The sequence below is a fragment of the Phytophthora cinnamomi genome (assembly GCF_018691715.1).
Source record: "Phytophthora cinnamomi strain GKB4 chromosome Unknown Contig59, whole genome shotgun sequence".
Taxonomy (NCBI): Eukaryota; Oomycota; class Peronosporomycetes; order Peronosporales; family Peronosporaceae; genus Phytophthora; species Phytophthora cinnamomi.
Genome location: NW_027150992.1, coordinates 289355 through 355731, shown reverse-complemented (window position 1 = coordinate 355731; position 66377 = coordinate 289355). Strand labels below are relative to the sequence as shown.

The following is a 66377-nucleotide window of genomic DNA, read 5'->3' as shown; positions in this document are numbered from 1 at the left end:
TGGCAAACCATGTGTCTGATCTGACTCCTGTTCCTGAAGAGAATGAGAGAGAGCTTGATGGCGACGTGCTACGATTATTTGTTCGACGAAGCGATGTTCACGAGGCACAGGGTAATAACGGCGTAAGTGATGACGGAGTGAACCGCCACGCCAGCTGAAAATGGTGTTCTAGTAATTCCAACGCAAATGCTAATCGGAAAGGTGCATCCAAGAGACGAAGATATTCGTCATACGCATGACAAGAAGCGTACAAAGTTAAGCTAAATATGCAGCGGAAAATGCGCCCAGGACTTCGTGAAGTCCCAAAGAACCTTAAACCTGAACGATTCAGGACTACGATGTTCTCAGCGTTAAAAGCACACACGCAGACCGCCGTGCAATGGTGGATTACGTGCTAGTGACATCAAGATTCCTAAGAACTATAGGCAAGCGATACGCTCAAGCAAACTATGTTCTGGCGTGAAGCTATGGACGCGGAGATGGCTGCTGAAACCAAAGAGTGTTAAGGCAGATTCCACGTTCAGGATTCCTAGCGGGCAGCAGACCATCAGACCATGTGGGTCTTCGATGTGAAGACAGATCATCTAGGCTACATTGTGAGGTACCGAGCACGCATAGTTGCACGTGGTGACAAACAACGATTTGGTATTGACTTCACGGAACATTTTCTCCGTGCACAGATAGCGACATTCAGGACGTTTGTTGCTGTGCATCATTTTGAAGTTGATGATCTACCAAGGAGACATTAACACGAAAAGCGGCAGCGTAATACCGCCACCTGCATATATATATATGTATATGTATGTATGTATGTATGGCAATATTGTATGGCCTGTGTGTATGTGTGTGTGTGTGTGTGTGGTGGTGGTGGTGGGTGTTCATCAATTAACTCGCCAACATAATTATCACATGTTCATCAATTCTCTTTCTGCATCATCACCAACTTCACTCTCAGCTTGGACAACAATGCTAGCTACGCTGTCGACAACGTGAACAACTTCTGCATCCTCGTCCTCCTGCGTTTCACACGCATTTTCGTCCTCCTGTGTTGCACACGCATCCTCATAGTCGGGTAGAGAGCTGTTCTGCAGAATATCATCCCATAGTTGCTAGTCATTTTCCGCTAATTCACTGCTAGAGCTGCTCCTGTCTTCATTGGGAAGGGCGCTCTTGCGCACCATATCATTCCACAGCACTTGCTCAGCTTCGTTGAGGTCGTCTATGCTTGCAGCAACGCTTTGCATTTCGACACTGCTATCGTCACGCACGGATTCGGCGTCACACTCGGCACGTTGAGATGCTTCGCTGTCACTTTCTGCGTCATCGAAGTCTCCATCCCGAAGAAACTCGTCGAACGTCTGTAACCATCTGTTCAGCTTTGTCTTGAATCCGCTGTCGTAGCGGTCTTTGTACTTAATCGCCTCGGACCAACCTTGGTGTGGACTATGCCCTTCGTAGCATACCAGCGCTCAATAGTCTTGTTGCAGAACTCTGCACCCTTGTCGGTTAGCACTTGCTTCACCGGTCCGATAGCTTCGTCTTGCTCATCACTAGACTCTTCCTCAGCACACCACCGACGGGTCACTACCGTATCAACTTTCCGTCCGTGCTGCCGTTCAGCCCACGCAATGTACTGCTTCATGTACCCGTTCACCTCACCTTCTGTCTTCGAATTCAACAGGTACGTGGTCACAAAACGCGAGAATCCGTCCATCACAACTAGCACAGCACTATATTTCGTGCCATTGTGTAGTCCAGGAATCAATAAGTCGGCGAAGACCATGTCATTCACCTTCACTATGTTGCGATCGAGGCTCTTCTTGAATGTCTCGCGTCGCTGCTTACCAAAATGACAGTCAGTGCAATCCATCTTGCCACGCCTCTTCAACATGATGCCCTTGGCCATTCCGCGATCGACCATTAGGCGAATATACTCTGGGCAGATGTGCCCCAAGCGCGCGTGCCAGACGTCAATATCTTCGACACCGTCTGTCACCGCAAAATTTGCCACTATTTGTTTCTTCACAGCAGTGGTCTTCTTGTTGACGTTAACGCCACCATTATTGTGAACGTTGAAGGCCCACAATCGATGTTCATGCACCGCACGAAGCACCTCTGTGCCATCTTTCGTCATACCAAACATCATTGTTTCCTGCTCCCACGACATTTTGAAGCCTTGCTCCAGTGCTTGTCCTGGTGAGAAGAGGTTACATCCAGCTTTTGGTACGTATAGCACGTCTTCGAGGAATACGAACACCATCTCTTCATCAACCATAGTAGCTAGAAGAATTGTCCCAAAGCCTTCGGCCTTGGCGTCAACACCATCTGCGAATCCCGAAATATTTGGATTCCAATCACTGTCCCCATGTTGTTCAGCACAGTAAAATATTCTTTTGTCGCTACAATGTGTGCGTTGGTTCCGCTGTCGAAATACCAACGACTTGCGTCGCAATCCTTTGCGACTCTCTTGACAACTTCTCCCACGACAACTTCACGCTTGTGCACCCAGTTGGCGTCGTCATCAGTCTTCTCCGATGAGATCTTCACGGGTTTCTGACCCGAGCGTGCCATCTTCGCGCTTGCCTTTCTCTCCGCACTGGGTTTCTCTTCCAAGTCGGGGCAATCGCTCTTGTAATGGCCCTTGCCACCACAGTTAAAGTACTTGACGTCAGGCCTCGACGTCTTCTTCTTCGATCCATCACCAGTAGTTTTGCCCTTCGGGCCACTTGAAGCATTGCTTTGCTTCTTCTTGCCTTGGTTACTGCCAAAAGCATTCTTCTCCTAGTCCTTGTTGCGCGTCTCAGCCGTGAGAATCAATTCTCGCACTAGTTCTGGTGTGTATTTATGATGCGGTTTCCAACACTGCACACACCTGTGTAAAGTGTGACCCACCAACTTTTATCAATTCTTCGAGAACGACAACTCCATCCAATTGATAAAGTTGACTCCGCTGTTCATCGTCGATGCATTCCTCAACCAGTTGCGCCATCAAATTTTCCTGATCCTCTCCACTGCCGGAACGAATAGCCATGATGAGGTCTGACACGGGTCTTCGCCCAACCATCGTACTCGGAAAAACTGCGCGATTCACTGTTGCTGCGTTTTCCTCTTTTCCAGCAAACCTCTTTAAGTGTTCAAGAACAACGTCCATTCCTACACGCTTCGCAGGGTCGAAGCTCGTCATGGAGACCACCAGTTCCCACATTTCATCGGCCATCTCGTCAGGTTTGTCAGGGATCTCCCCATCCTCAAATGGTCTCGGACGTCATCGTCCGTCAGAAAGCGAACGGTGGCTCACCAAGCGTGGCTTCTATAATGCACATCGCGAACGAATAGATGTCCGAGGAGAAAGTTGGTCGTCGCTTGGAGACACTCGGGCGCACGCCAACGTAAATCACCCGACGTCGGGCTTTCGTGTTTTCTTCGGGAAAGAGTTGAACGTGCGCATCCTGATCATCCCAACATCTGAGAGCTTCGCGTGACCGCCGGCATCGACAAGGATGTTGCTGAGCTTAAGGTTGCCGTGGACAATATTTTCCTTGTGAATATATTCCAACCCCAGTGCAGCCTCATAAAATTCTCCACATCTGCGCTTTGTTTTATCGGAACGAGTGAGAAAGGAACCGAGGTTCCCGTTCGCTGCATATTCGTACACCATGAAAGGAGGCAAGCAGATGTGCGAGGCGCCAAGTATTCCAATGACGTTGGGATGGCTCAGTGGAAAAATATCACCGAGCTCTTTCTCCAATTGCTTTTGCATCCGCTCATCCAGCACTTCGTCATCAATGTGAAAGAACTTGATCGCCACGTCCGTTTGATCACCCCAGACGCCATGGTGCAGACTCCCAGTCGGCCTGCGAGCAAACGGTTTGGGCTCGTATTCTAGTTCGTACAGGGGCAAGAACCATGCTGGCAAACTCCTTCCGCCGTCTTTGAAGTCATCAGGACTGTGGCCAGCATTGACTTCATGAGACCCAACACGTCATCGTCATTTCGCTCTCCTCTCTGCTCGATCTCGAATTTCAGCAACAAGAGAGCTTCTGCTCGAGAGCGAGGGTCTTGGAGCTCGCTACGGACTACAGCAGCGCTTTTCACTGCGGCAGCCAGCACCTGCTTCTGTTGACGATGGTCTTCTTCCCATTCTTCACCCCAGCTACTGGTAGGCGCGATGTTCAGCAACTCGAAGAGTTCCGCTACTTCTTCGTGTAAATAGCGGAGCTGGTCCATTATCGTGCTGTGCTCCACTACACGGTTCACTAGCTCCTTCCCACGGTAGCGTTCCAGAAATTGGAGGTACTTGGAAACGACTTGCACACTTCTCTCACGAGCTTCTTTAGGGGCATCTACCTTGGCATTCTGAAGTGTCTTGAAGACGACTTCCAGTCAACCATGAAGGCGCCTGCATACTCGTCTGGTTTCTTTCATCTCAGTGCTCAACTTCTTGATCAATGGAAGCACCTCCGCCATGGAACCAGCGCCAGGAACCACCAAAGCGTAAGAGGATGTAATGACCTCCTGACCGGACTGTCAATCAACACAGTGGATCACAAAGTGATCAAGGGAGTGGTTGGAAACCAATCGTTTGCCAAGAATATGCTGCTGGGATGAAGACAAAAGCAAATGCATTTTTAGGTTAGCCTTCCATCTTTGGTTTTGGTGATCAGCACTGCGATGCACCACTGAGGAGGAATTCCAGCATTTTTTTATATACATGATGAATTCATGGAGGATGCTGAGCAACTTATCTCCCTGCGGTTTACGTTTCTCCATCACTGGTAGGCTGGATAGTCTGCCTGAGAGACGCTTGATCATAGAATTTTGGAGTCCGCTTCCTGTACGAAGTGCATGAAAAGCGGTCGCACGCCGTCGCGGACATTTTGAAACGCGCTGTGAGCAACTTCGGCCGTCACCTGTTGCGCGCTAACTCCGTCTTGGAAGAATCTCATCACCGATGAGACGAGTTGATCTCCCAAAAACCCGCTGTCACCATTACTCTCGCCTTCAAGATGATGGAGAGCATGCCCAGCGTGCAGCTTTTGCTCGTCCGTCCCAACTTGTAGCAAAACCTCCAGTGGTTCGGCGGCTCCTTCATCCAAAATCGCCGATCGGTTCGCGTCGTTGCTGACAGCAAGGTACCCGAGCGTGTACGCTGCACAGGCCTTCTGGTCCGCGGTTCCAGTTATGAGCATAGCCACTAGCGGTGCAATAGCTCCTACCTGGCCAATTTGAATACAGAGATCCTGGCTGCTGCTTGCAAGATTACCCAGGCTGTAAGCGGCCGACTGTTTTTGTTGATCGGACCCGGTGGCCACAAGGTTCACGAGGGGCTTGATCGCCGCCTTCAACTGGGCTATCGCGTCGGTCTCGTCGTCACTGCACGCCAAATTTCCCAAAGTAAATGAAGCCCACCGCTTCTGCGCCTCTGTTCCCGATGACAGAGAGGCGGCTAGCAGATTAATCGCTCCTTCCAGCGTGATCTTCACTCGATTCACGTCGTCAAGAGCAAGGTGTCCGAGCGTGTATGCAGCCCACTGCTTTTGGGCCTTTGTGCCGACGCGTAAGAAATCAACTAGCGGCGGAATTGCGTCCTCTGCGGCTATCGCGGTGCGGTTGGCCTCGTTGTTCAAGCACAAACACCCGAGTGCATACACCGCCCACTGGTTTTGAGCTGTGGTCACTGCCTTCACGAATGCTACCATCGGGGGGATGGCTCCTTCACGGGCAATTTTGCTGCGGTTTTCATCCCTATCTGCCGCCAGAATCCCCAGAGCGTATGCCGCTTCCTGCTTGTGCATGTCAGACCCGTATCGCAGCAGCATAACAAGAGGCGGGATGGCCCCTCGCGAGCAATTTGACCACAGTTTTCGTCGTTGTTGCTAGCGAGAGATGCCAGCGCCTCCGCTGCCCATAGTTTTGGTTATCCGTTCCATCCGAGAGGAGACCAACTAGCCGTGGCAACACCCCGACAATCCGCAAGGTATCAATCTCTCCCCGAGTTGCCATACACGAACATGTTAGGGCTGCAATTTCTTTCTCCTCGTCATTGTCGAGCTGGAGATGACTTACCAGCTCCATCATTTCGTGGCGAGTTGCGTCTCGAACCAAGCCCCGCAGCCCCTCGAATTCAGATTCGCGAAGCTTCGAGTAGACAAACGTGAACCAACTTAAGCAGTGCAGCGCGTACAGCTGGACGAAGTAGTGTTCGTGATTTTCTCGAACCAAGCGCGAGAGGATTGGAATCCCACCGGCTTTGAAAATCTCCACCCGTTTGCTGCCATCAGCGCACTTGCGGATGAGAAACAACAAAGCTGCTTGCTTGTCTTCGGAACTCACTTGGTCGTCGTCCAGACAATTCAGGAGGTCTGGAACTGACAGAGGAGAGATCTTCTCATCCTTGGGTTCGTTGTCTGTTGGGTAAGTGTTTGCAAGCGCACGCTCTTGAACAACCGACACCTCGCCTCCATCCGCCGAATCTGGGATCAAACTCGCCTTCTCCTCGGCGATATTGTTAGGCTGTACCGACACACGTTCTTGGGCGTCTGAACTCGATTTCGTAGCCGCATACGGGACTTCACGAGCCATACTCTGTGACTTCCTCCGCTCTGCTCGCTTCTCAACCAGCGGCAGGATGGCAGCTTGAACGAGGTCGTGCGTGAGCTCGATGTCCGAGTGCATTTTCTCCAGCTCGGACAGAAACTTCGCAGCATTTCTTTCTGCAGAGGCCGTGCCTTGTATCACTGTCGCGCAAGCGGCAAGCCCGAGCGTTTGGAAGAGTTCGTTGATGTCGTTGACGATCTGCAGACGTTCTTCCTCCATCTCGTTGATCTTGAAAAGGCGGACGACTCGATTCATTTTCTTGTACTTTTGCAGGTAGTGGAGGAAGTTGAGTGCCGCCAGCTCGAATTTCTGGAAGGTGCGAGCACGATTAAACGTTGCATTGCTTGCGAATGCCTCGTCATACTGCAACACTTGGATCTCGACGTAGATCTCCGTCAAGCGCAGATAGGTCTGCTCATTGACACGTCGCTGGCGTGGAATGGCTTGTCGTAGCTCGAAAATCTGCTTGAGGCACTTGAGAACCGGTGAAACAACCTCCATTGGGCAGTCCCTAGCAGGAGCTGCCCCAGAGTGAGGACTTGGCGGCGAATTCCAAAATGAGCTCTTCGTCAACTGCAGTGCCGCCCGAAAATTGATAGCAATGAGGTTGCTATGTTTTGACGGTTGATGCCCGCAATCTTTAGCGGTTGGGATCCGTTCGTCAGACGTGACCTTCTAACAACTTCGGAAGATGATGCGCTTTTAGTGAAAAAATAAAATACAATACAATACAATAAAATAGCGGGTTAGGCCGAACGAAGGTGAGAATCAAAGCCATTCGCACTGGAATTGACTCGGTATCCACGTGTCAATGTCGTTCGACGCCAAATGTGCCTGCTATCGACGCCAAATGCGCCCGTTATTGAGGCGTACCAAAGGTTAGGCACACCTGGTGTGTCGAGACATGGCTAAGGCAAGTCGACTAGCGTTGTTAAACAAAGTAAAACTGTGGTTCTCAACGCAGCTTCTCATTGTTTTAAAAACGTTTCGCCAGATCTATGTGTGAAAGGTGATGACGACGAGGACGAATATATAGTGTCTCGTCCAAAGTCCGGCGCTTCTCCTCTAGGTATTTGTTGAGAGTCGAATTCGGGTAAGTAGTGGTATCGATAAGAAGGCGCACACCGTACCTCCCGGTGCAGAAACCCTTGGCAGCATAAAATGCGAAACCTACCGCGGGGATGCAGCGCAACGCGCCTCGGGCGTAGTCGCCACAACCGCAACAAATACAAATACAATACCATAAAATGCGAAACAAACATCCAGGTTTCAATGCTAGAACTTTTGTAAAGGAAAAAACTCGACACTGTAGATCTTGGCATCGCCGACCAAACAATTTTCGTGGATGTAGCCGTTGGGAACCAGTTACAACAAGAACGCTATGCCCGAACGTTCGTCAAGTGCGGTACATGCATACAGAGGAAACGACTCGAATCGGTTGGCTGGGGAGGGGGGTCTGAGTTGATACTGAGCTCCTCGAATCGGTTGGCTGGGGAGGGGGGTCTGAGTTGATACTGAGCTCCTTGATGCACAATACCGATAAATTTTTTCACGACGGGGATGTCCCTTGCCTATCGTGCCACTCGACGTCCTGATTTTTTAAGCGGTCAGAGCTATGGAGATCCAAAAGAATACATGTCTGGGTAAGGCCTTCATGCAGTATGTTTCTCCCAAATAGTAAGGTGGCTCGCTTGTGGAGCAACCCAGGCAAACGGAGCGCTTATTTTTTTGTACTAGTAGCGATGATGGCATTATTGCCACGTGCAAGTTTGAACATATTTGGACATGCGTGGAATGTCTACATGGAACAGAAGCTTGGGGCCGTTTTCGGCATCAACGAATCCATCCATCCGATCCGATGATTTAGAAGCATCTCAGCGGGCACAAATATTATTGTACGCCTGTTGGCATTTTTCAGGGGATCACTCGCCTCGCAATTAGCTTTCGACACAAGTTCGTATGCGGTTGAACGCATTCGCTCCAGTGGACTTGTATCGGCCAGCTCAAGCCTACGCTACCCGAGGATAGCAGGTTGTGCTGTGACGTGTTCGCAAGCGAGACTTCGTAGCTTGTGCATATACATGAAGTACATGTACTAGTATTTGAACGCTTACAGTTCACAATATTCAAACGTGAGAATAGGCGAGCCCTAGCCTCCCACCATCCTTTCAAGCTCACGGCAGGCAACTGCGTTTCAAGTTCTGAAGCCACGCCTCCACGGAGGCACTGGACAGTGCCCTTCGAGATGCTGCCGTCGTTCGATGCCGTCGAGCTCAGTCTCACGTATCTTCCAGCTCGCACCGGACGAACGCGATGAAGCTTCAAAGTTAAGCCTCCTTGGGACAGCAGCTAATGGCCGTGCAATAGGTGGATGTAGGGCCACTGCCCTGCATCTTGCCGAGCTCGTGGGTGGCGTGTACGACCACCTGTCTTCTCTGAGGTCACGCTTTGCACTATTCATCAGACTCTCCGAAAAGGATAGCCTCCTCGCTCGTGACGATGTTGGCAGGGCGAAGCAAGGTCTTTAGTAGTCGTTAGTGATCGTATCCAATGTTAGCTAAGTGACAACAATTCAAAAACAAATCATTGTGGGGCGTAGTGTTTCCAATGCGTCCAAAACCGACCATTTTAGCGCATCAGCGCCTGTGTTCACGAGCATTTCCAGAAGAGGAATTGCTCCCACGCTCACGATCAAATCCCGGTTGCCGTCGCTAACACTTGCCAGCTTCTTGAGCACAAGCACAGCGTTTGACTTCTGCAAGCTCGTCCCAACACGCAGGAATCCCACCAGCGAGACCACCACTTTCTCCGAAGGGAAGGAGGAATGGTCTTCGGCCAGGTTTCCAAGAGCCCGAACTGCTTGAGCTTGTTGGACTTCGGTTCCTCCGAGTACGAGCGTCAATAGCGGAGGTACTGCTCCCTCCTTCACAATAACGGCACGATTTGCCTCATTGTTCTCGGCGAGACAAGCTAAAGCGTAGGCAGCCCATTGTTTCTGCTCACTCGTTCCGGCATGAAGAAGCCCTACCAGCGGGGCTATCGCTCCTTCTCGACCGATTTCGTCACTATTGCCATCATCACTCGCTGCCAGATTCCCTAGTGTATACGCTGCCTCTTGCTTTTGAGGATCGGATCCTGTTCGAACTAGTTCCACTAGCGGTAAGATGCCCTCGTCAAGCTCCATCGCTGCTTCATTATCGCAGGCGAGATTCCCCAATGCATACGCCGCCCACTGCTTCTGAGCATCGGTGCCAATTTCCAGAAGTGCCACCAGCGGCTTGACAGCTCCTTCAAGCGTGATCTCAGCTCGATTGGCGTCGTTGTAGGCAAGGTTCCCAATGGTATACGCTGCCCACTGCTTCTGAGCGCTGGCCCCCACTCGAAGCAGTTGAATCAGTGGCGCGATAGCTCCTTCTTGTGCAATAGCGACCCGGTTCGCTTCATTGCTCAATGAAAGCGTTCCCAAGGCGTACACGGCCCATTGGTTCTGAGCATCCGTCACAGCCTTCACAAAAGCGACCATGGGAGGAATGGCACCTTCACGCGCAATCGTAGCACGGTTCACGTCGTTGTTAGCAGCGAGATTTCCGAGCGCGTACGCCGCCTCCTGCTTCTGCATGTCCGTGCCGGATCGCAACAGCGCGATTAATGGCTGAATAGCTTTCTCACGAGCAATAGCCACGCAGTTTTCGTCGTTGTTGCTGGCGAGAGTCCCGAGTGCCTCTGCAGTCCACAGCTTCTGGTTTGGAGTTCCATGCTCCAGGATGTGGACAAGTGGGGCTAACACAAAATATCTACGTCGCCTCGAGTGGCCATGCACGAGCATCGAATTGCGGCGTCCTCCTTCTCCTGGTCGGTGCCGAATTTGAGATCACAGATCAAAGACTGAATTTGCAGCGGTGCCGCCTCAGGGATGCACCCTCGTAGCGTTTCGAATTCCATCTCGGGCATCTTGGAGTAGATGAATGTGAACCAGCTCAGACAATGCAGAGCGTAGAGCTGCGTGAAGTAGCTCTCGTCTCCCTGCACCAAGCCAGCGAAAAGTTGAATCCCGTCGGCCTTGTAGACTTGCACTCGGCTGTTGCTGGTGACACACGTGCGGATAAGTGCCAACAACGTTTTGTCCTTGCTTGCAGTCTCACCAGACCCCAGCGATCCCATGAGCAACGATACCGACAAATTGTCCGCAGCGGGTGAGTGACTTCGCTTCAAGACGGGTTTTTGAGCGACCAGCTCCTGCTCGATCTCGTCGCTCTTTCGTTTCTCCGCAAGCCCCAACAAAGCTGCTTGAACTTGGTCGTGGGTAAGTTTGACGTCCGTGTGAATGTCTTGCAGCTTGGAGAGGAATTTGGCCGCGTTCTTGACCGCCGGCGTGTTTCCGTTCATCGCCGTCACGGAGGTGGACAGCCCGAGCATGCGGAAAAGCTGATCGATTTCAGCGACGATCTGCTGGCGCTCGGCCTCCATGTCGCTGCGTTTGAAGAAACGCAGGAAGCGGTTCATGTTGTTGTACTTTTGCAGATACCTCACGAAGTTGTTTACCGCCGAGGCGAGTTTCTTGACGCTGGCATTGCGCCGCAGCACGACGTTGCCTTGGAGATGCCCATTTCGATCCAGCAGTTGCAGTTCGACGTGGATCTCGGTCAACTGCAAGTAGGTTTGCTTGTTGACGCGGCGTTGGTGGTGAATCACTTCTCGCAGCTCGAAGATCTTGATGAGGCCTTGGACCACATTGATAGCGGTGGACATCGGTGCGGAATGTCGCTTGAGCTCTTGGTGGCGAATTCAAGAATGACCGAATTGAGACGCTTGGAAGAGTGTCGGACTGCGATCGACGCGTATCTCGGTGAGACTTGAGGTGGTTTGACGTACATGGATTTGAGGCTGTACACCCCTTCGCGGCCAGTTGAGTTGCCTTGCTGTTGTCTCGTCCGACACGATGATCCCGCGCGCTTTGCCTGGCGATCAAAATTTGGAGTGTCCCCACGTTTTGGCTCGGCTAGCTGCGTGCATCAGTCCCAACCGAATTTGCTGCTGAAGCTTGGGTCGGCAATTTCTTGGTTGAGTTACTTTTCGTTGCGTATCTAAGCTGAATTTTTGATAACCATTCTTGCCTTGCTGATCGATCACAGCTCTTCGCGGTTGCTCACGCTTTCGGAGAACTTTTCGATGCGCGCCGATGTGCTCGGCGAGGAAGGCTGCAGTCTTCGTGTATGCATGCCGCGCCAGTCACTGCAGCGCATCAGCGTTCATTTCTCATACCCGATCGAGGGCCGTCCACCGTTGGTTGTTTCGATATATCGTGGTGGACGTCGGACCAACCTTGAGTTCGTTGTTCCTTAGGCGTTCGAGACGTGTCGATATGCGTCAAAGCTAGTAAAGTCAACTTACAATATGTGTAGTACAGTAGTGTAGTGGTGCATGTGTAGTCGCAGCTGAAGGCGCAATTGCTCGGGAGACGCGCGTAAATTCTTGGGTGGAGACCGACGCTCAAGCTGCTTCATGCAACTGGCCGCTGCTCTGATCTCACACGCTTACCCCGTCTGAAGCAAGCCAAACGATCCCATTTCGCTACTAGCCGAACCAGTATCAGCAGCTGCAAGAAATTTTCCACGCTGGAGCTAGGCGGGATACATGGGTCAAACACTCGAGTTAAATTACACTGCGAGCATCGACCAAGAACGAACACCGCCATTGGTAGAACCAGCTTGCCACTGGGCAATGCCCACGCACTGCTCGGTGCTGTATATAATCTGTTGGGGTTTGGACGCTTTTCAGGTTAGTGGTAACACAATTTCAGCGTCAACATTTCAATATATGAGCCCTTTAAGCATTGTTGTAAAACAAAATCTACCTGAACCTGGGGATTTGTGCGATGCAGGTGCATATTAAAATAGTTTTTCTACAATGCGTGTGTGGCGGATCCCCCAGAGCGACTTGAAGAAAACGAGGACTGCCCCGATCAACTACAAAATATCACGCCTCGCTAGTCGATAAGTAGGACCTTCACGCGTGGACATTTCCCCTTCAGGAAATGTCCCGTAGACGACGAAGTTGTCGTACTTGTATTTTGCGAAATGCCTCAATACCTCCGCTTTCCTGCAAATTGTAGCCGCGTTCGGAGAACGAAAGCACGTCGCGATTTGTATTTTCATCTTGGTAAAAGGGGGCAAACGAGGGCAACTGGGGTCAAAGATCTCGGGAGGTTGCGTCGCCCAAGCTCATGCCAACTTGAACTCAATGATTTGCTCAGCCTATCAATGCATCAGCACACGTCGGACTGAGTCGCCTGCATCAGTTGGTTTGATCAGCATCGAGCGCTAACAAGTCATAGTTAATTATTCCTTTAAAAGCTTAATCTCGACAATGTCGATATGGCGAGGTAACGTGTTGGTAAACCTGCCGATTCGTAAACGTATCCTTCCACTAGACGTCCAAACGCACGCAAGTAGATGGACATCGCACACCACTCCAGTCCGCGTGAGAGATCTTTTCAACTTACAGTGCGACGGTAAGTTCCTCGTGACCGAACGCTCCAGCAAAGGCAAGTTTCCCGCAAAAGGAATGACTACAGAATGCGCAGCTATATGACGCATCAGGTATGCTCTCAGTCGCTGTCTATAACCAAAGCATTTTGTCTGGGCCAGCCACGAAAGGCTACATCACAAGAGAAGTGAGGGTGGGCATACAAAGCAACAAATCCGCACATTTTTTTATGAAACTCTAGCCAAACCCAGTGAAAGTTTACCCGTTCAAAGATATAGGCCTTCGAGAATTCGCCAACACATACTTCAAAGTACTTACTAGGCTGCAGAGAGTGATCATTCAGTGAGAAAAGGTCCAAATCCCGTAGTGATCGGAGCTCAAGAGAACGTTCTATGATGGAGTTGACCGAGTCGGTCACCGACCAGTGCAAAAGTTGCCGTGTACTCAACATTTCAGCCAAGTTGAAGTTGAATTATGCAACACTTGTGTAGAAATATGCCCCTCTCTATTTGCGAGCAGCGGAATCTATCCGTTGCGTCCTGCCTGCAGTCATCATGCACGGCATCGTTCGCCTCCAGGTGATCGCTTTGTCCACGACCCTGCCACGCTTGACTTGGGCCGATGTGGGTGAAGTGCGTCAAGGGCAACAGCCACCACCACTCGAGTCTGATTATACGTCCCAATGCGACTTCGCACACTTGCACCCTCGTCGATATGCTGCTTACCATCTCCCGCCAGCAACGGACCAGCTCGCGACAAGCATCACCGTCGACGGTGTCCTGGACGAAAAGGAGTGGTCTGAGGTGCCCTGGAGCGAGCCGTTCCAGGACATTCAGGGCCCTCACTTCTGGTCGCAGCCGTGGTTCGCCACCACGTTCAAGCTGCGCTACGACCAGCAGTTCCTCTACGTCGGCGCGTACTTGGAGGGAACCGAGGTTTGGGCCAACGTGTCGAAGCGCAACGAGGTCATTTTCCACGACAATGACTTCGAGGTGTTCGTGGATGCTGACGGGAGCACGCACAACTACAAAGAGTTCGAGCTGAACGCTCGAAATGCAACCTGGAACCTGTGGCTCAACCGTCCGTACAGGGATGAAGGCCACGAGAACAGTACTCGAGTGGACCCACACTATGGTTTCGACATGTTGAACGGCGGCATGCGCTCTGCAGTGTTTGTAAAAGGCGATATCAATGACCCAGGTGCGTGCGTACAGTAGAACAGCCTACAGTTGTTCTTGTTGATTTTGCAGCAAAGTATCTCATTCGTCTCATGCTGCAGCTGAACGCCTGCACTATAGGACCACAGAGATCGCACTACCGTTGTCGGAACTTGCATTGCACTCGAATGCACAAGTTCCGCCTGCCGCCAATTCCTTCTGGCGGATCAGCTTCTCCCGCGTCGAGTGGTCTGTCCGTGTTGTCACCGACAAACAGACCGGGAAGCAACACTACGAAAAGAAACCGGGCTTGAAAGAGGAAAACTGGGTCTGGAGCGCGCAAAATGCGGTCGATATGCATCGGCCGGAGTGGTGGGGGTACCTTCAGTTTCGCCCCCGAGATGAGAATCCACCAGCGCTCGTGTACGATCGGTGGACTATGGATGAAGTTGTGCCTGTCGATCCTGAATGGGGAGTGCGGTATGTAAGTTTCCAGTACTACTACGCCCAGCACGCGTATCGCGCTGCCACGGGAACGTACACGACAAGCTTAGAGCAGTTGCTGCCGTACATCTCCTCGCGCGAAGCCATTGAGTGTACCAAGCTGATTGACATTAGTATCACGAGCAATTCGTTTAGTGCTCAAATTGGACTGAGGGAGAAATACTCTGGCTTTGGTGATAACCCTCAGTATGTAGCAAACATCGAAGACGACGGGCATATCGATGTCGAGAAATTGGAGTTGGCTTCGCCAAGTGCTGCTATCATGTGAAGACCACAGAGCTGTCTTCCCTGCAGAAGTACACTCGCTTGATATGAAAACTAACTGATATTTGACCTCGTTGCATGGTGCTTCGCTGAAGCAACCGAAGATACATACAACTTCCGCCCCTCTCTCTGTCTTTTGGCCTTCGCAACGAGGCAGCCTACGCGAAGTAAATCCACATGCTGAATGTGACAGCAAGAGCGGCAATACCACTGCCGGCAACGAGGACGTTGACCCACATGGGCTTGACGAGTTCCGTGGCATCGAGTTTCAGAACCTTGTTCCAGTGGATCATGTACTTGCGCACCTCCTCCGACGGGCGGTTCTTGTGCTGGGTCAGAAGACTAACCACCACGCACACCACCATGGCGGTGACCCACAACAATAGCGCAAAATGCTGGAAGTTCATGTAGAAGAAGGTGTTCCAGAACTCCGGCAGCTCCCCATCCATGCTGTCGTACTTAATTGTCACGAAAATCAGGCGCGAGAAGCCAAGCAGACCGCCCACAACCATTGTAAGGACCGAGACGTGACGAGCACGTCAAGGCCCGCACATCTAAACTACAACATCCACTACGCAAAGACAAGTGGGTAAGTAAGGAACATGCACTAGGGTGCATGATCTCTGTCGTGTACATTTACTCTTGTATAGCGCACGTCAACCCACTTCAACTTGAAGTGGATTGACCAATCAGATTCATTCATTTTAGCACCGCCTTGGGCACTGGCCCAGACGGCCGACCACAAGGCCTTAACCAACTAATATCACTTTGCAATTTACGTCCAACTACCTACACGTTTCCACATCGCGGTACATCTTCACTCGCGGCCTTCTACGTGTCAAGCCTTACATCTGGTAGCACTTACGGTCATTTTCGCCGGGCAAGTGGTCAGAAGATCTTCAATCGACCGACTCGACTCGCTACTTCGGCTGACTACTGCTACAGTATCCGGGTTAGGGTTACTGCTTTCGCACTTACTGCTACTCTACGTGTTCCCTGACTTAGCGGCATTAACGCTTTTCGCTAGCCGTAAAGTCTTGCATAATAGACATTAACGCTTTTCGCTAGTCGATTACGCTAACTAGCCTCACGCTTATTGCTAACGGTTAGTTATCCGAAGGATTTGTACTAGTTTAATTCACTAGTCACCTTCCCGCACGTAAGCCTAGTATATTGCGGAAACCTTTGGCCTTGTATGACCAAGGAGAAAAACCAAAAAAGTAAAAACCTCAACTCAAACCCAGATCCTAATCTACAAGCAGTAGATCGACTTCGTATTAAGGGATTAAACCCAGTTAATCGCCTTGCAAGCTTAACTCACCACTTACAGGACCAGGAGGAGAGTTTTCACTCTAAGTCCGAGCGTATACTTTATCGAGAAGCTTGCCGTATCCTAAGTTTACAAGTAGTGCGTATTCATAACACACTCACTACTGTATTCGACCGTGAACTTAAGGAGAGCTCGCGTAAAAGAGCACTTGAAGAGGCTCAACAGGAAGAGCTACTTGTTCAGGGTTTCGATCAGAAGAAATCCAATTACAAGGCAAAGCGCCAACGCTTGAATTAGCGCTAAATAGCGTTGTTTAAGTGTTGTTTTAGACTTTTTTCGCATTGTTTTAGTGTAATTGCACTTTGGCTCAGCCAATCAGTAGTTACCTAAACCCCAGCATCCGTATAATTCCGAATTTGAGAATCCGCGTAATTTTCAGTCGTTTCCTGAATTTTCGCGTAATTTTCGGGTAAGCTTTGGCGTAAGCTTCGGGTATTTTTCCAGTATATGCCTAAGCGTACTGCTCGTGAGTGGGACGAAGATCAGCAAAATCGTCGCATTCTCACCATTGAACAAGCCGTTCAACGCGCTTTCACAGTTCGTGCTGCTACCCATTTGCAGTACGAAGTTACTTACTTGACGGAGCATCTCCGTGAAGTTTTCTTTCCGTTTTTCGAAACTCACCTCGACCGTGTTATCGAGCCTGGGTTTGGACTGTTTCTCTTCGAAACCGTCGACATCTTGAACACCTGTGCCAACCGCATCGACACCGAAGTTCGTGCTTTCGTTGATCGCGTTATCAGCATCAAGCGCGCCCGTTTCGAGTAGCTGTTGACAGTGTCGTTGTAGCTCTAGTTCTAGTAGCTAGCAGCTGTACATTCATAGCGTAACTTTAATCAGCTTTTAGCTCAAGTTACACTATCATGACTTCGTTAAATCCTGGTGGATGGTCTGCTGACCGTCTGACACAGTCTGTGGTCGAAATGGTGCAGAAACAACAAGCACTAATCGACGTTTTGACTTCGCAATGCAAAGAGGTCAAAGTTGAAGGTATAAGCCTACCTCGCTTCTATGGAAACATGGGTGACTCAGTTGAATTGTACTTCGACCAAGTTATTCATTACTTTGAGGCGAAGAACATTGATTGGCAAGATGAGAATCAGAGTAAGCGCATCATTGCCATGATGACTGCCAATTTCAGAGGAAATGCTGCTGCATGGTACATGCTTTGCAGGGATTCCGTCAGTGATGTCCAAGATTTGATCCAGAAGCTCACGAAGGAATTCGTTCCTCCGGATCTTCAGGAGCGCCTTCGAGATCGATTGTACAGTCTCAAGCAAAACGTTGTTCTAGCTTGGAGGACTACATCTCTCGGTTCCGCGTTGCTATCATGCAAGTCAAGGACATGAGTGAGCTTGACAAGATCACGTACTTCATTCGAGGTCTTGTTAGTCCCACGAAAGAAGAAGTTCAGTATCGTCGTTGCACGACGGTATCTGAGGCTCTCTCAGTTGCACTCGAGTATGACAGATCGCACTTTCGTGCTGGTCCGTTTCAGAAGAGTCGTTGGACACCTCCAAGATCTTTTGGCCGTTCCAACTCCACGTCATTCGCTCGTTCCAACACGGCTCCACAGCGTCCTGCTGAGAATGAACCTGAGCCTATGGAAATCGACACTGGTCATGTGCATAACCCACGCCGTGACAATTATCGTCGCCCTGTTCAGAACAACAACCGTAACAGTGGCAACTCAAAGAAGTGTCGGTATTGTAAGAAGCCTGGTCACACGATTGAACAGTGCTTCAAGCTTCAAAATCGACAGAAGCACGGAACGAATAACAGCTATCAGTCTGACACTAAGCGTGGTCAGTTCGCTGTTCACACTTTGGCAGCAGAAAAGCCAGAGTCTGTTGAAGTTGTTGAGATAAATGATCTCAACGCTGCTACCATCCAGTCACTACCAGCTCCGAATGAGTTGATTCGGAAGCCAGGTCTGTGTGAAGGCAAACGTGTCACCATTATGCTAGACACGGGAGCCACATGCAATGTCATTCGTCCTGGATTGGTGGATACTATTCCTGACACGATGATCTCTCAAGTCACCTTGTTTGACGGAAGCACAACGAAGAAACGTGCCGTTCACAAGGGCAAGGTCACTATTGAGATGGATGGCTATCGATTCAGAGGCTTAGAGGTCCTGGAATGGTCTATGAGCCCTGAACACGATGTCATTCTCGGAAAACCTTGGTTTACCAAGTACCAACCAATTATTGATTGGCGTACTCATCACCTGCAGTTCAAACCGCAAGGAATGAAACCAGGGTTGCGCAAGGTAGAAGTATCTGGTGCTGAGTTCAAAGCTAAAGCCAAGCACCATGACTATGATGAGATTTACCGCGTCAAAGTTACTCCAGCTCAACCCGTCACGGAAGAACCACAAGAAATTGTGCCTCTCCTTGATGAGTTTGCTGACGTGTTTCCAGACGTTTTACCCGATGGGTTACCTCCTCATCGACGCGTGGAATTCGAGCTCGACATGAAGTCAGATGCTATGCCAAGCACACGCGCACCTTTTCGGCACTCGAAGACAGAACAAGATGCCCTTGATCTGTTTGTCGAAGAAAAGTTGAAGAAAGGTTGGATCGAACTATCCGATTCGCCTTGGGTCTCCAACATCTTTGGTATCCCGAAGAAAGACCCGAAATCAGGAAACAACTTTCTCGAGCTGAGTGGTTACGGTCGGGAAACGCCACGTTACCGATTCGTTGGGTGATTGATTATCGTTGGCTCAACTCGCAAACGATCATCGCCAGAATTCCACTCCCGAGAATTGACGAAACATTTGACAAGATGTATGGATGTATCATCTTCTCAGTCTTGGATCTCGCACAAGGTTACCATCAGATGAGGGTTGCCTTGAAAAGTCGTCAGTACACAGCGTTCCGCACTCATTCTGAGACCTACCAATGGTGTGTTGCGCCAATGGGTCTTGCTGGAATGCCAGGTGTCTGGTCACGTCTTATGCGTGTCCTACTAGGCAAATATCCGTTTATCGTGGTGTATCTGGATGACATTTGTGTATTTTCCAAGAACATGAAGGAGCATCTGCAGCATCTCCGCACGCTCTTCGAAGTGTTACGCAGAGAGAAGCTGTACTGTCATCGTTCGAAATGTCATTTTGGGCAGAATCAAGTTCAGTTTCTGGGTCACACCGTGTCAAGTCAAGGCATTGCGGTGGATTCCAAGAAAACTGAAGTGATCGCCAATTGGCCAATTCAATGAACCAAAAGCAATTGCAAAGCTTTTGGGTCTCGCAGGCTACTACCGTCGCTTCATTTACAACTACGCGACAATCGCCTTACCGTTTGGACCTCTAGTCAAGAAGGACCATACTTGGAATTGGAATTAAGAGCATGATATCGCCTTCAGCAAGCTGAAATCAGCATTGCAATCCGCCCCAGTCCTGACTTTACCGGATTTCTCTCTTCCGTTCATCGTGACAACCGATGCTTCAGGATATTGTGTTGGTGGAGTACTTTCGCAAAAGCACAACGGACATGATCATCCGTTAGCTTTCCTCTCCAAGAAGTTGGGTGTGCATGAACAAAATTGGCCTACCCATGAGAAGGAACTCTATGCAATTAAGCTGTCGCTGGAAAAATGGCGTCATTACCTCTATGGTCGTCATTTCGACATCTACACGGACAACAGTGCATGTCAGTGGTTGTTACACCACCCGAAGGTTTCCTCGAAGCTTGCACGCTTCTTGACCTTCTTTGCTCAGTTCGACTTCACCCTGCATCACCTGAAAGGATCAATGAATGTCGTAGCTGATGCACTGTCCCGTCCTCCGATGGATTCAACTCCGAATGCGTTGATATCACCACAATTGGATCCGCCAATTGTCTGCTCAATCAGTTTTCAGCATTGTGAGTCTGAAAGTGATAAACCGACATCGAGTTTTCGCGTAATTAGCGATCTACGCACAGTCAATGCTTCGCTATCGACTCCAGATAGTCAAATTGCGACTGTTCCAGCCTCACAGAGTGTTGCTCGTCCCGCTATCAATACAATCAGCTTTCATACGTGTACACCGCAGTGTGACAGTTTTGGATCACGCTACCGTGCACAGCAACATGATGGGGACTCCCAGAAGGTGAATACGACCATGATATCTGCAGCTCTCTCGCCTGTTGAATTTTCGGGGAGGAGATGACGGATGTTCCTGCTGGTCACATCGCCTTACATGATCTTTCCGATGGTCACCTCTACACTCCTGTTCAAGATGCAGAGATTGCCACATCGGTCGTGCAAATGCAACACGCAAGTTTGCTAGGATGGACTTCGAATCTCAAAGAAGAGTTCATCAAAGCCTACCGCACTGATCCTGGATTTCGTGACAAGTATCGTACTCCGCATGATCCATACGTACTCAAGGATCAATTGCTTTATGTGCAATTCACGGACGATAAGGAGTCCAAAATGATGAGACTTTGTGTCCCGAGATCGCAGCGCAATCGTCTAAGAACGAAGATTATTGAGCAATTTCATGATTCCAGTATTGCCGCGCACCCAGGAATTCGTCGTACGTACCTCCGTATCAAGCAATGGTACTACTGGGCGTCGCTTCATGAAGACGTTTCTGATTACGTGCAAAGTTGTGAAACATGCACACGTTGGAAGCACAGCAATGCCAAGAAGAATGGCAAGTTGATTCCAATTCCGATTCCAAAGGAATGTTGGGAAGTCGTCTCCATGGATTTCGTTACTGGATTGCCAGAATCAGACGGCTATGATGCTATCATGACCGTCGTGGACAAGTTGTCCAAGCGTCCGATCTACTGTCCCGTTCACACTACTGATGATGCCGAAGAAATCGCTCATTATTTCTTCGACAATGTCGTTCGGCATCATGGAGTGCCTGCAGTGATCATCAGTGATCGTGATCCCAAATTCACATCGCGTTTTTGGAAATCACTCGCGCAGGTCATGGGTGTACAATTGAATATGACAACGTCATATCGCGCTCAAGCTGACGGCCAAACCGAACGTCAAAACCTGGTACTAGAAGACGCACTTCGTTGCATGGTCTCGTATCATGGTGATGACTGGGCTGCCAAGTTGGGAACGATTGAGTATGCTCATGCCACGCTAGTCAGTGCCTCTACAGGACTTTCGCCATTTGAAGTAGACACAGGGCGTCAGGAACGCAATCCCTTCGGAACTTTTCCTACGCTGTCTACCACAGTTCAAGTACAACAAGGACTGTCTGAGTATGCAAATCGCTTCAAGGACGAACGTGACAAGATTATTGGCAAAGCCAAGGAGCACTTACTCAAGGCTCAAGCATCGCAAAAGAAGTACTACGATCAACACCGTAGCAATGTGCAATTCAAGGAAGGAGATTTGGTTATGCTGGATACACGCCGTATTCCACTCAAGCATGCTGCGAAAGACATTGACGTCAAACGTGCAAAGTTAGCCGCTCGTAAAGTTGGTCCGTTCGTTATCAAGCGCATGATCAACGACAGCGCTGCTCGTCTGATTTTGCCACGCAGTATGAAGTCACTGAACCCTACTTTCAACGTAGACGTTCTCAGCCATTACGTCTCCAACCCGGACAAGTTTGAGACTCGTGTTCTTCCGAAAGCATCTCGCATCATCACGAATGAAGACACTGGAGAAGACCTCCACATTGTCGAGAAACTTCTACGCAAGCGTCAGTTCAATCGCAAGATTGAGTGGCTTGTCAAGTGGCATGGTCTCCCAGATCACGAATCTTCGTGGGAACTCGAGAAAGACATCAAGCACGTCTCTCACTGGAAAGTTCTCGTCGACGACTTCAAGCGCCGTCAACGTGAAGTCAAACCCGGGAGGATGTAAGGACCGAGACGTGACGAGCACGTCAAGGCCCGCACATCTAAACTACAACATCCACTACGCAAAGACAAGTGGGTAAGTAAGGAACATGCACTAGGGTGCATGATCTCTGTCGTGTACATTTACTCTTGTATAGCGCACGTCAACCCACTTCAACTTGAAGTGGATTGACCAATCAGATTCATTCATTTTAGCACCGCCTTGGGCACTGGCCCAGACGGCCGGCCACAAGGCCTTAACCAACTAATATCACTTTGCAATTTACGTCCAACTACCTACACGTTTCCACATCGCGGTACATCTTCACTCGCGGCCTTCTACGTGTCAAGCCTTACAACCATCGCCGAAAACGCGCCGTACACATTCGCCGGCTTCCAGGCGACACCAAGCACGAGTACGATACCAATGGGAGGGGTCAAGTAGCTCTGAATCTCGACAATCTGCTCGTAGAGACCCGTTCCGTTGCGCATAATGAGGATCCAGCAGAAACTGAGCACCGCGAAGATGACGATGCTCATGCGGCCAACCCACACGAGCTGCTTGTGCGAAGCATCCGGGCGGAACTTGAGGTAGATGTCGTTGGTGACGACGGACAAGCCAGCAGCGAACACGGAGGCCAGACTCGACATCATAGCCGTGATGATGCTGGAGATCATGAGGCCGATAATTCCGTGGGGCATCATTTCCGTCAGCAGAGTGGGGTACGCAGCGTCAGTGCCATCTTCGATCCTGCTGAAGTCGAAGTAGATGCTGGCAATAATACCCGGGATGACGATCAGGAACGGAGGAAGCACCTTGAGCATACTGGCGAACGAGCACCCAGCCTTCGCGTTAGCCGTGTCCTTGGCGGACAGCACACGCTGCACGAGATCTTGATCCATGCACCAGTACCAGATCGAGCCCAGCGGCTGGCCGAAGATCATACCCGTCCACGGGTAGTCGGGGTCGTCCGTCGGCTTCCAGAGGTGGAACCAGGACGAGCGGTCCTGGTTAGCCAGGTTCTCCTTGATGCCTTCGAAGCCGCCGATCTGGTTCACCGAGTACGCGAACACTACCAGCCCACCCAGCGTGAAGACGCACATCTGGAACAGATCCGTGTACATGACAGCACGAAGACCGCCGGCAATGTTGTACATGGCACTAAGGCAAATGCAGACGCCGGCACCGAGGTACAGGTTCCACCCCAACGTAGCTTGGAAGACAATGGCACCTCCGTAGATACTGGCGCTCATTTTCGTCAACACGTACATGATGACCGTAATGAGCGACAAGTAGTGACGGCACGGAGCACCAAAGCGGTATTCGAGGTACTCCGGAGTCGTGTACACGCCGCAGCGGCGGTAAATGGGCGAGAAGATCCAGCCGAGACACAGGATCAAAATGGCGGCATACCATTCGTACATGGCCACAGCAATGCCACGACGAGCACCGTCACTAGCCATACCAATGAAGTGCTCAGCACCAATGTTGCTTGCAAACAAGGCACCGCCGACGAAGTACCATTGCATGCCGCGGTCCGCGAGGAAGAAGTTGGACATCTCGTTGACTTGGTGCTCCGGTCCATCACGAGCAATCAGCGAGGCCGACGGGCGTTGCTTTGAAATCGTTGAGCCGCGCTCGTCACCATCGGGTAGTTTCTTGCCCGGAGTCTCCGATACGAGGTAGGCGTCGCCGGGTGACTCCAGTGCTTGACCCTCGTCGCGTTTGGCTCGCTTGACGCAGGGGAAGTACTTGGCCAAGTGACTCTCGCCAGCTTGGATTGAGGCGACGACGGCCACGACCATGGTGAAGACCAGCACCGCCACAATGATGAGGATGTCGCCGGCGTTGACCTTGGCACCACCGGACGTGTCGGGCACCGTTTGGGTGTACAGCTCGACCATGACGACAACGACTTGAGCTTGGTCGGGGTAACCCTGACGCGAGGCGAAATCGAGGAGTTGAGTGGGGTGAGCCGCTTGCGCCCCAGGTGGTGAATTTGATAGTGAACCGGACGTGCCAGGCGGTGATGACGACGACAACGACGGAGTCCATGAATGACACGGACACAACCGCACCACCTGTAGAGAGGTTCAACGCTGAACTGGGATTCGAAGCTCAAAGCCGAGCCAAGTCTCACCTACGTAAATCACGGCGGTCATGTAACGTCGTAAAAAGTCCAATACATAAGCGTAAAAAGCATCGTAAAAAGTTTTTCGACGCTGAATTTTCTTGACGCTTTCATCAGAGAGATGGAGAAACGTGTGGCACCCCTAGTGTTGGCGTCGATAAATATTTTACGAGACTTTTTACGATTATGTATTGGACTTTTTACGACGTTACATGATTGCCGTGATTTACGGTAACCAGCCCAGCGCAACGGCGTTGCAAGACGGGGCGTTGCAGCCCCGCAGCCATGCTTTAGCTTGCGAATCACCAGAACAGGGTGAATTGATCCCGAACGCGGTGGAGCCGAGCAACTTACACTAGTGACATCGTAGGCGGCCTCAAGCTGCGCCTGCACCAACATTGGGCACGAGCAACTTCCAAGGTGAAGTCGAGCTGCTGTACGTATATGATACGGAAGGCAACACGCGTGTTGGCGCATCTTCGTTGTTCTTGCGGGCAACGCGCAAAGACAATACGGTGGTCGATGCTGAGCCTCAAACTGAGTTCTCCAGCCTGGGGTTGCTGAGCACTCAGTGAGCAGCAGGCTCGGCGAGGGACAACACAATACATACACTCTCAGCAAGTCGTAGGATCCGCCACGCAAGCTGTAGTGTTTTTCTGACTTCGATGTTGGTTCGTTCAGTATTTTCCAGGTGCTTGCCGTACGTGAGCTTAAAGTATTAAAATATTAAAATAAGCTTACCACCATTTTGTTTGGAACGCGGTTCGTTTGAGTGGCCGTCAGGACCTCGTTTTCAAATCAAAAGCGAATTTTCTAGAAGACGCCGGCAGTGCGTTGCGAAGAGTTGTCCATTTAGTAGTGTACGATGTCAGAATTGAAGCCAGCTTCAACGCGTTCACTTCAAGAAGCTCTAGACGTAGCGAGCAGCGACGGGGGACAGATGGTGGCAGCACCATCCGTGTCTCGAAGTTCAGCCGTGAGAACGAATCGTCCGATCAAATCCAAAAATTGCGAAGTGAACACACGCGGCTTGTATCAATAAATACACGTACCGCAACATTACGATCACTATGACACAATCAACCGATTACAGTATAGCTGACCATCGGATGGTACTCCAGATGTTAAACGCCACGTGGTCAACATGGACCGACAATCCAAGTTGACGCGCATGACTCGTAAGCGCTTATAAGGACCGAGCCAATTCACCATTGGCCCGACTAGATTTGATTACTACAGTAACTGAGCACTGTACGTAACGTAATACCTTCAAATCTGATTACCTATCATTAACTGTGTAATAGTTTTTCTTGAACTGCAGTACTACTGCCGTCTTACCCCGCATACATGGCATGCGCGTTGTAAATGAATATAACACTGAACATGTTTTGTATTCGTTTATTACACCTATGTGTTATTGTAGTGGGTCTAACTTGACTCACTACTTTAGCTTACACGTTGCGCTACGTGGATGAGGAAGCGTAAGGACTTAGTACTTACTTGAGTTAATTATATTTGAATACACAAATATAAGTTAAATAAGAAGGGATTCCAAGTGACTTAGATTAGGTAAAATGAGAACTGTATTGTTTGTAAATTGATCTTCCTCCTAAATCTGCTAAAACTGTTTATCATCTATGAAAGGGGTTGACAGCGGCTGGCTGTCAGAGCCCCGCCAATATGAACGTCTCTAATTGGTAGAAAGATGCTGCTTTCTACCAATAGGATTTTTGGGTACGTGTGGACCACTCATCGTGGTGGCCCACTTCAATGTATCCATTGGTATGACTTACACCAAGGTGAGGAAGTATCTAAAACTTTTAACAGATATCCTATCTGTTAAAATCACAAGTGGCTTGTAGCCACTTGTACGTGTAACCCCGTTACACCATCCCCCCCCTTAAGGTTAGATGCGCGGGGTCTCCACACGTCAATCTTCGGAATTGACCATTCGTCAATTCTCCGCGTTTGGAGAAGAAATCCGCGCTCATTCAACGATGAGCGCGCCCCAGAAGAAGTCCACAAAGTCGGTGGGGAGTCATCTCTCCATCGATGACTACGTCGAGCGCCAGAAGGCGAAGTATGGCGACGTCGTCGACTTCGACGACGACGATGAAGACATGGAGGACGAGAAGGACTCGTCCTCAAAGCGCAAAGACTCAGTGTCGAGCGAATCGCTCCACCCTCATGCTAAGAACATTCGTCCGTGTGAAGGGGACGAATCGGACGCTTCGAGCTCGAAGCGTTCGCGAACTTAGAGTGATACCCCACTCGCTTCCGCTGGGGCTCTCAGTTCTCCGAGCGCTGCTGCTGCAGCGCGTGATTTCAAAGCTCAAGGCTCTCCGCGCGCTGCGCCTGCAGCGCGCGATCCATGGATGCCGTCCGCGTCCGAGATCGCGGACCGGTATGGGAACTCGGTACCTCCGAATGAGGTGCCGCTGTACGTATGCAGCGCCATCAAAGATGACGCTGTGGCTGTCGAGCTGCACTTTGATGCGGAAACGCATCAAAAGCGTGATTACTACATCGGACTCTTTCATGAGCTCCGATGGTTTCAAAGCAAGAAGACTTCTTCTCGCAGCAAAGTGCCCGAATGGCAGGCACTTTGTCAAAGCTGGAACGCCTTTGTTGAAAACTTCAACAAGAGGCCGAGTGCTTACCGTGATCGGATTAAGCAAGCGCGTGATCGCTTCGAGACGTACTCGAAGCGTGGAAAGCTGGAGCAACTTTATGTTGCTGTTGAGGAGGCAAATGTGCCGTGCGCTGTGCCCGAGGGCATTCAGTGCGCGAAGTGCTTCCCAGGCGCGGTCCGCTTGGGCGACCGCGACCTGAACGGGTACACGTCATTCCGTGTGCCCGAGAGTCTCAAAGAGCTCCGTGCTAAGTTCTTAGCACGTGAGGGTTCGGGCGCTAGCGATGACCGCAGCGCTCGCACTACTTCCGCTGCGCCAGCGCGTACTGCTCCTCGTACGCCCTCACCATTTCCGGAACGTCCTCCAGCAAGACGTTCCGCGGCTCCCATGTATCTCGATGGGGAGGAAATCCTCTCCAACGAATACGAAAACGAGCCCCTTGAGGGTTCGTTTTCGGGATACGATGGTCAACAATCCGCTCAACAATCCAGCGGGTTGAGCCGCGGGCGTCACGGATCGGCGGTGGCGGGGGTGAGAACACGCCCCGGGTATGATCAGCCCCGGGCTGATCAGTATGCGCCTCTCCACGATCGGGTGACCGCCGTGGAGCGTCGGCAGGGCGCTGAGTTCGCCGCCCTGAAACAGGAGCTGGCGAACGAGAAAGCCCAAGTCGCGGCGGTCTCGCAGACCGCCTCGAATATCCAGGTCGAGCTGGGGACCCAGATGAAGGGGTTGCTCCAGCGCGCGAACGCGCTGGAGGAGAGGCTGCTCGTCGCCGAGGCCAAGTCCTCCGCTTCTGCCTCGGCTCCTGCCGAGGCTTCGGGTCAGCCGAGCTAGATGGCTCGTGCTGCAGGTATGGCTTCAGCCGTCCGACGTAAAAGGTCGGATGGAGGCGCATGCTAGACGGTAAGCCTAGCGTGTAAGCGTTGCCGTGCCGTGCCAACACAGTGAACGGCCCGATGAAGCGCGGAGCAAGCTTACTTGCTCCGAAATCTGAAACTGCATGTTTAGGCATGTTTTGAGTAGCTAACAAAACTAATGAACTAACTTTGAATTTATTTGTGTTGCCCCTGCCCACATTGTCTGCGTTCAGCTTCTGTTGATCAACAGAAGCTGCTATTGCATCTTGGACAAACCGAATCACTGCTTGTCTTTTGGTAAGGAAGTTTATTGCATCCGAGCTGAAGTCATTCAGCTCGCTCTCACTAGAGGCCCGGCCTCTGCGTGGTTCTTCGCGGTGTCTGCGCCCTGCGCAGACCCGTGGTCTTTGTCCTTGTTGTTGGAGGAGTCTGCGCCCTGCGCAGACTCATGTGGTTTGTTCATTGTTGCAGCTGACACTGTGCAAGTGTCAGCGGTTTTCTGCGGCTGCTGTTTTGCAGTCGTAGATCCTCCCCCACTTAAAGTGGGAGCCATCACTCCGAGTAAACTCGGTAGACGTGGATGCCGCATGGCATTCACGTAGAACGGTGTATGCCCGGTCGAGGCATGCACTGAGTTATTGATGGCAAACTCTGCCATCGATAAGCACTCGCTCCAGTATTGGAACGAGTGAGCGTAGCTCTTCAACATATCGACGAGCACGCGATTCACGCGTTCGGTTTGACCGTCCGTCTGCGGATGATCCGCAGTCTACATGGAAAGCTGGCTCCCAAGAAGTGTAAACACTTCTTGCCACAGGTTCGCTGTGAAGCGCTGGTCTCTGTCCGACATGATGTCGGACGGTATGCCATGGTGTTTGAACACCATGTCGACGAGCAGACGGGCCGTTTGTTTCGCTGTCACCTCTGCCGGCACCGCAGCAAGATGGTACATCTTGCTGAAACGGTCGACGAAGACCACAACACCGGTGTTCCCTCCGTTGTCCGGGGGAAGACCAAAGATGACGTCCAAAGACATGGACTTCCAACACTCCGACGGAGTCGGAAGTGATTGCAAAGGAGCCTGCGCGAATGGCGCAGGCTTTACGCGTTGGCATACCTCGCAAGCACGGACGTACTTGCGCACCCACTTATACTGGTGGTGCCAGTAGAAGTCGCGCGTGAGAAGGACGTGTGTCTTCTCACGTCTGAGATGTCCCGTAGTCGGGGCATCGTGATACTCGTACATGATCCTGAGTCGCAGGTCATGGTCATTTGGCACGACAACGCGATCCGCGTTGTCGTCGACTGCATTGTAAAGCAGTAGTCCGTCGTGCACACGAAAGTGGTGTGCACGCGCTCGAAGGTGCTTGGGCAGCTGCTGACGGGACTTGTCAGAAGGCGCTGTGCCATAGGCCAGCAAGAGCTTCGTGTCCGCGTCGTGCGCGTACGCGGCCTTCACATCGTCTAGCAGAGACGATGTGGGTTTGTTCGATCGCGTGACGTCAATGGTATTGACGTCAGCAGCTTCTGCGTAGTCTGGCCGACGTGATAACGCGTCGGCCACTACATTCAATCTTCCGGGTTTGTATTCGACCCGGAAGTTGTACTCCGCAAAGAATGAGAGCCATCTCGCCATTCTTTGTGATATGTGTGGCGACTTCACTGCGGTGCGCAGTGAAGCATGGTCGGTGTAGACCACAAACGGTCTACTTCCAAGCAAACACACTCGGAACTTCGCGAGTGCGTACTTCATGGCAAGGGGTTCCTTGTCATGTTCTGGATAGTTGCGCTCAGCTGGCTTCAGCTGACGCGATTGGTAGTAGACGACACGATCATGGCCCTCGTGATCGTGCTGCATCAACGCACATCCGATCGCGAAGTCGGATGCGTCGCATACGACGTGGAACGGACGATCTTGGTCAGCCACTGCCAAGATCGGTGCCTCAGTCAAGCCCCGCTTGACTGCATCGAATGCCTTTTGGCAATCGGTTGTCCAATTCCACACAGCTTCCTTCTTAAGAAGCTGTGTCAATGGGCGGATCTTGCCCGCGTAATCCTCCACGTACATGCACAAGTACGTGACCAAGCCAAGGAACTGCCTCAGTTCCTTGACACTTGAAGGCGTTGGCCATTCATTGATCACTCTGACCTTTTCCGGGTCAGGGCGAACACCATTCTTCCCTACGAGACACCCGAGGACGGGTATCTCGCTTGCCCCGAAGATACACTTCTTCAGGTTCGCGTAGAGCTTATGCTTTCGCATAAGCTCAAGTAGCTTTTGGAGATGCACCCGGTGCATCTCAATCGGTCTTCCCGTCCACAGCCCGGCTGTGGATAAACACATCATCGAAGTAGCTCGGTGCGAAGTCGCGCACCGAGCGCAACAAGTGCGTCACGCACCTGTTGAAGGTCGCAGGGGTATTCTTAAGCCCCAGTGGCATCACTAGCCATTCCCAGAACATGCCGCTTGGCGTGCTCACTGCCGTGAGAGGGATATCGCTCTCACGCATTAGGATTTGATAAAATCGATCTCGCAAGTCGAGAGCACTGCAAACGGTGCTCCCGGCCATCGAATCGATGATAACATCTTTTCGCGGTATCGGCGTCTGCGCCGGTACCGTCGCATCGTTCAGCTTGTTGTAGGCATGAACGATGCGCCATCCGCCCTGTGGCTTTTTGACACAGAACGTCGGAGCACTGTACGGGGACTTCGATTCCCGCACTTGTCCTGCTTTGCGACGACTTTCAAAGAAGTCGTCGATTGCTTTTACTTGCTCTCGCGGCAGTGGCCACTGCCGCGTGACACAGTACTTCGTGCCCGGCACGAGATCAATCTTGTGCTGAATGCCCTTATCCTGCGGAAGCTCCGCAGGAATCTCTTCCGGGAGTACGTCTTTGTACTCCCTCAACAATTCGTAATAGGGACTCGACTTCAGCGAGTCCCAACCTCGTTCCTCGAAGCGCTCTCGCTTCGTCTTCGCACTGAGAGTGTCTTCACACTCAGTGGTACTTCCCATGAAGAGCTGCCTCAGCTCTTCGCTCTCGCTCGCCGTTCTTTCGCTGTCCGAAAGAACGCAGACTTGCTCGATGCGTCCATCGTGCAAGTCGCGCGTGAAGCGCTTCCAACATGGCTGGAAGCGAAGTCAACTCCGTCGCCGTCATCGGAGGATTAGCGAGTTCCATCTCTCATACTGGAATCCAGTATCGGTGCGCGTCAAGACGCTTAGCGTCTCAACGCCCGGCGTCACCGCCTCAGTCTACTCAGTAGACTGTACTCGTGGCGTCTCGGCCCCGGACCGAGACTTGTGCAGCGTTCTCCGCATGCGCTGTCTTCTTGGTGTGCGGAGCCGGGCTCCGCACAGTTGTTCTTCTGGTCCAGGCCCGGCCGTGGACAGTTGTTCGCCGGCGGACCCTGTCCACGGGCGCGCGGTATCAAGCCCGGCTTGACCGCATTTTCCTTCATGCAGCCCGGCTGCACGGCAATGTGTCCCTTCGCCGGCAGACCCTGTCTGCGGGCGCGCGATATCAAGCCCGGCTTGAACGCATGGCGCTTCGTCGTGAAGCCCGGCTGCACGACAGCATGCAAATTGCGTCAGTGCGGTACGTTTGCAACCGTCCGCACTGTTTGCAGCGTCAACTCCCGGAGTTGACACGCCTTCGTCACCTCGACGCCATTCATTGGCGGAGCCCCTCATGACCGAGGGTGCGTCGGCTCCCGGAGCCGACGCGTCGTTGTCGACTTGACCTCTTCGGGTCAGGGACTGTCCCTTACACGCTTGAACGTGGGTATTGGTTCCTGGAACCAGTACATCTTTTTCTTCTGACGTCAGCAGCATTGCCGACGTTGGTCTCACTCGTGCGCGCCCTCGCGCACTTCCTGGGCACTCCAGGACAGCAGCATTAAGCGCTGTCTCGACTGGTGAGCCGCCCGCACCTGCTGGTGTGGGCGCTGCGGTAACAGCGCCATCGCTCTCTGTTCCGCTGTCGCGGCCGAAGCGCACGAGCGTGCGCTTCTTCCAGTCTATTACCGGATCATGCCGTGCAAGCCACGGCATGCCCATTACCACGTCGAACTTATCGTCCAGGTCCAGTACGATAAAGTGTTCGACAAACACTCGTTGTTTGTACGAGAAGCGCACGTTCACGACGCGCTTCTCGGTCTTCACGATGGCACCTGTTGCCAGTCGTACCTCCAGAAGGCTTCGAGGTACATTTACCTCCTCGAAGTCAAGACTCGACAGGCTTCGTAGTCGAACAAAGTTGTTCGAGGCGCCTGAATCTACCAAAGCTCGAAGAGAGCCACTCGCTCTATTCGAGTAAACCTTCAGGATGACTAGGTTCGGCCTGTCATCTTGTTTCTTGCAGTGAGATCTGGTCTCACTGGGGGATGCAGTCCTCAGTGTCGCGTGACCGATGTCGGCACGCGCGACTGCATTACCAGTAGGGCGCCCCGCGCCTACTGGATGTTCGCGTTTTTTGTTGGTCCGCGGCGATGTCTAGCATCGCCACGACGGCCTCCTCCAGGGACATGGGAGCTGTGCACTCCCGTGCGAAGTGACCGATCATTCCGCAACGGAAGCATCGCACGTTGCCTCCCTGCTGCTGGTAACCAGCAGTTGTTGCGTTCGAGAGGTCCATTGGTTCTGGACCTCCCGTCCTCGCTACCGGGCGCGGTTGCGGCCTCGGCACGTTCACATGCAGTTTAGCCTGCCGCATGCTAAACTCTTCTTGCATGGCAAGGGCGATTGCAGCTTCGAGAGTACTCGGGTACTCTCGGAAGAGATAGGTCTTCACGGGCCCATCTCTAAGTCCCTTCATGAACGTGACGACCTTGGTCGCCTCGTCAATCGGGTTAGTCACGATATTTGATACCAAATATCGTGCGCGCTGCGCGTAAGCATGGACGTCGTGCTTACCTCGAGGAACTCCGCCCTCGATCGGAACTCGTTTTGCGGGGGCTCAAACGCTTGTTTGAGCTCCTCTTTGAACACTTCGTACGTGCTGAAGCACGTAGGATCGGAGCGTCGGCGTCCATACGCCCAACACCTTGCGCGTCCGCCAAGGCAGGACATGGCGAACGCGACCCTCGACAGCGGATCGACGATGCGTCGAGCCGCTATGGCTGTGTCGAGCTCGACAAGCCATCGGAGGAGAGGCTCGCCCTCTCTTCCCACGTAATTGCTTACGCTCAATTTTAATGATTGAGTACGCGGTGTCGTCCCTGACGACGCCGTCACTGAGGAAGCAGCATCACGCTGCTCCTTCATGATGAATCCTAGAGTAACACCATGTTGCTCCGTCGGCGATAGCGTACGCAGCATCGTAGCTATCACCGCTTCTCCAATGACTGTTGACAGTCGTTGGAGGGCTTCCCACTCTGGGTCAGACATGTGGGGGCAGTCGGCGCGTGCAACATGCGTTGCAGGCGTGTTGGAGCTCTCCATGGGCACCTCCGTGCTCATGGTGTTCTCGGCTCCGCGTTCGTACACCTCGTACGAACGTCAAGCAGTCGGCGGTTGGACGGACTACAAAGTGCTACCAGGTGTAGTGGGTTTAACTTGACTCGGTACTTTAGCTTACACGTTGCGCTACGTGGATGAGGAAGCGCAAGGACTTAGTACTTACTTGAGTTAATTATATTTGAATACACAAATATAAGTTAAATAAGAAGGGATTCCAAGTGACTTAGATTAGGTAAAATGAGAACTGTATTGTTTGTAAATTGATCTTCCTCCTAAATCTGCTAAAACTGTTTATCATCTATGAAAGGGGTTGACAGCGGCTGCCTGTCAGAGCCCCGCCAATATGAACGTCTCTAATTGGTAGAAAGATGCTGCTTTCTACCAATAGGATTTTGGGTACGTGTGGACCACTCATTGTGGTGGCCCACTTCAATGTATCCATTGGTGTGCCTTACACCAAGGTGAGGAAGTATCTAAAACTTTTAACAGATATCCTATCTGTTAAAATCACTAGTGGCTTGTAGCCACTTGTACGTGTAACCCCGTTATAGTTATACATTGAACTAATGTGTGATCTCGGACGAAAGTCGTGGGTCCAAGAATCTAACTTGGTTGTTTAGGCCTGACCCTCCTAATCAACTGGCCAGGGTTTAAACCCGCCTGTGTGCAGTTCACATGATATGTGGCTTTAGTAACGCGTCTTTCTTTCCTCGGTGGCTGCGTTGAAAACGCAGGTTTTCTTTGATTAAATATATGTTTACTTAAGTGAAAGTTCTTTAGTAAAATGCGCGTATATTGCTATTAGACGATAAAGCCCTCCACCCTCACGTCAAAGTATGTCCGTAAGGGAGCTAAATACACCGTCTGTACTGGGTTGTTGACACTATACTGAAATCTCGATACCAGTTTGTTCTGCTCGTCCACAGTACTGACCTCGATGTTCCAGTTATGCTTGTGAGCAGCAGCATAAAGCTCGAGTTCAGCGGGTCTTGTGTGCCAGCTAGCATGCCTTCTATGTAGTCATTATCGAAACTACCATCTAGATCAGACAGCGTCTTCATGTAGTTCGTCAGGTCGTTCACGAATTCAGCAACATGCCAATATCGTGAAGAAAACAGCAGAACAAGCTCGTCTTGCAATCATGTGGTAGATACCACGACGGAGCTGCGATATCGAGTCGCTCTCTATCATCCGCATCCGTTTAGATGCTTGTAGTGTTCATTCCAAACTTCCATGTCCACATCTGCAGCAAGCAGATGTGAACATAGAAGGTGCAAGGCATCGGGGGGAAAGTCTCGCTTCGGAACAAGTCCACATAGTGCACAAGCCCGCTTGATGCTGTCTACACTCTTTGGTGCCACCCAATCCAATGTCCACTGAGCTACAGTGGAGTAGCGAGGCACCTTGGGGTTGCCAGCTTTCGTTTGAAATGCAGGCTCCTTCAGTGCGCGACACAGATAGTCGTCGTATTGGTCTCTGTAGTACTCTTGATAACTTCTGTTGACAGCCACGTCGTGGGGTTGTAAGATGATTGTCATGTTTGATGGTACTACCAGAACAAAGACGTTGTATGCCTCAAGTCGCTTGGAATCAGCAAGCTTCACATGACCGTCGTATGCGTCAATTATGTAAAGCACAGGTTCGCGGTACAGCTGCGTCTCCTTCCTACCACACACCACCCTCAGTGCGCGGTCAAGAAGAATATCAGCGCTCCACATGCCAGTGGCATTGACATCTTCCATGACACCAGGCGGGCACGTTGGCTTATTTTTCAACTTGGAGAACAGCAGTTGAGGTGTCAGCACCTTCCCATCTCCCGTTTACGTGAACGTCACAGTGAATCGTCGATGACTGGAGCCGCCTTTCCGAAGGCGGACATCGCGTGAACCCCACGTCGTGATCATTGAGTTAGGTTCTGTCGGGGTTATCCGCACAAGTGGCTACAAGCCACTTGTGATTTTAACAGATAGGATATCTGTTAAAAGTTTTAGATACTTCCTCACCTTGGTGTAAGGCACACCAATGGATACATTGAAGTGGGCCACCACAATGAGTGGTCCACACGTACCCAAAAATCCTATTGGTAGAAAGCAACATCTTTCTACCAATTAGAGACGTTCATAATGGCGGGGCTCTGACAGGCAGCCGCTGTCAACCCCTTTCATAGATGATAAACAGTTTTAGCAGATTTAGGAGGAAGATCAATTTACAAACAATACAGTTCTCATTTTACCTAATCTAAGTCACTTGGAATCCCTTCTTATTTAACTTATATTTGTGTATTCAAATATAATTAACTCAAGTAAGTACTAAGTCCTTACGCTTCCTCATCCACGTAGCGCAACGTGTAAGCTAAAGTAGTGAGTCAAGTTAGACCCACTACAATAACACATAGGTGTAATAAACGAATACAAAACATGTTCAGTGTTATATTCATTTACAACGCGCATGCCATGTATGCGGGGTAAGACGGTAGTAGTACTCCATTTCAAGTAAAACTATTTCACAGTTAATGATAGGTAATCAGATTTGAAGGTATTACGTTACGTACAGTGCTCAGTTACTGTAGTAATCAAATCTAGTCGGGCCAATGGTGAATTGGCTCGGTCCTTATAAGCGCTTACGAGTCATGCGCGTCAACTTGGATTGTCGGTCCATGTTGACCACGTGGCGTTTAACATCTGGAGTACCATCCGATGGTCAGCTATACTGTAATCGGTTGATTGTGTCATAGTGATTCGTAATGTTGCAGTACGTGTATTTATTGATACAAGCCGCGTGTGTTCACTTCGCAATTTCCCTGAGCAGGTAAAAAACAATGGTGGCCGAGGACTACAGCTCCGGAGGGCAAACTAATGAGCCTGGGCAGAGTGCACACAAACGACGCAAGTGCACATACGCTGTTCGACGGGTAAGCTGCCTACAAACTGGTGCGGATACTGCAACTCGATCGATTCAGGCAACGTTTGTTGCTTTCTGCCTCTATGTAGGAGGAAGTCATAGAGTTGCGTCAAGAGGTTCGCAGGCTCGAATCGCAGGTGGCCGTGCTGAAGATCCGGTCACCAGAGCCTGGGCAAGAATCCGACGTTGACGCCATGCTCAAGCAAACCAAAGAGGAGAACGCGAAGCTGCGCGACAGTGCCAGGAAGAAGCACCTCCAGGTGGCTGAAATACAATCGGCTGTGAGTCGGTGTCTCGTAAGTGTATACACGGAGACCTTGTCTTCGAATCTAGAATTCACAATGTCTTTTGCAATAGGGAAATCAGCGAACCCACCCGCTCTACACTCGCATTTGCCTTCCGAAGGACGTGAACCAGCGCAGGGCCAAGCTCATGGCTATTCGAGAGGAGAAACTTCGCAACGGCTACAATTTCGTTATGGACCCCAGACACTTTGTGGATGTGGATAAGACAACGTATTCGGACGAACTGTTTGAGTCTGAGGAGGGCGATTTCTGCGGTGTGCGCTTCGAAATTGTGCAATTCCCTGGAGTCAAGTCCGTGAAACAAGTGTTCGACGCAGCCGTGTATTATCTGACAAATATGGAGATCAGTATAACCGAGCGGCTGGGCCACATTACGGTCAGGGATGACTACGATTCTGTTGACGGTAGCATGTACAATGCACGAGTGTTGTCGAGTGTTCGAAATGGTATCACCATGGAAACAAGTTCGCTGCTTTTCCCAAAGATGGATCTGGAGGAGAAGTATGGGATCGTGGCGATCGATTCTGTTGATGAAGACAAACTCTATCCGTACAACCCAGCCAAGCGTGTCCGTAAAGATATTTCAGCAACTGTCGTCTTTAGTGCGAGAAGAAAACCATCGACGAAATGTAGCGGCTGTGAAGACGAACTTGTAGTGACCATGAGAGGCTCGGCATTCTTGCGAATTCACCGACCTCAGTTCCCAGTCCCGGATGACGCGCTGCAAGAGCTCTCCACTGGCATAATGGCGTGGGGTGACGTCATGGTCAAGACAATCCGCAGTATTGTCTACGGAACTTGCTAAAGTGCGACGATTTTCGCTGTAGTCACCAGTGAAGGCCACAATAGACATCATCCTGCTTACGAAGTACATGCACATCGAGACTACGTAGTGTTGATTTGCAGTTGTACGATTGCTGTGGAATCCGCACAATACCTAGTATTACTGCTGAGGTAAAACAGAGGCAGCAAATGATTGGCAAATACAGGATTTATCATTTCAATGAATAAAAAAAAGAGGTTTTCATGACTGGTGGACTGCATTGTTAATTAAGCCCATGGTGTTGCTGCATAAATCTAGTTCGCCCAAGAGTGAATCTGTGCATGTACAAGTAAAACGGCGCAAAATGACGTACCCCCAAAGCAGCTGTGGTTGTTCTTCGGTGATTGCATTTTGCACGAGCAGCTTAAGCTCATCAAAGCTGTAACGGGAGTTATCTAAAAAGGAAGTTCGCAATCGTTCCAACATCATCAGAAAACTGGAATACCCTTGCAAATCGTGTGAAACAATGACTGCGCTGCATAGTGGTTCTCTATTTTTAATGGAGAAGAGAAAACACTCAAATTGAAATTCTTGCAAGAACGGCCGCTCATACCAAAGGCGCGGCAATATGCGATGGCGCTTTAGAGTGGATTCGGCGCACTGTTCAACGATAGAACGAATGCAGCAACTCCTCTCCTCGCAGGAAAACTACAATTGAAGTAAGAAAATATGCAAGCATAATGTAGAGTGTATCGCACGTCTTACCAGGTAAACACTTGAATTGTCACTCGAAACTGCACCAGCGCTGCGTAAAATAAAGTGATCGCATCTCCATGTCGGCAGAGGCGAGATATCTAAAACTGAATCACGGGCGATGGTAGTATATATAAGTAACTGGTGTCATCAGACGTGTTATGACGACCAATGCGCTTGAGAAAGCAAATTGAATTCTGATGGCAATGCAAAACATGAAAGCGGCGCTAGCTATTCCAGCGCACACTGCTGCCAGTGCCTTAGTGGACCTACTGGGTACCTTGGCGTCTTGTGATCCAGTCACCCACCTTGAGCTCCAGCCCCTCACCCTTGTCCAGCCCCGAACCTTGAAGTCTAACGACTCATCTTGAAATCCAGCCATCGTGCTGGACACCAAGGCTTCGGATCGCTTCCTGACTTCGGGTCGCGGCCTGTCGCCAGGATGAGTTGCAGCCTGACGTCAGCGACTCGCTGGCTGTGTTTGATAGATTCTCAGCGCCACACCGCCCACCAAAACACAGTCCAGCAGGATTGACGATACCTGTTACTGTTGTGACTCGTTCTGCAGACCACACAGAGTGCAAAGCTGTGTGTCGTTCTGCAGCGCAACATACTCCTTCACTTTGGTCGGAATGTCTGCCAACATCACTGCTAAGGGCTCCCAGGAGTCTTCAATGGACTCGAGTCCCATCCACGAAATCAGCAACTCGTGTTGTTCTGAGACCTCGTTGAAACGGTGTTGGAGAATGGCTTCCACTCCAAGTACAATTCCTTGTTGTGCAATGTGTTCTACCAGCTCTTCCGACATGTCAAGACTGGGATCATGGTAGAATTTCAGGCGCGATCCGTGAACTTCATGGACAGCGCGCGTCAACAGGTGACGTATCATGAACGAATGCGACTTGACCTCCTCCACTTGAAAAGGTCCGACCCACCGGACTAGGAGCTTGCCACTCTCGAGACGTGCGTCCACACGAGACCATAGGACGAAATCGTCGGCACCGAAATTGCAAATTTCTCCTTTCTTTTGCGCTTGTTGATAGAGTCGACGCCTCTCTTTGCGATCAACCACTTCCATGTGCATCACATGAAGACTGTCACGGAGTCGGCTGAGAGATTCTTCCACGTTGCCCAGATCTATGTGATGCAATGGCGGCGCAGCCTCAGGAATCAAACAGGTGTCTAATGGAGTCATGACGGGCAGACCCGTGAAGAGCTCCAGTGGCGCCTTGTTGCCAAGTGACGCAACAGCACTCTGATTCAAATTGGCTTGCACAACAGGTAGCAGAAACTCCCAACTGCGCGTGTCCAATCCCAATTCCAGCAATAACGCACGAACAACTTGCAATAGGTCCCGGTTGATGCGTTCCACCGTACCATTGATCCACGGCGAATATGCGGGCACGAAACTTTGCATTCCACGTAGTCGAGTGGCCAATTCGTCCATCACTAGACTCTTGAAATGGCTCCCATTGTCTGAGACCCACTTGGCCGGAAGACCAAACCGTTTGTGCCAATCCAATATCGCAGTAACAGCGACATCACTGGTTGGAGAATCACAGGCGATCAGCTCGCAGAAGTGAGTCAACTCGTCTTTGAGAACGAGAACGTACTTCGTACTCCCGTAGCTGTCCCCCATCGAGATATAGTCCATGTGGAGCACTTCATTCCTCTTGGTAGCTGTTTCTGTCTCCGACCATGGACGCTGAATCAGCTTTCCGCCTTTGATATGCTTGCAGAGGAGACAGCCGTTGACAAATCTCGTCACCACTTCGCGCGCATTGTCAATGGCGTACGAACCCTGCAGGTGGTTTAACATCACCTGGATGCCTCGGTGTGCTTGGATACCACAATGAGCCACAACTAGTACTCTCGTCAGCAAATCCTTCGCCTGCCGAGGAATCCAGACCTTGCCATTGACATATTGGAGACCCTCTCGTTCTTCCGACGAGACTGGCAATGAGCGACGATAGCGCTGTTGTTCTTCACGGACAGCGTCTGGGGATGGCCATTCAAAACCATCATCTTGTAGAGGACGTAGCTGACTTGGTAGTGCCTGACTGCGAGTCCTCGCAGCCTTGGTCTTCAACACCACCTCCACGTCCTCACGTACTGGCCACCTCGACACCAAATCCGCCCAATGATTATCCTCGCCATTGACATGCTCAATTAAATAGCGAGTTCCAGAGAGCTTCATCGCCCAGCGCTGTAATTTACCTCGAACATGCTTCTTCAGATCACTGTCCGGGCAAAATATCTGGATCAGGTTGGCATGGTCAGTAAAAATACGGTATCCAAGTGGTCGATGAAGTAAATACTCGAGCTCCGTTGCTGCGTAGACCACTGGATATGCTTCTTTCTCCACTACGGACCAATGCAGCTGTGATCCTTTGAAAGAACCACCCTTGCACACCAGCAGCTCGTGACTCTGCTCATGAATTGGGATGCCCTCCTCCCAATTTTTCACTTGCGTGAGGATGACAGCCCACCCATTGGCCGAAGCATCCGAGCTGAGGCACACTACGGCATCTTCATCCGGAAACGAGAGCGTGGCCGAGCTTGCAAGTCGCTGCAAGAAGGCTTTGTAAAGCTTGACTTCTTCTTCACTCCACGAAATAGCCACGCTAGCAGCTTGGCGTTTACGCCGACTCAGTCCCTGCATCACCGCATCAAACTTGGCCTGCAAAGGGGACACCGCCCGTCCATAATCCACGACAGAGTCTCTTAGCCAGTTTGCAGCACACAGGAAGCGTTGAAGCTCAGCAGCATTAAGCGGAAGCGGTAACGAGACCAACGATTCAACACGAGCCGGGTCGTGCGTCACTCCACTTCCATCAATAACCTTGCCGCACCAACTAACCTTTTGCTCGTAGATGCTGCTCTTTTTCACGTTCAGCTTCAGGTTAAGCTCTCGCAGGCGTGCGAAAAACTTCTCGAGGACTTCCAGATATTCCTCAAAGGTTGAAGCGAACAGAATAATATCATCCACGTACACGAGCAAATGGTCATTGATTAGGTCAGCAAATGCTTCTTGCATGGTCGACTGGAAGTGCAGCGCAGAGTCGACTCCTCCCTGAGGAACACGCGTGGGCGTGAACACCCCTTGGTCAGTTTGGATACTGAAGCACTCACGACTGTCTTCATGCAACGGCAGTTGCCAGAATCCCTTGAACATGTCAAACTTGCCAATAGCCTTGGCCCCCTTCACGCGGCTTGAGACTACGGACAGGTTTGGAATGCTTGCTGCTATCGGCACCGTCATGCTGTTAAGTCGACGAAAATCGGAGGTGACCCGAAATTCTTCACCGCCAGCCTTCTGTACTGGAACGACCGCACTAGACCAGCGACTGCCGTTGTTTGGGTACACGTACCCACACGCCACCAGCTCCTTCATGTAGTTGCTGGTGTAGGAGCTGGCAAGCGGCGAATAACGGCGAGGCTTACAGCGTATCGGCTGACTTCCCTCCTTCAGCGTCACGCGGTATGGTGCAACACGCGCAGGTTCATCATCCCCTAGACGCGAACGCCACACATCCTTGTAGTCCATGACTATACGCCGTAGTGGTGCCATCAAATCCTCCGGGAAACCACTTTCGCCAGCCTTCCTGATCAAGTCGTTGACAAACTCAGTAGTCTCGTCCTCCACGTCATGGCCGATGTCAGGATCACCGCGAATATCATCACCATCATCACCATTGAGCGCACCTCCACTCGCCAACTGTTCCATCTGGCGATCAACATCGATGCCAAGTGACAACAGGGTGGGGTTTCCCAACAAAAACTCCTCTTCATCGTCTTCGACGATAACACAGTGAACCTCGCGAAGATGGACAGGGCCAGCTGCAGTGCCGAGCATGATGCTCACATCACAGCACTTCTTGCAAGCAAGGAGATCTCCTCCCACGCGTTCCAGGAACACTGGCATCTCCATCTCGACTGTTGCCACTGGTGATCCACATGCCTCCAGGTCCCGAATAGCACTCGCCGGCAGGACGTTCACCTCCGATCCTGTATCCGGCCGGTACGGCAGCTCCACGACATCGTTGATCACCACCTGGTGATGACCTGGAGTGTGACGCACACGAGCGGCCTTGACCTTGGCTATCTTTGACTCACGTAGACGCTGGTAGCACTGCTGCTTCTGCTCCTCAGTAGCAGTCGGGCAAACCCGGACAAGATGAGGTCCCTTGCAATATAGGCAACCATCTCGTGGCGGCAGGTGGGACTTCCCGAGCTGCCCGCATTTGGCTTACTGCCCGCTGTCTTGGTGTTGTCCGGCTTCGGCTCCACCCTCTTGGCGTCCGTCTTGGGCGCTGCTCTGCCTCCGTCCGGCTTCACACTTGGTTTGCGTTCTGCCTTCTCCTCCCGGTCCATCAGATGGTACCGCTGCTGCATTTTGGCGCGAGCGAGGATCAGCTGATGCAAAGCAATGTCGTCCGTCTTAGCTTCACGATGCTGGAGCGAGACCAACCGCTTGATCTCAGTCTTCAGCATGGCAGGCGACAAATTCTCGATGATCAACTTGCATCGATTCTTCATGCGGTCACGGTAGTCGGATCTGTCCTTGCTACCCGCCGCCAACATGGATGCAAACCCATGCTCCTCAATGAGCTGGTCGAAGTCGACGAAATACTTGACGACTCTTGCCTCCACGTCTTGCTCCTTCAAATCCATCTTCAGGTGGGTCTTGAAAAAGCCAAAGATGTCCGGGATGTGCCCGTTCATGACCTCAGCGACTCGCTCCGTGATCTTGTTCATGATCTCTTGGTCACCTAGTGCGTCTTGATCTTGTCGGAACACATAGCGGGCCAAGTAGTCGAGCAACTTGGGCTTCACAGAAGCGCGTACACTCCGCAGCACTGAGTCCACTGGCTCTTAACTGATGCGGCAGCGCTCCTCGATCGCCTCGCGGCAGCGGCGGCGCTCTCGCAGCCACTTGACGAGCGATTCTTGGTCCCATGCAGCGAGCTCAGGTGCACTGATCAGCTCGTACACGGGCGGAGGGATCGTCATCTCGACGTCCCCATCTGCGTCGACGCGGAAACTCCGCATCCGTGGCTTGAGTCTTCGTCCACTTGTAGAGCGGCCCCCGGTCGATTCTTGGTCCAGCTGGAAACTTGGCACTCGCCAAAGTTAACTTTATGACGACCAATGCGCTTGAGAAAGCAAATTGAATTCTGATGGCAATGCAAAACATGAAAGCGGCGCTAGCTATTCCAGCGCACACTGCTGCCAGTGCCTTAGTGGACCTACTGGGTACCTTGGCGTCTTGTGATCCAGTCACCCACCTTGAGCTCCAGCCCCTCACCCTTGTCCAGCCCCGAACCTTGAAGTCTAACGACTCATCTTGAAATCCAGCCATCGTGCTGGACACCAAGGCTTCGGATCGCTTCCTGACTTCGGGTCGCGGCCTGTCGCCAGGATGAGTTGCAGCCTGACGTCAGCGACTCGCTGGCTGTGTTTGATAGATTCTCAGCGCCACACGTGTGCACTGAGACCGATAATAAGCCAACACTTCCGAATCTAGACTTACAAGCGAGCTGAACTGAAAACAAAAGTCCGCAGATTCGCTTCGGCTTTTCGCATGAGTGTCAGGATTTCAATAAGCCAAGGGCAACATAGTTTCCTCAACAACGGTCTTACGCACCTTGGATACCACCACGCAGATGCAATTCCTTTCGTCGACTAATATGTCGATTGGAGAAAGAAAATCTACTATATGCGAATGATCCGCATGAGCTTGTGCTACTCCAGCAAGTCAAGCTGGTTTCTGTCGTTATCGCACGAAGCTGTCCAAAACCCAGTTTGCTTAAAAACCGGGAATCTACATGTAGATGAAATCAACGCCGATGAGGGCTAATTCCTCCCTCCCTCCGCTGACGATGCACTCCAGTCACAGTGCGATATATTCTTTCATTATCAGTAAATTACACTCTTGTCATCGTGAACTTTGTTCAACAACATACATACCATCTGAAGATGACACGCATTGTCGAAACTGTAGCCAGTGTGTAACGGGGTTACACACAAGTGACAATTGTCACTTGTGCATGACAACAAGTGACAACTGTCACTTGTGCATAACAACGAGCACAAGTGACAACAGTCACTTGTGCGTGACAATTGTCACTTCTGGTTTAACAGATAGGATATCTGTTAAAAGTTTTAGATACTTCCTCACCTTGGTGTAAGGCACACCAATGGATACATTGAAGTGGGCCACCACAATGAGTGGTCCACACGTACCCAAAAATCCTATTGGTAGAAAGCAGCATCTTTCTACCAATTAGAGACGTTCATATTGGCGGGGCTCTGACAGCCAGCCGCTGTCAACCCCTTTCATAGATGATAAACAGTTTTAGCAGATTTAGGAGGAAGATCAATTTACAAACAATACAGTTCTCATTTTACCTAATCTAAGTCACTTGGAATCCCTTCTTATTTAACTTATATTTGTGTATTCAAATATAATTAACTCAAGTAAGTACTAAGTCCTTACGCTTCCTCATCCACGTAGCGCAACGTGTAAGCTAAAGTAGTGAGTCAAGTTAGACCCACTACAATAACACATAGGTATAATCAACGAATACAAAACATGTTCAGTGTTATATTCATTTACAACGCGCATGCCATGTATGCGGGGTAAGACGGCAGTAGTACTGCAGTTCAAGAAAAACTATTACACAGTTAATGATAGGTAATCAGATTTGAAGGTATTACGTTACGTACAGTGCTCAGTTACTGTAGTAATCAAATCTAGTCGGGCCAATGGTGAATTGGCTCGGTCCTTATAAGCGCTTACGAGTCATGCGCGTCAACTTGGATTGTCGGTCCATGTTGACCACGTGGCGTTTAACATCTGGAGTACCATCCGATGGTCAGCTATACTGTAATCGGTTGATTGTGTCATAGTGATCGTAATGTTGCGGTACGTGTATTTATTGATACAAGCCGCGTGTGTTCACTTCGCAATTTTTGGATTTGATCGGACGATTCGTTCTCACGGCTGAACTTCGAGACACGGATGGTGCTGCCACCATCTGTCCCCCGTCGCTGCTCGCTACGTCTAGAGCTTCTTGAAGTGAACGCGTTGAAGCTGGCTTCAATTCTGACATCGTACACTACTAAATGGACAACTCTTCGCAACGCACTGCCGGCGTCTTCTAGAAAATTCGCTTTTGATTTGAAAACGAGGTCCTGTTAAGTTAAACCCACTACACCTGGTAGCACTTTGTAGCCCGTCCAACGACCGACTGCTTGATGTTCGTACGAGGTGTACGAACGCGGAGCCGAGAACCCCATGAGCACGGAGGTGTCCATGGAGAGCTCCAATACGCCTGCAACGCATGTTGCACGCGCTGACTGCCCCCACCTGTCTGACCCAGAGTGGGAGGCCCTCCAACGACTGTCAACAGTCATTGGAGAAGCGGCGATAGCCACGATGCTGCGTACGCTATCGCCGACGGAGCAACATGGTGTTGCTCTGGGCTTCATCATGAAGGAGCAGCGTGATGCTGCTTCCTCAGTGACGGCGTCGTCAGGGACGACACCGCGTACTCAATCATTAAAATTGAGCGTAAGCAATTACGTGGGAAGAGAGGGCGAGCCTCTCCTCCGATGGCTTGTCGAACTCGACACAGCCATTGCGGCTCGACGTATCGTCGACCCGTTGTCAAAGGTTGCGTTCGCCATGTCCTGCCTTGGCGGCCAAGCAGGGCGTTGGGCGTATGGACGCCGACTCTCCGATCCTATGTGCTTCAGCACGTACGAAGTATTCAAAGAGGAGCTCAGACAAGCGTTTGAGCCCCCGCAAAACGAGTTCCGGTCGAGGGCGGAGTTCCTCGAGGTAAGCATGACGTTCAAGCTTACGCGCAGCGCGCACGATACTTGTTCTCAAATATCGTGACTAATCCAATTTGTAGTGGGTCTAACTTGACTCACTACTTTAGCTTACACGTTGCGCAACGTGTATGAGGAAGCGTAAGTACTTAGTAATTACCTAGGTTAATTATATTTGAATACACAAATATAATTTAAATAAGAAGGGATTCCAAGTGACTTAGATTAGGTAAAATGAGAACTGTATTGTTTGTAAATTGATCTTCCTCCTAAATCTGCTAAAACTGTTTATCATCTATGAAAGGGGTTGACAGCGGCTGGCTGTCAGAGCCCCGCCAATATGAACGTCTCTAATTGGTAGAAAGATGCTGCTTTCTACCAATAGGATTTTTGGGTACGTGTGGACCACTCATTGTGGTGGTCCACTTCAATGTATCCATTGGTGTGTCTTACACCAAGGTGAGGAAGTATCTAAAACTTTTAACAGATAACCTATCTGTTAAAATCACAAGTGGCTTGTAGCCACTTGTACGTGTAAACCCGTTACACCATCCCTCCTTAAGGTTAGACGCGCGGGGTCTCCACACGTCAATCTTCGGAATTGACCATTCGTCAATTCTCCGCGTTTGGAGAAGAAATCCGCGCTCATTCAACGATGAGCGCGCCCCAGAAGAAGTCCACAAAGTCGGTGGGGGGTCATCTCTCCATCGATGACTACGTCGAGCGCCAGAAGGCGAAGTATGGCGACGTCGTCGACTTCGACGACGACGATGAAGACATGGAGGACGAGAAGGACTCGTCCTCAAAGCGCAAAGACTCAGTGTCGAGCGAATCGCTCCACCCTCATGCTAAGAATATTCGTCCGTGTGAAGGGGACGAATCGGACGCTTCGAGCTCGAAGCGTTCGCGAACTGAGAGTGATACCCCACTCGCTTCCGCTGGGGCTCTCAGTTCTCCGAGCGCTGCTGCTGCAGCGCGTGATTTCAAAGCTCAAGGCTCTCCGCGCGCTGCGCCTGCAGCGCGCGATCCATGGATGCCGTCCGCGTCCGAGATCGCGGACCGGTATGGGAACTCGGTACCTCCGAATGAGGTGCCGCTGTACGTATGCAGCGCCATCAAGGATGACGCTGTGGCTGCCGAGCTGCACTTTGATGCGGAAACGCATCAAATGCGTGATTACTACATCGGACTCTTTCATGAGCTCCGATGGTTTCAAAGCAAGAAGACTTCTTCTCGCAGCAAAGTGCCCGAATGGCAGGCACTTTGTCAAAGCTGGAACGCCTGTGTTGAAAACTTCAACAAGAGGCCGAGTGCTTACCGTGATCGGATTAAGCAAGCGCGTGATCGCTTCGAGACGTACTCGAAGCGTGGAAAGCTGGAGCAACTTTATGTTGCTGTTGAGGAGGCAAATGTGCCGTGCGCTGTGCCCGAGGGCATTCAGTGCGCGAAGTGCTTCCCAGGCGCGGTTCGCTTGAGCGACCGCGACCTGAACGGGTACACGTCGTTCCGTGTGCCCGAGAGTCTCAAAGAGCTCCGTGCTAAGTTCCTAGCACGTGAGGGTTCGGGAGCTAGCGATGACCGCAGCGCTCGCACTACTTCCGCTGCGCCAGCGCGTACTGCTCCTCGTACGCCCTCACCATTTCCGGAACGTCCTCCAGCAAGACGTTCCGCGGCTCCCATGTATCTCGATGGGGAGGAAATCCTCACCAACGAATACGAAAACGAGCCCCTTGAGGGTTCGTTTTCGGGATACGATGGTCAACAATCCGCTCAACAATCCAGCGGGTTGAGCCGCGGGCGTCACGGATCGGCGGTGGCGGGGGTGAGAACACGCCCCGGGTATGATCAGCCCCGGGCTGATCAGTATGCGCCTCTCCACGATCGGGTGACCGCCGTGGAGCGTCGGCAGGGCGCTGAGTTCGCCGCCCTGAAACAGGAGCTGGCGAACGAGAAAGCCCAAGTCGCGGCGGTCTCGCAGACCGCCTCGAATATCCAGGTCGAGCTGGGGACCCAGATGAAGGGGTTGCTCCAGCGCGCGAACGCGCTGGAGGAGAGGCTGCTCGTCGCCGAGGCCAAGTCCTCCGCTTCTGCCTCGGCTCCTGCCGAGGCTTCGGGTCAGCCGAGCTAGATGGCTCGTGCTGCAGGTATGGCTTCAGCCGTCCGACGTAAAAGGTCGGATGGAGGCGCATGCTAGACGGTAAGCCTAGCGTGTAAGCGTTGCCGTGCCGTGCCAACACAGTGAACGGCCCGATGAAGCGCGGAGCAAGCTTACTTGCTCCGAAATCTGAAACTGCATGTTTAGGCATGTTTTGAGTAGCTAACAAAACTAATGAACTAACTTTGAATTTATTTGTGTTGCCCCTGCCCACATTGTCTGCGTTCAGCTTCTGTTGATCAACAGAAGCTGCTATTGCATCTTGGACAAACCGAATCACTGCTTGTCTTTTGGTAAGGAAGTTTATTGCATCCGAGCTGAAGTCATTCAGCTCGCTCTCCGCTAGAGGCCCGGCCTCTGCGTGGTTCTTCGCGGTGTCTGCGCCCTGCGCAGACCCGTGGTCTTTGTCCTTGTTGTTGGAGGAGTCTGCGCCCTGCGCAGACTCATGTGGTTTGTTCATTGTTGCAGCTGACACTGTGCAAGTGTCAGCAGTTTTCTGCGGCTGCTGTATTGCAGTCGTAGATCCTCCCCCACTTAAAGTGGGAGCCATCACTCCGAGTAAACTCGGTAGACGTGGATGCCGCATGGCATTCACGTAGAACGGTGTATGCCCGGTCGAGGCATGCACTGAGTTGTTGATGGCAAACTCTGCCATCGATAAGCACTCGCTCCAGTATTGGAACGAGTGAGCGTAGCTCTTCAACATATCGACGAGCACGCGATTCACGCGTTCGGTTTGACCGTCCGTCTGCGGATGATCCGCAGTCTACATGGAAAGCTGGCTCCCAAGAAGTGTGAACACTTCTTGCCACAGGTGCGCTGTGAAGCGCGGGTCTCTGTCCGACACGATGTCGGTCGGCATGCCATGGTGTTTGAACACCATGTCGACGAACAGACGGGCCGTTTATTTCGCTGTCACCTTTGCCGGCACCGCAGCAAGATGGTACATCTTGCTGAAGCGGTCGACGAAGACCACAACACCGGTGTTCCCTCCGTTGTCCGGGGGAAGACCAAAGATGAAGTCCAAATACATGGACTTCCAACACTCCGACGGAGTCGGAAGTGATTGCAAAGGAGCCTGCGCGAATGGCGCAGGCTTTACGCGTTGGCATACCTCGCAAGCACGGATGTACTTGCGCACCCACTTATACTGGTGGTGCCAGTAGAAGTCGCGCGTGAGAAGGACGTGTGTCTTCTCACGTCTGAGATGTCCCGTAGTCGGGGCATCATGATATTCGTACATGATCCTGAGTCGCAGGTCATGGTCATTCGGCACGACAACGCGATCCGCGATGTCGTCGACTGCATTGTAAAGTAGTAGTCCGTCGTGCACACGAAAGCGGTGTGCACGCGCTCGAAGGTGTTTGGGCAGCTTCTGACGGGACTTGTCAGAAGGCGCTGTGCCATAGGCCAGCAAGAGCTTCGTGTCCGCGCCGTGTGCGTACGCGGCCTTCACATCGTCTAGCAGAGACGATGTGGGTTTGCTCGATCGCATGACGTCAATGGCATTGACGTCAGCAGCTTCTGCGTAGTCTGGCCGACGCGTTATCACGTCGGCCACTACATTCAATCTTCCGGGTTTGTATTCGACCCGGAAGTTGTACTCCGCAAAGAATGAGAGCCATCTCGCCATTCTTTGTGATATGTGTGGCGACTTCACTGCGGTGCGCAGTGAAGCATGGTCGGTGTAGACCACAAACGGTCTACTTCCAAGCAAACACACTCGGAACTTCGCGAGTGCGTACTTCATGGCAAGGGGTTCCTTGTCATGTTCTGGATAGTTGCGCTCAGCTGGCTTCAGCTGACGCGATTGGTAGTAGACGACACGACCACGGCCCTCGTGATCGTGCCGCATCAACGCGCATCCGATCGCGAAGTCGGATGCGTCACATACGACGTGGAACGGACGATCTTGGTCAGCCACTGCCAAGATCGGCGCCTCAGTCAAGCCCCGCTTGACTGCGTCGAATGCCTTTTGGCAATCGGTTGTCCAATTCCACACAGCTTCCTTCTTAAGAAGCTGTGTCAGTGGGCGGATCTTGCCCGCGTTATCCTCCACGTACTTGCACAAGTACGTGGCCAAGCCAAGGAACTGCCTCAGTTCCTTGACACTTGAAGGCGTTGGCCATTCGTTTATCACTCTGACCTTTTCCGGGTCAGGGCGAACGCCATTTTTCCCTACGAGACACCCGAGGACGGGTATCTCGCTCGCCCCGAAGATACACTTCTTCAGGTTCGCGTAGAGCTTATGCTTTCGCATAAGCTCAAGTAGCTTCCGGAGATGCACCCTGTGCATCGCAATCGGTCTACCCGTCCACAGCTCGGCTGTGGATGAACACATCGTCGAAGTAGCTCGGTGCGAAGTCGCGCACCGAGCGCAACAAGTGCGTCACGCACCTGTTGAAGGTCGCAGGGGCGTTCTTAAGCCCCTGTGGCATCACTAGCCATTTCTAGAGCATGCCGCTTGGCGTGCTCACTGCCGTGAGAGGGATATCGCTCTCACGCATTAGGATCTGATAGAATCCATCTCGCAAGTCGAGAGCACTGTAAACGGTGCTCCCGGCCATCGAATCGATGATGACATCTTTTCGTGGTATCGGCGTCTGCGCCGGTACCGTCGCATCGTTCAGCTTGTTGTAGGCATGAACGATGCGCCATCCGCCCTGTGGCTTTTTGACACAGAACGCCGGAGCACTGTACGGGGACTTCGATTCCCGCACTTGTCCTGCTTTGCGACGACTTTCAAAGAAGTCGTCGATTGCTTTTACTTGCTCTCGCGGCAGTGGCCACTGCCGCGTGACACAGTACTTCGTGCCCGGCACGAGATCAATCTTGTGCTGAATGCCCTTATCCTGCGGAAGCTCCGCAGGAATCTCTTCCGGGAGTACGTCTTTGTACTCCCTCAACAATTCGTAATAGGGACTCGACTTCAGCGAGTCCCAACCTTGTTCCTCGAAGCGCTCTCGCTTCGTCTTCGCACTGAGAGTGTCTTCACTCTCAGTGGTACTTCCCATGAAGAGCTGCCTCAGCTCTTCGCTCTCGCTCTCCGTTCTTTCGCTGTCCGAAAGAACGCAGACTTGCTCGATGCGTCCATCGTGCAAGTCGCGCGTGAAGCGCTTCCAGCTCATGGCTGGAAACGAAGTCAACTCCGTCGCCGTCGTCGGAGGATTAGCGAGTTCCATTTCACGATACTGGAATCCAGTATCGGTGCGCGTCAAGACGCTTAGCGTCTCAACACCCGGTGTCACCGCCTCAGTCTACTCAGTAGACTGTTCTCGTGGCGTCTCGGCCCCGGACCGAGACTTGCGCAGCGTTCTCCGCATGCGCTGTCTTCTTGTTGTGCGGAGCCCGGCTCCGCACAGTTGTTCTTCTGGTCCAGGCCCGGCCGTGGACAGTTGTTCGCCGGCGGGCCCTGTCTGCGGGCGCGCGGTATCAAGCCCGGCTTGATCGCATGGCGCTTCGTCGTGAAGCCCGGCTGCGCGACAGCATGCAAATTGCGTCAGTGCGGTACGTTTGCAACCGTCCGCACTGTTTGCAGCGTCAACTCCCGGAGTTGACACGCCTTCGTCACCTCGACGCCATTCATTGGCGGAGTCCCTCATGACCGAGGGTGCGTCGGCTCCCGGAGCCGACGCGTCGTTGTCGACCTGACCTCTTCGGGTCAGGGACTGTCCCTTACACGCCTGAACGTGGGTATTGGTTCCTGGAACCAACACATCTTTTTCTTCCGACGTCGGCAGCATTGCCGACGTGGATCTCACTCGTGCGCGCCCTCGCGCACTTCTTGGGCACTCCGGGACAGCAGCATTAAGCGTTGTCTCGACTGGTGAGCCGCGCGCACCAGCAGGTGCGCGCGCTGCGGTAACAGGGCCATCGCTCTCTGTTCCGCTGTCGCGTCCGAAGCGCACGAGCGTGCGCTTCTTCCAGTCTATCACCGGATCATGCCGTGCAAGCCACGGCATGCCCATTACCACGTCGAACTTATCGTCCAGGTCCAGTACGATAAAGTGTTCGACAAACACTCGTTGTTTGTACGAGAAGCGCACGTTCACGACGCGCTTCTCGGTCTTCACGATGGCACCTGTTGCCAGTCGTACCTCCAGAAGACTTCGAGGTGTATCTACCTCCTCGAAGTCAAGTCTCGACAGGCTTCGTAGTCGAACAAAGTTGTTCGGCGCGCCTGAATCTACCAACGCTCGAAGAGAGTCACTCGCTCTATTCGAGTAAACCTTCAAGATGACTAGGTTCGGCCTGTCATCTTGTTTCTTTCAGCGAGATCTGGTCTCACTGGGGGATGCAGTCCTCAGTGTCGCGTGACCGATGTCGGCACGCGCGACTGCATTACCAGTAGGGCGCCCCGCGCCTACTGGATGTTCGCGTTTTTTGTTGGTCCGCGGCGATGTCTAGCATCGCCACGACGGCCACCTCCAGGGGGCATGGGAGCTGTGCACTCCCGTGCAAAGTGACCGATCCTTCCGCAACGGAAGCATCGCACGTTGCCTCGCTGCTGCTGGTAACCAGCAGTTGTTGCGTTCGAGAGGTCCATTGGTTCCGGACCTCCCGGTCTCGCTACCGAGCGCGGTTGCGACCTCGGCACGTTCACATGCAGTTTAGCCTGCCGCATGCTAAACTCTTCTTGCATGGTAAGGGTGATTGCAGCTTCGAGAGTACTCGGGTACTCTCGGAAGAGATAGGTCTTCACGGGCCCATCTCTAAGTCCCTTCATGAACGTGACGACCTTAGTCGCCTCGTCAATCGTTAGTCACGATATTTGATACCAACATCGTGCGCGCGCGTACGTGGTGTACCTGCCCATCTGTCTGACCCAGTAGTGCGGTGATAGCTACGATGCTGCGTACGCTATCGCCGACGGAGCAACATGGTGGCGAACAGCGACCTTCGACAGTGACGGGTCGACGATGCGTCGAGCCGCGTACTCAATCATTAAAATTGAGCTACAAGCCAATTACGGAGGAGAGGGCGAGCTCTCCTCCGATGGCTTGTCGAAGCAGCATCACGCTGCTCCTTCATGATGAATCACCGACTTCTCCAATGATCCTGTTGACAGTCGCTTCAGCACTCTGGGTCAGAAGGTTGCGCGTGCAACATGCGTTGCAGGCGTATTGAGCCCCATGGACACCTCCGTGCTCATGAGGGCGGAGTTCTCGAGGTAAGCTCCGACGTTCCACCGCGTACGCGCAACGATATTTGGTATCAAATATCGTGACTAACCCGATTGACGAGGCGACCAAGGTCGTCACGTTCATGAAGGGACTTAGAGATGGGCCCGTGAAGACCTATCTCTTCCGAGAGTACCCGAGTACTCTCGAAGCTGCAATCACCCTTGCCATGCAAGAAGAGTTTAGCATGCGGCAGGCTAAACTGCATGTGAACGTGCCGAGGCTGCAACCGCGCCCGGTAGCGAGACCGGGAGGTCCGGAACCAATGGACCTCTCGAACGCAACAACTGCTGGTTACCAGCAGCAGGGAGGCAACGTGCGATGCTTCCGTTGCGGAAGGATCGGTCACTTCGCACGGGAGTGCACAGCTCCCATGTCCCTGGAGGAGGCCGTCGTGGCGATGCTAGACATCGCCGCGGACCAACAAAAAACGCGAACATCCAGTAGGCGCGGGGCGCCCTACTGGTAATGCAGTCACGCGTGCCGACATCGGTCACGCGACACTGAGGACTGCATCCCCCAGTGAGACCAGATCTCGCTGAAAGAAACAAGATGACAGGCCGAACCTAGTCATCTTGAAGGTTTACTCGAATAGAGCGAGTGACTCTCTTCGAGCGTTGGTAGATTCAGGCGCGCCGAACAACTTTGTTCGACTACGAAGCCTGTCGAGACTTGACTTCGAGGAGGTAGATACACCTCGAAGTCTTCTGGAGGTACGACTGGCAACAGGTGCCATCGTGAAGACCGAGAAGCGCGTCGTGAACGTGCGCTTCTCGTACAAACAACGAGTGTTTGTCGAACACTTTATCGTACTGGACCTGGACGATAAGTTCGACGTGGTAATGGGCATGCCGTGGCTTGCACGGCATGATCCGGTAATAGACTGGAAGAAGCGCACGCTCGTGCGCTTCGGCCGCGACAGCGGAACAGAGAGCGATGGCGCTGTTACCGCAGCGCCCACACCAGCAGGTGCGGGCGGCTCACCAGTCGAGACAGCGCTTAATGCTGCTGTCCTGGAGTGCCCAGGAAGTGCGCGAGGGCGCGCACGAGTGAGACCAACGTCGGCAATGCTGCTGACGTCAGAAGAAAAAGATGTACTGGTTCCAGGAACCAATACCCACGTTCAAGCGTGTAAGGGACAGTCCCTGACCCGAAGAGGTCAGGTCGACAACGACGCGTCGGCTCCGGGAGCCGACGCACCCTCGGTCATGAGGGACTCCGCCAATGAATGGCGTCGAGGTGACGAAGGCGTGTCAACTCCGGGAGTTGACGCTGCAAACAGTGCGGACGGTTGCAAACGTACCGCACTGACGCAATTTGCATGCTGTCGTGCAGCCGGGCTTCACGACGAAGCGCCATGCGATCAAGCCGAGCTTGATATCGCGCGCCCGCAGACAGGGTCTGCCGGCGAAGGGACACTTTACCGTGCAGCCGGGCTGCACGAAGGAACATGCGGTCACGCCGGGCTTGATACCGCGCGCCCGCGGACAGGGTCCGCCGGCGAACAACTGTCCACGGCCGGGCCTGGACCAGAAGAACAACTGTGCGGAACCGGGCTCCGCACAACAAGAAGACAGCGCATGCGGAGAACGCTGCGCAAGTCTCGGTCCGGGGCCGAGACGCCACGAGAACAGTCTACTGAGTAGACTGAGGCGGTGACGCCGGGCGTTGAGACGCTAAGCGTCTTGACGCGCACCGATACTGGATTCCAGTATCGTGAAATGGAACTCGCTAATCCTCCGACGACGGCGACGGAGTTGACTTCGCTTCCAGCCAAGAGCTGGAAGCGCTTCACGCGCGACTTGCACGATGGACGCATCGAGCAGGTCTGCGTTCTTTCGAACAGCGAAAGAACGGAGAGCGAGAGCGAAGAGCTGAGGCAGCTCTTCATGGGAAGTACCACTGAGTGTGAAGACACTCTCAGTGCGAAGACGAAGCGAGAGCGCTTCGAGGAACAAGGATGGGACTCGCTGAAGTCGAGTCCCTATTACGAATTGTTGAGGGAGTACAAAGACGTACTCCCGGAAGAGATTCCTGCGGAGCTTCCGCAGGATAAGGGCATTCAGCACAAGATTGATCTCGTGCCGGGTACGAAGTACTGTGTCACGCGGCAGTGGCCACTGCCGCGAGAGCAAGTAAAAGCAATCGACGACTTCTTTAAAAGTCGTCGCAAAGCAGGACAAGTGCGGGAATCGAAGTCCCCGTACAGTGCTCCGACGTTCTGTGTCAAAAAGCCACAGAGCGGATGGCGCATCGTTCATGCCTACAACAAGCTGAACGATGCGACGGTACCGGCGCAGACGTCGATACCACGAAAAGATGTCATCATCGATTCGATGGCCGGGAGCACCGTTTACAGTGCTCTCGACTTGCGAGATGGATTCTATCAGATCCTAATGCGTGAGAGCGATATCCCTCTCACGACAGTGAGCACGCCAAGCGGCATGCTCTAGAAATGGCTAGTGATGCCACAGGGGCTTAAGAACGCCCCTGCGACCTTCAACAGGTGCGTGACGCACTTGTTGCGCTCGGTGCGCGACTTCGCACCGAGCTACTTCGACGATGTGTTCATCCACAGCCAGGCTGTGGACAGGAAGACCGATTGAGATGCACCGGGTGCATCTCCAAAAGCTACTTGAGCTTATGCGAAAGCATAAGCTCTACGCGAACCTGAAGAAGTGTATCTTCGGGGCGAGCGAGATACCCGTCCTCGGGTGTGTCGTAGGGAAGAATGGTATTCGCCCTGACCCGGAAAAGGTCAGAGTTATTAATGAATGGCCAACGCCTTCAAGTGTCAAGGAACTGAGGCAGTTCCTTGGCTTGGCCACGTACTTGTGCAAGTACGTGGAGGATTACGCGGGCAAGATCCGCCCACTGACACAGCTTCTTAAGAAGGAAGCTGTGTGGAATTGGAAGCCCGATTGCCAAAAGGCATTCGATGCAGTCAAGCGGGGCTTGACTGAGGCACCGATCTTGGCAGTGGCTGACCAAGATCGTCCGTTCCACGTCGTATGCGACGCATCCGACTTCGCGATCGGATGTGCGTTGATGCAGCACGATCACGAGGGCCGTGATCGTGTCGTCTACTACCAATCGCGTCAGCTGAAGCCAGCTGAGCGCAACTATCCAGAACATCACAAGGAACCCCTTGCCATGAAATACGCACTCGCGAAGTTCCGAGTGTGTTTGCTTGGAAGTAGACCGTTTGTGGTCTACACCGACCATGCTTCACTGCGCACCGCAGTGAAGTCGCCACACATATCACAAAGAATGGCGAGATGGCTCTCATTCTTTGCGGAGTACAACTTCCGGGTCGAATACAAACCCGGAAGATTGAATGTAGTGGCCGACGCGTTATCACGTCGGCCAGACTACGCAGAAGCTGCTGACGTCAATGCCATTGACGTCATGCGATCGAGCAAACCCACATCGTCCCTGTCGGATGATGTGAAGGCCGCGTACGCGCACGACGCGGACGCGAAGCTCTTGCTGGCCTAGGGCACAGCGCCTTCTGACAAGTCCCGTCAGCAGCTGCCCAAGCACCTTCGAGCGCGTGCACACCGCTTTCGTGTGCACGACGGACTACTACTTTACAATGCAGTCGACGACAACGAGGATCGCGTTGTCGTGCCGAATGACCATGACCTGCGACTCAGGATCATGTACGAATATCATGATGCACCGACTGCGGGACATCTCAGACGTGAGAAGACACGTCCTTCTCACGCGCGACTTCTACTGGCACCACCAGTATAAGTGGGTGCGCAAGTACGTCCGTGCTTGCGAGGTATGCCAACGCGTAAAGCCTGCGCCATTCGCGCAGTCTCCTTTGCAATCACTTCCGACTCCGTCGGAGTGTTGGAAGTCCATGTCTTTGGACGTCATCTTTGGTCTTCCCCCGGACAACGGAGGGAACACCGGTGTTGTGGTCTTCGTCGACCGCTTCAGCAAGATGTACCATCTTGCTGCGGTGCCGGCAGAGGTGACAGCGAAATAAACGGCCCGTCTGCTCGTCGACATGGTGCTCAAACACCATGGCATGCCGACCGACATCGTGTCGGACAGAGACCCGCGCTTCACAGCGCACCTGTGGCAAGAAGTGTAAACACTTCTTGGGAGCCAGCTTTCCATGTAGACTGCGGATCATCCGCAGACGGACGGTCAAACCGAACGCGTGAATCGCGTGCTCGTCGATATGTTGAAGAGCTACGCTCACTCGTTCCAATACTGGAGCGAGTGCTTATCGATGGCAGAGTTTGCCATCAATAACTCAGTACATGCCTCGACCGGGCATACACCGTTTTACGTGAATGTCATGCAGCATCCACGTCTACCGAGTTTACTCGGAGCGATGGCTCCCACTTTAAGTGGGGGAGGATCTACGACTGCAATACAGCAGCCGCAGAAAACCGCTGACACTTGCACAGTGTCAGCTGCAACAATGGACAAACCACATGAGTCTGCGCAGGGCGCAGACTCCTCCACCAACAAGGACAAAGACCACGGGTCTGCGCAGGGCGCAGACACCGCAAAGAACCACGCAGAGGCCGGGCCTCTAGCGGAGAACGAGCTGAATGACTTCAGCTCGGATGCGATCAATTTCATCACCAAAAGACAAGCCGTAATTCGGTTTGTCCAAGATGCAATAGCAGCTTCTGTTGACCAACAGAAGCGAACGCAGACAATGCGGGCAGACGCAACACAAATGAATTCAAAGTTAGTTCATTGGTTTTGTTAGCTACTCAAAACATGCCTAAGCATGCAGTTTGGAGCAAGTAAGCTTTCTCCGCCCTTCATCGGGCCGTTCACTGTGTTGGCACGGCACGGCAACGCATTCACTCTAGACATACCGTCCAGCATGCGCCTCCATACGACCTTTTACGTCGGACGGCTGAAGCCATACCGGCAGCACGAGCCATCTAGCTCGGCTGACCCGAAGCCTCGGCAGGAGCCGAGGCAGAAGCGGAGGACTTGGCCTCGGCGACGAGCAGCCTCTCCTCCAGCGCGTGGACGCGCTGGAGCAACCCCTTCATCTGGGTCCCCAGTTCGACCTGGATATTTGAGGCGGTCTGCGAGACCGCCGCGACTTGGGCCTTCTGGTTCGCCAGCTCCTGCTTCAGAGCGGCGAACTCAGCGCCGTGCAGACGCTCCACGGCGGTCACCCGGTCGTGGAGAGGCGCATACTGATCAGCCCGGGGCTGATCATACCCGGGGCGTGTTCCCACCCCCGCCACCGCCGATCCGTGACGCCCGCGGCTCAACCCGCTGGATTGTTGAGCGGATTGTTGACCATAGTATCCCGAAAACGAACCCTCAAGGGGCTCGTTTTCGTATTCGTTGGTGAGGATTTCCTCCCCATCAAGATACATGGGAGCCGCGGAACGTCTTGCTGGAGGACGTTCCGGAAATGGTGAGGGCGTACGAGGAGCAGTACGCGCTGGCGCAGCGGAAGTAGTGCGAGCGCTGCGGTCATCGCTAGCGCCCGAACCCTCACGTGCTAGGAACTTAGCACGGAGCTCTTTGAGACTCTCGGGCACACGGAATGATGTGTACCCGTTCGGGTCGCGGTCGCTCAAGCGAACCGCGCCTGGGAAGCACTTCGCGCACTGAATGCCCTCGGGCACAGCGCACGGCACATTTGCCTCCTCAACAGCAACATGAAGTTGCTCCAGCTTTCCACGCTTCGAGTACGTCTCGAAGCGATCACGCGCTTGCTTAATCCGATCACGGTAAGCACTCGGCCTCTTGTTGAAGTTTTCAACAAAGGCGTTCCAGCTTTGACAAAGTGCCTGCCATTCGGGCACTTTGCTGCGAGAAGAAGTCTTCTTGTTTTGAAACCATCGGAGCTCATGAAAGAGTCCGATGTAGTAATCACGCCTTTGATGCGTTTCCGCATCAAAGTGCAGCTCGACAGCCACAGCGTCATCTTTGATGGCGCTGCATACGTACAGCGGCACCTCATTCGGAGGTACCGAGTTCCCATACCGGTCCGCGATCTCGGACGCGGACGGCATCCATGGATCGCGCGCTGCAGGCGCAGCGCGCGGAGAGCCTTGAGCTTTGAAATCACGCGCTGCAGTTGCAACGCGCGGAGTACTGAGATCCCCAGCGGAAGCGAGTGGGGTATCGCTCTCAGTTCGCGAACGCTTCGAGCTCGATGCGTCCGATTCGCCCCCCTCACGCGGAACGATATTGTTCGCGTGGGGGTCGAGCGACACGCTCGACACTGAGTCTTTGCGCTTTGAGGACGAGTCCTTCTCGTCCTCCATGTCTGCATCGTCGTCGTCGAAGTCGACGACGTCGCCATACTTCGCCTTCTGGCGTTCGAAGTAGTCGTCGATGGAGAGATGACTCCCCACCGACTTTGTGGACTTCTTCTGGGGCGCGCTCATCGTTGAATGAGCGCGGATTTCTTCTCCAAACGCGGAGAATTGACGAATGTTCAATTCAGAAGATTGACGTGCGGAGACCCCGCGCGTCTAACCTTAAGGGGGGGATGGTGTAACGGGTTTACACGTACAAGTGGCTACAAGCCACTTGTGATTTTAACAGATAGGATATCTGTTAAAAGTTTTAGATACTTCCTCACCTTGGTGTAAGACACACCAATGGATACATTGAAGTGGGCCACCACAATGAGTGGTCCACACGTACCCAAAATCCTATTGGTAGAAAGCAGCATCTTTCTACCAATTAGAGACGTTCATATTGGCGGGGCTCTGACAGCCAGCCGCTGTCAACCCCTTTCATAGATGATAAACAGTTTTAGCAGATTTAGGAGGAAGATCAATTTACAAACAATACAGTTCTCATTTTACCTAATCTAAGTCACTTGGAATCCCTTCTTATTTAACTTATATTTGTGTATTCAAATATAATTAACTCAAGTAAGTACTAAGTCCTTACGCTTCCTCATCCACGTAGCGCAACGTGTAAGCTAAAGTAGTGAGTCAAGTTAGACCCACTACAATAACACATAGGTGTAATAAACGAATACAAAACATGTTCAGTGTTATATTCATTTACAACGCGCATGCCATGTATGCGGGGTAAGACGGTAGTAGTACTCCATTTCAAGTAAAACTATTACACAGTTAATGATAGGTAATCAGATTTGAAGGTATTACGTTACGTACAGTGCTCAGTTACTGTAGTAATCAAATCTAGTCGGGCCAATGGTGAATTGGCTCGGTCCTTATAAGCGCTTACGAGTCATGCGCGTCAACTTGGATTGTCGGTCCATGTTGACCACGCGGCGTTTAACATCTGGAGTACCATCCGATGGCCAGCGATACTGTAATCGGTTGATTGTGTCATAGTGATCGTAATGTTGCGGTACGTGTATTTATTGATACAAGCCGCGTGTGTTCACTTCGCAATTTTTGGATTTGATCGGACGATTCGTTCTCACGGCTGAACTTCGAGACACGGATGGTGCTGCCACCATCTGTCCCCCGTCGCTGCTCGCTACGTCTAGAGCTTCTTGAAGTGAACGCGTTGAAGCTGGCTTCAATTCTGACATCGTACACTACTAAATGGACAACTCTTCGCAACGCGCTGCCGGCGTCTTCTAGAAAATTCGCTTTTGATTTGAAAACGAGGTCCTGACGGCCACTCAAACGAACCGCGTTCCAAACAAAATGGTGGTAAGCTTATTTTAATATTTTAATACTTTAAGCTCACGTACGGCAAGCACCTGGAAAATACTGAACGAACCAACATCGAAGTCAGAAAAACACTACAGCTTGCGTGGCGGATCCTACGACTTGCTGAGAGTGTATGTATTGTGTTGTCCCTCGCCGAGCCTGCTGCTCACTGAGTGCTCAGCAACCCCAGGCTGGAGAACTCAGTTTGAGGCTCAGCATCGACCACCGTATTGTCTTTGCGCGTTGCCCGCAAGAACAACGAAGATGTGCCAACACGCGTGTTGCCTTCCGTATCATATACGTACAGCAGCTCGACTTCACCTTGGAAGTTGCTCGTGCCCAATGTTGGTGCAGGCGCAGCTTGAGGCCGCCTACGATGTCACTAGTGTAAGTTGCTCGGCTCCACCGCGTTCGGGATCAATTCACCCTGTTCTGGTGATTCGCAAGCTAAAGCATGGCTGCGGGGCTGCAACGCCCCGTCTTGCAACGCCGTTGCGCTGGGCTGGTTACCGTAAATCACGGCAATCATGTAACGTCGTAAAAAGTCCAATACATAATCGTAAAAAGTCTCGTAAAAGATTTCTCGACGCCAACACTAGGGGTGCCACACGTTTCTCCATCTCTCTGATGAAAGCGTCAAGAAAATTCAGCGTCGAAAAACTTTTTACGATACTTTTTACGCTTATGTATTGGACTTTTTACGACGTTACATGACCGCCGTGATTTACGAAGGTGAGACTTGGCTCGGCTTTGAGCTTCGAATCCCAGTTCAGCGTTGAACCTCTCTACAGGTGATGCGGTTGTGTCCGTGTCATTCATGGACTCCGTCGTTGTCGTCGTCATCACCGCCTGGCACGTCCGGTTCACTATCAAATTCACCACCTGGGGCGCAAGCGGCTCACCCCACTCAACTCCTCGATTTCGCCTCGCGTCAGGGTTACCCCGACCAAGCTCAAGTCGTTGTCGTCATGGTCGAGCTGTACACCCAAACGGTGCCCGACACGTCCGGTGGTGCCAAGGTCAACGCCGGCGACATCCTCATCATTGTGGCGGTGCTGGTTTTCACCATGGTCGTGGCCGTCGTCGCCTCAATCCAAGCTGGCGAGAGTCACTTGGCCAAGTACTTCCCCTGCGTCAAGCGAGCCAAACGCGACGAGGGTCAAGCACTGGAGTCGCCCGGCGACGCCTACCTCGTATCGGAGACTCCGGGCAAGAAGCTACCCGGTGGTGACGAGCGCGGCTCAACGATTTCAAAGCAACGCCCGTCGGCCTCGCTGATTGTTCGTGATGCACCGGAGCACCAAGTCAACGAGATGTCCAACTTCTTCCTCGCGGACCGCGGCATGCAATGGTACTTCGTCGGCGGTGCCTTGTTTGCAAGCAACATTGGTGCTGAGCACTTCATTGGTATGGCTGGTGACGGTGCTCGTCGTGGCATTGCTGTGGCCATGTACGAATGGTATGCCGCCATTTTGATCCTGTGTCTCGGCTGGATCTTCTCGCCCATTTACCGCCGCTGCGGCGTGTACACGACTCCGGAGTACCTCGAATACCGCTTTGGTGCTCCGTGCCGTCACTACTTGTCGCTCATTACGGTCATCATGTACGTGTTGACGAAAATGAGCGCCAGTATCTACGGAGGTGCCATTGTCTTCCAAGCTACGTTGGGGTGGAACCTGTACCTCGGTGCCGGCGTCTGCATTTGCCTTAGTGCCATGTACAGCATTGCCGGCGGTCTTCGTGCTGTCATGTACACGGATCTGTTCCAGATGTGCGTCTTCACTCTGGGTGGGCTGGTAGTGTTCGCGTACTCGGTGAACCAGATCGGCGGCTTCGAAGGCATCAAGGAGAACCTGGCTAATCAGGACCGCTCGTCCTGGTTCCACCTCTGGAAGCCGACGGACGACCCCGACTACCCGTGGACGGGTATGATCTTCGGCCAGCCGCTGGGCTCGATCTGGTACTGGTGCATGGATCAAGATCTCGTGCAGCGTGTGCTGTCCGCCAAGGACACGGCTAACGCGAAGGCTGGGTGCTCGTTCGCCAGTATGCTCAAGGTGCTTCCTCCGTTCCTGATCGTCATCCCGGGTATTATTGCCAGCATCTACTTCGACTTCAGCAGGATCGAAGATGGCACTGACGCTGCGTACCCCACTCTGCTGACGGAAATGATGCCCCACGGAATTATCGGCCTCATGATCTCCAGCATCATCACGGCTATGATGTCGAGTCTGGCCTCCGTGTTCGCTGCTGGCTCGTCCGTCGTCACCAACGACATCTACCTCAAGTTCCGCCCGGATGCTTCGCACAAGCAGCTCGTGTGGGTTGGCCGCATGAGCATCGTCATCTTCGCGGTGCTCAGTTTCTGCTGGATCCCCATTATGCGCAACGGAACGGGTCTCTACGAGCAGATTGTCGAGATTCAGAGCTACTTGACCCCTCCCATTGGTATCGTACTCGTGCTTGGTGTCGCCTGGAAGCCGGCGAATGTGTACGGCGCGTTTTCGGCGATGGTTGTGGGCGGTCTGCTTGGCTTCTCGCGCCTGATTTTCGTGACAATTAAGGACGACAGCATGGATGGGGAGCTGCCGGAGTTCTGGAACACCTTCTTCTACATGAACTTCCAGCATTTTGCGCTATTGTTGTGGGTCACCGCCATGGTGGTGTGCGTGGTGGTTAGTCTTCTGACCCAGCACAAGAACCGCCCGTCGGAGGAGGTGCGCAAGTACATGATCCACTGGGACAAGGTTCTGAAACTCGATGCCACGGAACTCGTCAAGCCCATGTGGGTCAACGTCCTCGTTGCCGGCAGTGGTATTGCCGCTCTTGCTGTCACATTCAGCATGTGGATTTACTTCGCGTAGGCTGCCTCGTTGCGAAGGCCAAAAGACAGAGAGAGGGGCGGAAGTTCTATGTATCTTCGGTTGCTTCAGCGAAGCACCATGCAACGAGGTCAAATATCAGTTAGTTTTCATATCAAGCGAGTGTACTTCTGCAGGGAAGACAGCTCTGTGGTCTTCACATGATAGTAACACTTGGCGAAGCCAACTCCAATTTCTCGACATCGATATGCTCGTCGTCTTCGATGTTTGCTACATACTGAGGGTTATCACCAAAGCCAGAGTATTTCTCCCTCAGTCCAATTTGAGCACTAAACGAATTGCTCGTGATACTAATGTCAATCAGCTTGGTACACTCAATGGCTTCGCGCGAGGAGATGTACGGCAGCAACTGCTCTAAGCTTGTCGTGTACGTTCCCGTGGCAGCGCGATACGCGTGCTGGGCGTAGTAGTACTGGAAACTTACATACCGCACTCCCCATTCAGGCTCGACAGGCACAACTTCATCCATAGTCCACCGATCGTACACGAGCGCTGGTGGATTCTCATCTCGGGGGCGAAACTGAAGGTACCCCCACCACTCCGGCCGATGCATATCGACCGCATTTTGCGCGCTCCAGACCCAGTTTTCCTCTTTCAAGCCCGGTTTCTTTTCGTAGTGTTGCTTCCCGGTCTGTTTGTCGGTGACAACACGGACAGACCACTCGACGCGTGAGAAGTTGATCCGCCAGAAGGAATTGGCGGCAGGCGGAACTTGTGCATTCGAGTGCAATGCAAGCTCCGACAACGGTAGTGCGATCTCTGTGGTCCAATAGTGCAGGCGTTCAGCTGCAGCATGAGACGAATAAGATACTTTGCTGCAAAATCAACAAGAACAACTGTAGGCTGTTCTACTGTACGCACGCACCTGGGTCATTGATATCGCCTTTTACAAACAGAGCGCATGCCGCTGTTCAACATGTCGAAACCATAGTGTGGGTCCACCCGAGTACTGTTCTCGTGGCCTCCATCCCTGTACGGACGGTTGAGCCACAGGTTCCAGGTTGCATTTCGAGCGTTCAGCTCGAACTCTTTGTAGTTGTGCGTGCTCCCGTCAGCATCCACGAACACCTCGAAGTCATTGTCGTGGAAAATGACCTCGTTGCGCTTCGACACGTTGGCCCACACCTCGGTTTCCTCCAAGTACGCGCCGACGTAGAGGAACTGCTGGTCGTAGCGCAGCTTGAACTTGGTGGCGAACCACGGCTGCGACCAGAAGTGAGGGCCCTGAATGTCCTGGAACGGCTCGCTCCAGGGCACCTCAGACCACTCCTTTTCGTCCAGGACACCGTCGACGGTGATGTTTGTCGCGAGCTGGTCCGTTGCTGGCGGGAGATGGTAAGCAGCATATCGACGAGGGTGCAAGTGTGCGAAGTCGCATTGGGACGTATAATCAGACTCGAGTGGTGGTGGCTGTTGCCCTTGACGCACTTCAACCACATCGGCCCAAGTCAAGCGTGGCAGGGTCGTGGACAAAGCGATCAGCTGGAGGCGAACGATGCCGTACATGATGACTGCAGGCAGGACGCAACGGATAGATTCCGCTGCTCGCAAATAGAGAGGGGCATATTTCTACACAAGTGTTGCATAATTCCACTTCAACTTGGCTGAAATGTTGAGTACAAGGCAACTTTTGCACTGGTCGGTAACCGACTCGGTCAACTCCATCATAGAACGTTCTCTTGAGCTCCGATCACTACGGGATTTGGACCTCTTCTCACTGAATGATCACTCATCCCAAGCGCGTTCTCAGACTAATCACTCTCTGCAGCCTAGTAAGTACTTTGAAGTATGTGTTGGCGAATTCTCGAAGGCCTATATCTTTGAACGGGTAAACTTTCACTGGGTTTGGCTAGAGTTTCATAAAAAAATGTGCGGATTTGTTGCTTTGTATGCCCACCCTCACTTCTCTTGTGATGTAGCCTTTCGTGGCTGGCCCAGACAAAATGCTTTGGTTATAGACAGCGACTGAGAGCATACCTGATGCGTCATATAGCTGCGCGTTCTGTAGTCATTCCTTTTGCGGGAAACTTGCCTTTGCTGGAGCGTTCGGTCACGAGGAACTTACCGTCGCACTGTAAGTTGAAAAGATCTCTCACGCGGACTGGAGTGGTGTGCGATGTCCATCTACTTGCGTGCGTTTGGACGTCTAGTGGAAGGATACGTTTACGAATCGGCAGGTTTACCAAGACGTTACCTCGCCACTTCGCAACTTACGGCCTTTGGCGCACTTGGATCCAAGATCGTCTCCAGCGCCTCTTCGGAGGATCCCCCTTCTCGGGCGAAGTCCCCCTGCGTGGGGCTGAGAATGGCGGAGGAGGAGATCGAGGCGTCTGGCACGAGCGGCGACGTGCCAGGCGATGTCCACCAGATACTTTACTGCCTGCCGCGGCACCAATTTCAAGACCAAGGCGCGTTGGACAAGGCGGACCCTTCGCATTCAAGATGAACAAGACCCGCCAGCACACGAGAGACTCGGTAGCCCTCTCGTGTGCCCCCCGAATGTCACCTGCCTAAGCGCGTGGGACCTGGTGAACCCCGCGCGTGAGCATGTTATGGAATCCAAGGACTTCCTCGTCTCAGCAAGCTTCGTTGTGGCGGCCGCTTGAGCGACGTGGTTGGACGGAAGTGAACTGCGTGGAGCGCGCGAGCTCTATTGAGATTCAGTCTCCGGTTTGTGTATGTCCCCAGCTTCGCTCTTGGCTGCAATGCGACCAGTTCTGCGTTTGCGAC

The 66377-nt window shown here is 52.3% G+C and overlaps 8 protein-coding genes across 8 annotated transcripts; 4 read left to right on the top strand and 4 right to left on the bottom strand.

The window, feature by feature from the left end:
* Window positions 1-13637: 13637 nt before the first annotated feature.
* On the top strand, window positions 13638-15012 carry IUM83_19231 (Carbohydrate-binding domain, family 9; the record flags this gene model as incomplete). Its single annotated transcript, XM_067944275.1, has 2 exons — window positions 13638-14283; window positions 14363-15012. 2 exons carry the CDS (start codon window positions 13638-13640, stop codon window positions 15010-15012), a joined length of 1296 nt encoding a protein of 431 aa, XP_067787589.1.
* A 154-nt stretch (window positions 15013-15166) lies between these two features.
* On the bottom strand, window positions 15167-15520 carry IUM83_19230 (putative sodium/glucose cotransporter; the record flags this gene model as incomplete). Its single annotated transcript, XM_067944274.1, has 1 exon — window positions 15167-15520. One exon carries the CDS (start codon window positions 15518-15520, stop codon window positions 15167-15169), a length of 354 nt encoding a protein of 117 aa, XP_067787576.1.
* A 1837-nt stretch (window positions 15521-17357) lies between these two features.
* Window positions 17358-17931, top strand: IUM83_19229 (Retroelement pol Polyprotein; the record flags this gene model as incomplete). The annotated part of the gene is made up of 3 exons (XM_067944273.1): window positions 17358-17497; window positions 17632-17825; window positions 17927-17931. 3 exons carry the CDS (start codon window positions 17358-17360, stop codon window positions 17929-17931), a joined length of 339 nt encoding a protein of 112 aa, XP_067787612.1.
* Window positions 17932-22475: 4544 nt separating this feature from the next.
* IUM83_19228 (sodium transporter) lies at window positions 22476-24041 on the bottom strand (the record flags this gene model as incomplete). Its single annotated transcript, XM_067944272.1, has 1 exon — window positions 22476-24041. The coding sequence occupies one exon, from the start codon at window positions 24039-24041 to the stop codon at window positions 22476-22478; it is 1566 nt and encodes a 521-aa protein (XP_067787588.1).
* Window positions 24042-36318: 12277 nt separating this feature from the next.
* On the top strand, window positions 36319-37234 carry IUM83_19227 (uncharacterized protein; the record flags this gene model as incomplete). Its single annotated transcript, XM_067944271.1, has 2 exons — window positions 36319-36405; window positions 36482-37234. The coding sequence occupies 2 exons, from the start codon at window positions 36319-36321 to the stop codon at window positions 37232-37234; spliced, it is 840 nt and encodes a 279-aa protein (XP_067787619.1).
* A 3969-nt stretch (window positions 37235-41203) lies between these two features.
* On the bottom strand, window positions 41204-42997 carry IUM83_19226 (uncharacterized protein; the record flags this gene model as incomplete). Its single annotated transcript, XM_067944270.1, has 4 exons — window positions 41204-41292; window positions 41390-41999; window positions 42062-42732; window positions 42826-42997. 4 exons carry the CDS (start codon window positions 42995-42997, stop codon window positions 41204-41206), a joined length of 1542 nt encoding a protein of 513 aa, XP_067787618.1.
* An 18736-nt stretch (window positions 42998-61733) lies between these two features.
* On the top strand, window positions 61734-63629 carry IUM83_19225 (sodium transporter; the record flags this gene model as incomplete). The annotated part of the gene is made up of 1 exon (XM_067944269.1): window positions 61734-63629. The coding sequence occupies one exon, from the start codon at window positions 61734-61736 to the stop codon at window positions 63627-63629; it is 1896 nt and encodes a 631-aa protein (XP_067787599.1).
* Window positions 63630-63783: 154 nt separating this feature from the next.
* IUM83_19224 (Carbohydrate-binding domain, family 9) lies at window positions 63784-65009 on the bottom strand (the record flags this gene model as incomplete). The annotated part of the gene is made up of 3 exons (XM_067944268.1): window positions 63784-64433; window positions 64513-64554; window positions 64628-65009. 3 exons carry the CDS (start codon window positions 65007-65009, stop codon window positions 63784-63786), a joined length of 1074 nt encoding a protein of 357 aa, XP_067787617.1.
* Window positions 65010-66377: the final 1368 nt, after the last annotated feature.